Source organism: Anguilla rostrata, chromosome 13 (genome assembly GCF_018555375.3).
Source record: "Anguilla rostrata isolate EN2019 chromosome 13, ASM1855537v3, whole genome shotgun sequence".
Classification (NCBI taxonomy): Eukaryota; Metazoa; Chordata; class Actinopteri; order Anguilliformes; family Anguillidae; genus Anguilla; species Anguilla rostrata.
The window spans coordinates 28,228,849-28,284,689 of record NC_057945.1 but is presented as its reverse complement, the minus strand read 5'-3'; the positions used below and the strand labels follow the sequence as shown (position 1 = coordinate 28,284,689).

Below are 55,841 nucleotides of genomic sequence, written 5' to 3'. Positions count from 1 at the left end.
ATATTTTCATCAATCCTGGTGAAGCGATTGTTTAAAGGGAAAGTGAGTGTTATGAATGGAATTAAATTGCTTCTGCCACACTACAAGCCTGTGGTTTTGAATCACTGCACATCTTTGCATGAGAGAAATAAAGACAGTGATAAAGCAGAACAGTTTTTTGTGATAGCTGTTGGGGTTTACCATTTTGAAAGCTAACTCCTACAGCATGAGATAATTATGTGAGGTTTTCTGCTTACCATTGTGATCAGTATTGTACAGCAGCTTTTTTTCAGTAACCTTGCTGCTGTTTTTCTACAATTTAAAAAGCTAATTAAGTTTGTTATGTCTTTATTTGTGCAGTCTGAAAGCCTATTCACACAGGCTTAGTTTTCCTGGTTTCCTCAAGGTATTTTGTCCCATAGTGTATCTCAACCTTGGCATACTTACTCATTTGTTTGAAGGTTTTTTAGGAGTATAAGCCATTTTTGTTTTTTGTTTTTTTTTGCGAAGAAAGAGGAGTTTAATTTGCCTTTCAGCACGCAAGACTCCATCAATGGCCAACCTAGATGTTATGGCCCCTGGCCTAAATTCCACTGAATTGTATTCACAATTTTAAAGAAAGGGAATCAGTGGTCAGGTGTAAGGAAACATTTGGCCAGACTGGGATATCCATTTATCCAAGTTTGCTGCAATCATTCATCATTACTGGCTTCCAGGAATAAAAAATATCTTTGTCTCCTCTTCCAAATAAACTGTTTATAAACAGATCTCATGGATCTACAGAGTTCACAGGAAGCTGATGACAAATCTCAGGGGTTTCTTAAGGTGCACTGACAAAAAAGATAAAATTATTAGGAACAGGGGTTAATGTCAGGAACAGGTGAGTTCACAAGGATTTACACACACTCAGGTAAATAAAAAGTCGATAAATACTTTAAGGGCCCCAGGAGAGCCAGTCTTGTGTGAATCAGTGTTGTCTCTAAGACGTTGCTGCATCCCACATAGCAGCAAATCAGCATAAAAATCAGCATAGTGTGAGTGTAGAACTGCCTTTGGTGACACTTCTTTGCGTGAGGACTGGAATTGAGAAAATACAGAAGAATGCAAGGCTCTGGTTTCATTAGGCAGATGAATGGAGTTTATTCATAGCTGCTAATGTCTCCTGACTAAGAGGAGAAGAACAGAAGAGAGCCCCATAGACAATATCAGGGAAAGATAAGTTTGACCAGTTTAATATTAGATAGCACCATCCAATCAAGGATTGCTTCATCCTCTGAGGGTCTGTCAGAATGTATTGGATTTCGACAGACTATCATTCAACACTAACTCTGGATATTTTTTTTAATCAGAAGATGGAAACATTTTTAGCCCTGACAGTAAAAGATATATTGTAAAAAAAACGGACTGGATACAATATTAGCAAATAAAAAATATAATGTAATGAGCATGCTCCAATCTCTCTGAGAAACATAGGCAAAGACCCATTTACATATTTTCTGGTTTTGAATGGAAGCTTTGATTGTTAAGTAGAAACAATAAATCTAGATAATGCACACAAGCACTATTGAGCTTAAGTCATATTTTGCAACGGCACGACCCATTGTAGTCATTCCACACCGAAGCTTGTTTTGGCAGATGCGAAGCGGCAAAATAGCAGAGGACGGTTTCGATCCATCGACCTCTGGGTTGTGGGCCCAGCACGCTTCTGCTGCGCTTCTCTGCTCAATGAGGCCTGTGATTAGCAGCAAACGGTTATTAGAATATGGAGGATAGCTCGGTGAGTATGTAAAAGTGTGCGCATCACTGCTTAAAAAAAAAAACTGAAAAAACGACGTATGTCACATGCAGATGTCAACCCATATGACCCTGCACAAATTCCTGAGCTCGACTTCAAACCAGAGCTGATATGCACAAAATAACATGAGGTTGAACAATGCATCCATCTTAAAATGTATAAAAACAAACAACTGACTGAAAACTCTCCCAGATTGATATCAGCAAGGATTATTCATAAACAAGATACCGCAGCAGTGAGTGGACACAAAAATGCATGCTGTTTTTAGATTGGACGTAGTGTACAGATTTACAGAAAGCAAGACATTTACGAATACCTCACTAAAACTGTCAGAAGAAACTGAAGATTTTTTCGCTCTGTAGCTCTTCTATTGTAATACTGCTCCCTGTTGGTACTGCAGCAGATGATGCTCGACTAGGTCTAAATTGTTTAGCTTCTAACACTGACCCCTAGATCCAATTAACATTTGTAGTCTGTCACCGTTTAAGTCCACTGCTACATAAACAGATTTTGAGAAATGCAGAGATCTCCACAATTAATTTGTATTCTAATTTGTTTTTTCTAGTTTCAGTTACAAGTGAGCTGCTGAGGAAGTTTGAGAATAGAAAAAAAAATGTAATTCAGCAGACTGAATTCCCAAACAAGAGAAATGCGGAGCTATAAATATGTTTTGCATATGATTTATTTTAATCTGTTCTCAGAGTCACATCAGGCTGTGAGGACGCGGTTGATCACCCATTGTTGTGCTTATATCAATCGGAATATTCATCAAGGGCCATCAAAGGACTCATAGAACCATTTCTTAAATTTACACTAATTGTTATGTTATGTTTTTTTTGTTTTTTTTCTGTCCATTCTACAGTTTCATGATGTTCTATAACATTACACCTGCTTAGCTGTCATGGCTTTGCTGACTACCATAAAAAACTACCATAAAAAACTTTGCTGACTACCATAAAAAACTACCATAAAAAGAAAAAAACATTCTCTGTTTTGTGTAAGAGCAAGACTGTGAGAGAGAGAGTGACTGTGTAACCTAAGTGTATATTAGGTTATAAAAATGGCAGGGATAAAATACTCTGCATGATACACCACAAAACTGGAGGTAATTATGAGTATTTTTTACAAGATGGCTACCCCATCCATTTCAAATACCCTGGACATTTTGCGCATCTGTCCATGTGTGTGCTCAGAAAACCCCAAACTGAAGAGAAGGCACAGTATCCAAAATGCAGATCATTAATTTAAATGTCCTTGTTGGAACATTGTTGTAATCCTCTGGCTGTACAAAGATGAGGAGTACAGGGAGGACAGGTGAGTGATGTCCACACATGACTGACCACTGGAGCCAGGGGTCACTGACCCGACCTAGCCTCTGCCTTCCCTCTCCCTTCAACGGAACTTCAGCCTAATTAAGTCCGATACGGCTCAGTCTAATCGCTTCACAGACCACTCGCCTGTTAGATTGATAGCACAAAGTGAATTAAACAATACAAATTCAACAGTTACGCTTAATACCTTTACATTATAGGCATTTAGCAGACGCTCTTATCCAGAGCGACCTTTAAAGCGACAGTTCACTTTCTGGGTTAAAAATGTATATATATTTCAGTTTTATTGCATGTTTTCAATTGGCCCAGACAGTTTTTACATGTGATGAAGGATGTTTTAGACATGGTTGCAGTTACTGACTGAACCTTTCTGAAGTACTGAAGTTTCTGACGACATGTCAGCTTTACAATGTTTGGCATTGGGGTATCTTTGGGGGTTTGTGGTTTAAAGCAAGAAAATACCGATCATAATCATGCAGTAAAACTGAATTAATATAGAACCCCAGAAGGTCAAATACCCCTTGAAACATTGCTGAAATTTACAGTACCATTATTCTTAGGACAGTATACTTAATAGCTACTGGCCACACAGTCAAGTTTAAGTTCATAGTTGTCGTTTTTTTTTTGTTCATGCTTCATCCACATATATTTAGTTATCTACATATTATTATGAATGGTTTTTCATTGTGGGTTTTAATCTGCATTACTTTAAAGGAATCATTGTGATAATAACAAGCCAGGGAAGCGGGAGAGGCAGTGTCTCTGTCTGTTGGAATGTAATTGATTGCTTCTCCACAGGGCTGACTGAACCTAGACTCTATGATTTATGTCCTGGGAGAAAGCTGTGTACACAGTCTTTAATGGGAGATAACAATATGGCATATAAGGCAAACAAAAGCGCTTGCAATCAATTTCCGGGACATTCCCCCTGATGCGGAGAGATTAGTTCGATCACACTTTCTGCTTTGATGCAGTTTTTTTTTTTTATCTTCAAATGAATGAATGTATTTTACTCCTCCTTCTACTCTGTGCCTGTAGGAACACTCGCCTCATTCCTTCGAATTCCAAAGTGGGAGGAATGACATTCCAGGGTTACAGTCCAATAAATGATGACTGGACTTCAGGGTGCAGCCCTTTAGCTTTTAAAGAGCTTAGCCGCAAGGGAAATTTAGGTGCTGGTGCTGGAAAATGCACTTCACCAAAAAGGCTTTCAGCCTAGACTGAAAGTTCTAGTATCTGATGCTACTGTTGTGACAAATCAGCACTCCGCATTTCCACCATTCCATCATAAGACACTTATAAAATAAATGTAAGACCACTATGATGTATTTTGCTGAAGCAGAATACATGGATAGGAGGACAGGCATTAAAGATACACAGTGTATATGACATAACAATTACACTGATCAAATTCTTTGCAAATGTAACACTACTTTTCAAATGTGCATGTGGCATATAGTGTATGCCGAGGGAGATGGACAGAAAGGGCTATTAAAACATGAGAGACATAAGACAAGATTTTAACATTATTCTGAAACTTTTGGGAATTTATTATACACATATTTCAAATTAGAAAGAAGCCCCACTACATATTGTTTGGATCCATATTTCTATGTTGTGACATGAAAATAAATCTCATCATAAAAAATTATGTATTTCAAGTGCCATTAATTCTGAAGTTAAACCAGTCTATGGTGGTCAGTAGTCTGCCAGTTCTACCCACTTATTGGAAAATACAGCTGGATGGCCAGGGGTTATGCCTGCTCTAATCGTCTGGCCTTTCCTATGCTTTAACTAGAAGCAGAATATGCTACTGTGATCAATTAGTATTGACTAAGGGAACCAGACAGAGTCAATATTCATCACCCAATGGTGTGTGTGTGTGTGAGAGAGAGTGTGTGTGTATGTGTGTGTGTGTGTGAGAGAGAGAGAGAGAAAGAGAGAGAGAGAGAGAGAGATGGATCTCCTTTCAAACCATATAAGTAGATGATAATAAAATAGTGGTAAAGTATAAACAGTGTAATAGTCCCACTCCTAACTGAAGCTGAAACTGTCTGACAGTTGTATGACTAAATGCTGAGGTTTGATGTTTATGGGTCACATTTAGGGCTAAATCACAAGCAGCGGCAGCAGGCCTTCAGTGTAAGGGGAGAGATTCACATCTCTTACCTCCAGACAACAAGAATATCACTGTGGCTGCATCAAAAATGCCAAATCAAAAATACTGAGTTGAAAGGTTTAGCTAATCAAACATGAAATAAATGTAATCAATCATGTCATTACACTGAGCACAGCACAATGGTCATTTGACCATAGATCTTAATCTCTTTCTTTTAGATTTTATTTTATTTTCTATTTTTATTGAAAAATGCTCTTTGGTACAGCATTCATCTTAGTACAGCATTCATAAGACCAGAATAAATAATCAAAATGTGTTATTTTTACTGTAATTATCATAAACTCTTATCTCACACCCACTACATAGAGTCACACATCATCCATTCATAGGTATATTTCCTCACCAGTAGAAGTGCAGTGCCATAACTCTGGGTTTAAATCTCAGCCATTCCTTTATGCATTGCGCCCGTAAATACCTTTAGATATTGATTGCCATCAAGAATAAATGCAGAATAGTCTGAAAAGAAAAAGAAATTGGATTTCATTTAGCCCATAACAAGATCATTGACATTCTTCAAGCATAAATAGCCTTCTCGTTCTCTTTCACTCGCGGTCGCATTCATCGTCTGAATTTATTGAGCATAAATACTTTGACCTGTAGTTATTAATGGCTTATTATTGAACACTGCTGTTCAATACCTGGGATCTGATTTAATTACACGAGCTCTTCGGCAGGACTGTGAGATATGGTATTTCATAATGCCTTTCATTTAGTCAGCTTTTTGCAAACCATCAATAGTCTATTATTATATTTTATGCTGCAAAGATATACATTGCAACTGGTGCCTTGTTTACTTGTAAAATAGCCTTTTAAAGACACTGCTGCTTCTGGAAAATCAGGGGGGAATTGGAACCAAAGAAAACAAGATTAAATAGAATGCAATCCCTTTGGCAGATTTAAGCATGCAACTCCAACTTCAAAGGCTAATAATTTAGATTTATATTTTGCCAAGCTACAGATTTGTAGGATAATTTTATTTCCTGTGGGAAGAGACAGGATCAAGCAATTGTTTCCACTCTATCAAGCCCTGAAGACGCATTATATGGGAAAGGCAATGTCTTAGAAATTTGGACCTCAGAAATACAGGGTGAGCTCATTCACATGCTGCCAACAAAGCAATGAGATTTCTTTTCCATTTCAATTTATTTGTTAGTCCTAGTAAATGAGTCGCTCTACTCCTTGGAAAGTAACATTTCCATGAAATGAAACATTCCTGAAACCGCTGATCACCATTATGCCATGGGACATAATTTTGCTGCTTCATTACCTGTCCATTTTAGCTTCATCAGAATCAGGAGCTGCCTTAAATTGTACTACATGTGGCTTAGTTAGAATTTATGTAAATTTACTATTCCAGTTCCAAATTTTATGGAATATGCCTGATGGAAATATGCAAAGTTTCCATCTGCAACACATCAACAATTTTCCATCAAAACTAATGGAATGCATGTTTGAGGAATTCCTGGTATATACCTTGAATAATATATCTTGTTGTGTCTATCTAATTGACATATATTTTGAATATTCTCAAAATGCTTTCATCTCAAAGTTGTACTTGCATCTCTCTATACTAACAACCATTCAATGCTTTCTGTGTGTTCGTTCCCTAAAAATTCGTAAACTCTTATTGACTGGAATGAAACGGAACAGCTTTGGAATAAAACTGGAACAGCATTCAAGACATCAGTTAATAGGATTTACCACACAAACCTGAAATATCTAAAATTAGTTGCTACCAAATATTAACTTGTGAAATAAAAAGGGTTGCTGGTTATATTTACGCTGAATGACTCAATTTCATTCATGTTGGTTTGATTCTTTAAAGAAATTAGTCTTTAGAAAGTGCAGTATCAGAACATATCAAATCAAGAGTGGAAATAGTTTCTGTGCAGCCATAATGTTGGGGAACCATTAATTGCAAAGTTATCTGCTCTTGACTGAATGAACATTTGAACTGCAGAAATGCAGGCCTATACAATGCAACAGTTGCTCTCCACTATCTGCATCACTGAGTGTAGCATGAATGTGAGGGCTTCTGAATGTGTGGAGTTGCCATAGTAGCTGTACCACTAATAAAATGTGAATGCAAGGGCTTATGGCATAATGGAGCTGCTTGACCATGGCTGTACCTCCAGTGCAGTGTAAACATATGGATTTGAGTCTATGCATTGTGGTGCTGTACCCACAGCAGCTGTACTACCTCCTGTGCTGTGTAAATATAAGCACTCTCCGCGCATGCACACACACACACAAACACATATACAGAAACACACACAGCAATATTGCTAATAGACACAGCACAGATTCAATTTCTGCTACAAATGCAATGTTTCTTCCTGTCAATCCCTCTACAGTCATTAATATTACACAACAATCTTTTTTTAACAATACCCTACAGCACATTGAAACATATACTATATAATCACATATAAATAAATATGTCAGATGTAGGGATCATATTATTCAATGCACACTTAAAATAATCTTGCATTTATTATTAGATTTCATATATATATAATTTTAAACTTGAAATGTATTTATTGCGATTTATATGAACGTAAATTGTATTATCAATCTGTAAAACTGAAAATATTTTGTAGCTGAATGAATGAACAGTGACAGAATAAAATCAAAGCTATCATCTTTCATCTTGTCACCTAGCCATCACAGGCAAAGAGTGACAACCATATAGATTAAAGATTGATGACAGAATACCATTTCCTCAGGGAACCTTATAAATCTAGCGGTACCTTGATTAAAAATAATACAATTTCCAGAAGAAATAACAAAGACTTATGACAATGTTGGGTGGTTTTCCAATTCAGCTAAAGCCAGTGCACACCAACTATCCGTCAACAAATATTCATAAATTATCAGATGTGGGTTCTCAATATACTTAGAAAGCATTGTTTATGAGGATGTTCGCTATGTCAGTATTACATTTCAAAATATATATTATTCTCAAGTACAGCAATAACCTTGTGCTCTTTATCAATGAGATTAAATTGTAGTGAGATGCATTTCATGTTGCTGGTGGAGTTAAAATCTCTCTCTCTCTCCCTCTTTCTCTCTCTTTCACACACACATAGGCACACACAAACACACACACACACACAACCAATGTTTTCTCTACCTTTAAGAAATTAGAAGAACTTTAATTTCATATAATATGTATAGTGGCACATGGAATTCAAATCTAAAAGTGATTTAGGGAAAATCTCAGATTGAACAGGCAGTCTATCAGGACCATTTTGTCTGTTTGTTTGTTTTTTGGATAAATGTAACAGACTCGGTTGCAAGGAGCAGGTCTCGGGGCTGCTGGGTGGCTCATCCTATTCAGGCATTGTTCTAGTGTATGGATGGGCCACACAGTCCGGTATGAAATACAGACTGTGCCACTGTCATCTGTAGCCATCAGCCCTGCACAGCAACGTACAGTCGGCTCCAGCGTTGTCCATGGATGGAAGTAGGTTTTTTTTCAGTTGGCAGGGATGACAGCATCTCATCACGCACCAGTAACCACGGCTGGTTGAGCGCCTGCACGTGGCGTCTGTTGAGCCGCACACGAAATGTCTTCCTCCTGACTCATGTCTGTGCAAGCCTGGCTCGCGCACTGCGGCGTGATATGAGGTGGCAGCTGGCATCGCGTGCCTCTGAGGAGAGCACATTCCTGTCTGAGCTCTCCCAAATAGACAATGGAGGCTGCAATGAATGCTGCATCACTGCGGCGAGATCTGGGAATTCAAAAATGGGGAGGAAAAGTTTCAGAAAATTCCCGGTGTGGTATCACCTCCGGGGGATTGCTGACGTGGAGGTGGGGAAATGCAGAATGCTGAAACAGCAGCAATATGGGTGGTTGAGGGATCTTTTGTGAAGGTCATGCATGTAACCACTGACTGTAAATGGACTGAATTATCACAGAAGTTTGCTTCCACAGAAAAATGTTCACTGTTAATTTAGCTCTAACAGACTTTAAATGAGTCCAAGAGAACTCAATATATGTATATAGAGTGAAATGTATTTAATCAGAGCTGATTTAACTCTGACCATTTTACTGTGGAGTAGAACCACATAGTAAAATGTATTAAATAATTCCAGTCATTATACTATTATATATATTGATATACCCTTTTTGTAGTGGTTGTGTAACAACCAGTGTATATGTTCATATTTACACAAAAATTCTTTATGACAATGAAGTAGAGTGAATTTGAAAAAATAGCTATTACCTCAATGGAAGAGTAGCCTGTTCCTCAGATATGGATGACAGGGCTTACACAGTGATTGATGGATGCCTCACTATCAGTCACCATTCTCATTACTTGTGAGACAGAGGCTGGAGTCTGAAATCTCCCTGCCCTGCAAACAAGCTATAATTCTACAAGCTCACTCAACTGTGTGTCTGAGAATAGTCTAACCATATCACCTGGAAGATCAGGCAGCAAGAAACGTAAAACTGTAGCCATAAAAGCCCAATTAAATAACTAAGGAAAGCTGCAACACTATAATTTACATTTCTTAATAGTCCTTTATGAAATGAGGTCCTCATATTTCCATCAATGTATAAACTTGAATTTGGCTTTCCGGGGACCCTTGCCATGTCCAGATGGGTCCGGCAGTGTGGCCAGCATTACTGTCACCTTCAGTGCCTTCACGCTGGCCTGTGGTTGACTGGGTGAAATGGCACCACCACAATGAGGGCAGAGAGGGGTGAGGATCAGCCGGAAGGCCAGCTGGACCACCAGGCCTCCTCCTCTCTCCCCAGCTGGTGAAGGACGATGACTGGGACAGTCAGAAGAGAGAGCGATGGAGAGAGAGAGAGAAAGAGAGAGAGAGAGAGATTCATGTGGTATTGTTCATAATTCTCTGAGCCAAATTTGGTCAGAATCTTAGTGCCAGGCACATGAGCTATGGCACATGCATCCCAACAAGCATCATTACACACACACATACAAGCAAACACATACCTCTCTTTCTGAACTGGTACCCAAACACCACAAAAGATATTTTCTTAGACAGAAACTTACGCTCATTTTCTTGAAATAAGAATTTATTCGTAAAAGACAAGTTATCATGGTAGGAGAACATCTTATTCATCAATATACATCTTAAAATTAAGTTCCTTTTTAAGAAATATATCAAAAGGAGTTTATTGTGCAATACATGCTGTACATTCACCGCCTAACCAACTGTAGTATTGCTGTTAGAATTTGCACAAAGCAATAAGATCATACTTTGATTAACACTGGGTATGGTAGATAGTTAAATCTAAATCGAAAAGCAATAAATGTGACATAAATCCAGACACATTTGGGCTTGAAGATCACAATGCAGTTATTTGAATTTGAAAATCAATACTTTCATATCACAGATCCATAACTATACACATGCCATATAAATTGAGTTTGGATATAGTCTGTAAAAGAAATGAACAAATCGTTATGAATAGTAAATACCAAGAGAAATCAATTTACAATTTGAAATGTCAAAGTGCACTTCTTTTATGATATAACCAAAAGCAATTTATTTATTTTTGAAGTCAAGCCTTCCCAGTATTCAATTGTACTGTGATTCCATGCAGTAGATGTAGCGCATCTACTACATGGCCTGTTTATAATAGCTTGTAATCTCGGAATGGAACAGTGTAGTTGTGCATGTATGTATTCGAATGAGGTGCACACAAAGAGAACTGCTGGTTCTGCATTGTCATTATATCTGAGGTATACAGGGACACAAGGCCTGAAGAACAGAGAATGTAAGAATTCCAAGTAAATGTTTGTGTCAAAACAATAGCTCAATTTCAATGAAGAGCTCCATCTTAAACAATGTTTTCTCTCTGAATACAGACAGAAAAATGCCAGGAGTTATTCAACGGTTAGACAAAAGGATCTTTGTCCTCAAGAAAATATCATTCTAAATTACAGTCTTTGCAAAATAAAGTGATCATGAAAATATCCTATTATTATGGCAGGATTAGCCATTTCTGGAGTGTGCCATGTGTTTATAAAGAAACTGTCTCGTTGATGTGTTAAAACTCAGTTTGAGGAATCCAGAATGGCTAAGAATAGGATCTTTTTGCAATGAATGAACATACATCAAGGGTATTTTCTCATTTGGAAAACGTAGAAGTGTGAATAATGTGGTCTTTAGACGTAATCATATGGCATCTGCTTTAATTAGATTATAATAAGCCAATACACATGATAGTGAAGGGCTTGTTGCTACACAGCAACAGAGAATGTCAGCATCATTCAGAAAATCAGTGCTCCTTATACTCTCCGACAATGCATTGTCTTTCTGTGTAAAACGAAGAAAAGGAATGTGTCAGAATACATTTAGCGAAATTGAGACCCTGAGACATGACGTTACAGTACCGTTATTTGCGCGTGCAACAGCATACACAAATAACTAGCAAAATATGGTTTTGGCCAGCAGAATGCTAAAAGGACATAAATCTCTCTTATTACCTCTTTGACCTTTGACCTTTGCATGGACTTGTGAAGTTCAAAGGTTGCATGGTTTCCTTTGTTTATTGCTTTGCAGAACTATAAATCACTGTAGTCAGTCTGCACAGAACTTCTTTTCCCATTCCCACAGTACAGATTCAGATACTGATCCTGATGCTGGCTGGCACTCTCAAGACCTCCCACTCTGTAGAACTTTACTCTTCTGTTTATGTTGTAGACCAGTCTGGATTACCAATTCTGCTCTTGTGGATCACAAAATTAAAAAAGCACAGAAATAAACAAAGATGTGTCTGTGTGCTTATATGTGTGTTTCAGAAAGGTGAATGTAATTTGAATGTAATCTGCAAGAAAAAGGAATTCAGTCATTAGAAAAAAAATTATTTTGGGTGATCTTCAAGGTGGCAAAATAAATCTGTTCAATGTTGCTCACCTGGGGCTTACTTACAAGGATACAAAAATCATACAAAACCATATAACAAAAACAGAGCTCATTCTATGAAGATAAGGGAAAAATAAAATGGACATGGTCTTGGGTTAGCTAAATGTAAGATGTTGAAGAACTTGATGATTCTGCAAGTTCCTGTAAACTACAGAGAAAACCATCCTATTTAGCTGTTTCTTCAGACCTGACCATGAAACATAATCTATATACTATAATTCTCCCTGATTGCATGGTGTGGTACAGAAAATCAACCACCATTGTATTCCAGAGTAAGTATATACTGATAAAGAAGATGCTGTGAATTAGCATACAGAGGCTTAAATGAGCATAAGATCACGACAGTAACAGTGTATGGGTGGCTCCACATTTCAGTATTACTGTACACACAGATCTCCACCGGCCCCCTTCTCCTCACTGCTGATTAGACAGGACATTAGCTTCTTTAATAAGTGCGCAGAAATTTAAAGTGAAGTGAGACAGAAATACTGAGAGCTGCGATTCAGACTCACTGGGTGCGATTAAGACCTCAGCTGTTCGGGAAGCGCATATTATTATGCTACAATCATCTGTTCGCAATGCAAACAACTGTGTGTTTGAGATGTTTGGCTGCAGGGTGTCTTTTCTTCTGCAGCCAAACAGTGGCTTGTAGGCCAGTAAGCCCAGCAATGATGGGGTATTTTAGAAAAGAGAGTCAAGTTTTTCTTTTTGTTTTGTTTTGTTTTTGTTTTCTTACCTAAAAAAACAGCTGCTGGGGCCAGTCTCTTTTCACATTCTTGTTTCTGTTTATCTTAAAACCTCAAACAGAGCTTTCTGTTACCCTGAGAGTCTGCTACTGCCACTGTGTTTACATGAAAATATATTTCAGATAGAAATATAAGATTTGGGATAAGAGAGAGGGAGGGGGACAGGAGGGGGGAGACAGGGCGGAGGGAGGCGGGGGTTGTCTTGCAGCAGGGCTGCCACTGTACAATGCCTGATTTTACAATCCCTGTGAGGGTTTTGATAATGACCGTAAACAGTGACAGCGAGACTGTAAAAACACACCTGGTGTAATTGAACTTCTCAGCATGGGGTTGGCAATAAGCACACAGGGGCACATAATGGTGCCTAACAGGCCGTGTCTGTGGTCCCCAGCAGAAAGCGAGCTGGTGAGAGTGACAATAGGATCACAGTGACAGGTTCCAGACATGCCAGCATCCCCCCATGAGGATGTACAAAAACCTCAAACCAGAAAAATCTGAGGCTGCAGGACACAAATCTCCCCAGCTGAGTTCATAGTCCCATCTGAATCATTATCTCACAGACTGTAGAGTTATAGTCTAGTCAGTCTGTATAGAAATAAATTAAATGAATTGTGTATGTACATACACACACACACACACACGCAACACACACACAAACACACACACACACACACACACAAATATCCACTTCTAAAACGGATGTCTTTAGGTCTTTATGAGAGGGCTTTCTGTGTCCTCACAATACCCTGTTCGAACATGTGAAATTTATTACAACCATTTTTACTCAAACAGTGACATTCTGTAAGACACATCGTCTTCCTTTTCCTTTAAACACGTCTGCAAAGAGTGAATTCAAATGTTAATCTGAGAGTTCAACCAAAGGGTGCAATTTGTCCACAAGTGTATTTCACTCAAAAGTCATTGTGTTTGAGAGATTCAAGTACTTCGCCATGGCCACCATACAAAGAAGAAATTTTTCCAATTTGCCCAGAGTCAGGTTATAATCGGCCATGTAAACAGTTTTAAAATTCTCTCTCCCTTTAAAGTTATTCTGCCCTGGCATTTCAGTAAAATGCAGTGGATTCACAGAATTCAACTTCAAGGAAAACTAAATTTGCAGCATGACACAAGAGATGTTCTATAAAGGAAGGCTTTGGCTAAGGAGTATTGCTTTTAATACATCAGGCAATGGTCTGTAGGAACTGCAGTCAGAATGGGACTGTATGGTAAACAAAGTAGGACGTGCTGAAATTTATAGATGTGTTTACGAGCACATCACAGACCTGCTGATTAGCCCGTATGTTCGACCTTGTGCGTTACTGGTCTCTCCTGCTGCGAAGCTGTGTGAAGTCTGTGCTATATGTCTGGTCAGTGGTGTTTTATTGACCATTAGAACCCGAAATGTCTCTCTTGGGTGATGACGCAAGGCCAGACAGAGGAACATGGGTTGAGGCTGGTGGGTCAGGGGGTTGAGGGGTTAAGTAAAAGCAAAAATGAAAGAGATAACAGTAATGCCTCATAAATATAAATAAAAAAAAATCAAATTTAAATAATGTTAACAAGTATTATTTGTTCTCTAATGAGTTATTGAATTCACAATTTCTTGTGGTTCTCATGGCAGCAGTGGATTTTCTTTGTGGGTTTGCGTGTCCATTATCAGGCCATATTTGTAATAGGAGAGAAGGAAGTATACTTCTTGAACCTCTTCCTGCTTGCAGTGATCGCATATCCCATTTTGTGTAGTCAACCACTTCTTTTGTAAGTACCTGTTTCAATTGTGAGACTGCAGCCCTCAGTCTGTACTTCATTAAGCTGTTAAATGACGCCAAACAGATTGTTCAGATCAAGTTAGAAACGACTGTTTTGCACATAAGAGACTTCATTGTGTGCAGCTGTCTAAGGTATGATAGCTAAAATATTCTTTTTAGAATGTAAGAAAAATATTATGCCATAAGCAAATTTCAAAAAGTATTTTAAATGGTTGGTGTTGAATAAGCTGACCCAGTTGAATCACATTAAGCATTTGTCGTTTTGACATAGACCAGGCTAATGATTGTGATTTGCCGTTAACTTGCTGTACAATGCCTGCCAATGACTGTCTGCTCTTCAGTAAGTTGCCTCATTGGTAGTTTTCAACTTGTTTGCGACTTGTGGGTCACAGATATTTCCCAGAATGTTTTGTGCTTTCCACACCCATCATTGTTATGGCTCAGTTAAAATGATAACATTCAGCTTTATGTATGATAACATGGCACAAGACAGTGTTTTACTGTAATGGATTATTTCTCACAGCAAAAAAAAAAACACTTTTTATGGTGGCTATGTAGTGTAATAATTACAGAACTAGGCTTGTAACCCTAAGGCTGTTCCTTAGATTTTGAGTTGGGGCTCTGGTATTGTATCCTTTAGCAATGAATTTAACTGGAATATAATCTGTGTAAATCACTCTGGATAAGAGCATTTGCTAAATGTTGTAAATGTATATCACACAAGAAGCTCTTTTTCCCCTTATCCATAGATATATGGAACATTGCCTGGCTAATTTGCCAGGAGGTTAAAAATAGCAACAACAAAAAAGCCAAAATGAGAATAAGGAGCTTAAGTTCCCTTTCAAGTTACCCTCTAAGCAGTGCAGTCAGCCAAGGGACTATTCTAGTCTGTACAAGGATGATGGAAGAGCTACATTTATGCAGATTATGATTAGGAGGACCAGTCATGGAGAAAACTGACATGGAGTATTCTAGTATATCTTCACACACCTATAAAGTTGGCAGATTGGACAAATGTGTTTTAATTGAGAACCTTACTTCACTGGTATTCCAGAAGATGCTCCAGAGACTTTTTTATAAGCTATCAATGCAGATACAAGTACAAAGACCAGGCATTAAAGGGCAGCAATTCCCTAGAGGGAGAAAATTAAGTCAAGAGAGATAAAGACAATTTGTGAGAATTAGAAGACAAAATTTGAATTTTGGTTTGATAAAAATTAACCTTAGCAGATGTGACTTCCTCTCGGCTGCCTGCAGTTTGGTCCTCTTATCCCAGAGGGTGTCAAGCACTGAGGAGGATGGCTGAGATGTTCTGATAACAGGAGGGCAGAGGCAGTCAAGGGATGAAGAGAGAGAATAAATCAGAGAGTGTGTTGTGGCAGCAGTCGAGAGAGGAGAGAAAGTTTCAAGAGGTGGAAGGGAGGCAGTAACTTTGGAGAAGGAGAGGTTTTGGAGGTCACAGCAGACAGAAGAAATAGGAGTAGGTGCAGGGGGTGGGGGTGATCAAAGTTTGGACGAGAGAGGGAAGGAGAACGATAAAAAGAGGTGGTCAGATTGATGGAAAGAATTTACAGTGAGATCATTGGAGAAAGAGTTGTTTACAATGACCAGGTCCAGAAAGGTGCCAGCTTTGTGTGTAGGTGCTGAATGCAGCATGGTGAGGTTGAATGAGTGGAGGAAGGGAAGGAAGGCATTTCCAGATGGATTCTGAAGTCTCTCAGCAGGATCTGTGGGGTCCTCAGGGAAGGAGGTGAGCAGGGTGTCACACTCATCAAAGAAACTTCCCTAAGGCCCAGATGGATGATACAAAATGGCAGTGAACAATTTTGTGGAATAAGCAATAGGTACAGCACAACATTCAAGTGCAAAAATAGAGAAATGAGAGAGAGTCTGGATGGAAAATTTCCAGGAGGGGGAAAACAATAAACCAGTACCTCTACCTTACCCAGAGAGCTGGGGAGAGTGGGAGAAGTCGAGGTAGAAGAGAGGGCTGCAGGGGTTACAGAATTGTCAGCGGTGATCCATGTCTCAGTGAGGGCAAGGGAGAGGAGGGAGGTGCAGGTCCAGATGAAGTCCTTCTTCTGGGTGACAGATTGGCAATTCCATAGCCCCCCTTTAATTATGAGGCTGTCACAGGGAGACTGCAGAGAGTAGAAAAGGTTTGAGAGGTTCTGATGCTGTGGATATCAGACAGTAGTAGCTGTAGCGTAAGCCTGCAAGGTTGACTGACTGCAGTTATCCTTTATCATTGAGATTCCTGCAGTTAGAACCCCTTGCCTTCGTGCAAGAGAAAGGCTGCTGAGCCACAATGACAGTCCATTCCTCTTAATCAGAGTGGAAAGGTCTGGCCATTAGCCTCAATTCAGAACCTCTTATAAAGTTGCTCAGTACAAGATAGTATCTGAATGGCCATGTGGATATTTTTCCAATTTCATGGTATTCAAATTGGTCATCATTGACATGACTGAGATGTATGTATGTGTGTGTGTGTGTGTGTGCGTGAGTGCGTGAGTGTGTGTATGTGTGCTGGGTCTACTTGGAGCACTTTGAGGTGAACACACTTTTACTGACGGTTACTTTGCATGCAGAGCGAAGGCAATAAGTGCTGTCCTCATCCGAAAATGGACCCCTTTTACCATTACGGGGTCTAACCAGCATTGTGCTTACAGCAGCTAATGGACGGGCAGATCCAGGGACCGGTTCCACACTCACTGGTGTCAGGGACAAATTGTGCAAATTGCGTCTTCATTAGGCTGCCCATTCACAGGTTTTACAGTGCCATGCAAAGAGCAGCAGGCCTCCCACAAAATGACTCCTAAAAGCCCCGCCACCATAATAAAGCAGACTCTTCACTCCAATTAGCCGAAGTAGCAGGAGGGAAAAATAAAGTGCCTTTCACGACAGCAGCTTCCAGCAAAGTCAATTATAGCACTTTATCAGGCTGTAATATTCTAATGTAGGCCACAACCTACTAACCTTGGAAAGCACTTCAATCTGTACATGTTAGACTTCAAATTAGAGATGTAATCTCAATATATAATCCAGTTTCAGTTGTTCAGAAAAGGTCCAGTTCAATACTGTGCAAGCAAGGGGATCATCAAAGTTTGGTGCCATGTGTGTTATTTTCATCTATCTGAAGTGTCTATCGATAGTAATAATACCAGTGTGTAAGACTAAATGCTCTTAATATAAAGGAAATACAGTATATTGGGATGGTGCTGTTAACTTTGCAATAATGGGTTCTTGAGGCACCAGATGTAATTGCTTAAAATCATCATGAAAGTATTCACCTAGATGACTAAAAATCAATTTTGTTTTACCTTCGCAAATGATCACTGTAATAAAGAACTTTCAGCACAGCCAAAAACCTATGAAACTGTGAATATCAGAGGGCCAAATACACATGCTTCATGAAACTGCAAATGTTATCTTCAGCCACAGCATACGTGCAGTGTTTCTGCTGGGAAATGCCCATGTGTTGGAAGTGTGCTCCTTGCACGTAACTGGAACAGGAGAGAAAGTCGTAGCTTTAATTCTGGCCTTGTGCCCTTGTTCCATGAAGATCATCAGCAGTGCATCCTGGATTAAATTTCATGTTGTGCAACAGGTCAATGCGATTTATTTAGCAAGCACTACTATAGCTAAAATGTAACTAATTCTCTCTCTCTCTCGCTCGCTCTCCCCAGCACTGGGTTGGCCCTAAACCACATGCATTTCTCTAGATATGTCTCATCAACGGGAGTCTCTTCATTTCAGCATAATGGACCTAAGGCTATGAATATGATTACTTTTCCCAGCACCCTGAGGTCCCTAGCAACCACTGAACAGTGTTATCTCCTTATTCAGATGTCTCTCCTGGCCACCTACAACTGAATCACAGGCAGGACCTTCACCCCACTGTCAGTTAGTCAGGAGTAATTCTTTTCAGCTTCACAGGGGACAATCTAAATACATTTCTCTTATACACACACATGTCCCTAGTTTCCAGGTAACTGGAAAACAAACTGTGGGTTTTTTTAGCCCCTTGAATCCGTATGATTTCTGCCCCATGTGACAGGAATTTACACTAATTTGAAAACAGCTGCCATATGTATATTAAAACAGACTCTTCTTCTTCATGAATAATACTTCTCAGACCTCATTGATTTTAATCATTCTCTTTTCCAAGACAGACAACTGGAGAGTGAATTGCTTGTTCTGTTCATCTGATTGCTTGTTCTTCAAATGATATCATGGCATGTTCTAATGTGTAATTATGTCATAAATCTATGGTATAATACACATCAGCCATTCCCAGCCTTCTTCAGCCTCTTTCAAACAAGGCAAAACGTTTTGCAGCCCACCATGCACTAGACAACATTAAAAATACTGTTCATCACAATGAGATTCATGTTTTCATAATACTTCATTTATTAATTCTGGGGTCTCACTTGTTGACCCACTATCAATAAGTGTTTTTTTTTTTCTTTTTAGAGTTCCTAATGCCAGCCACCGATCCATTTTAAATTAGCCATCAAGCTACACAATGCCAGCAGCATGTTTGCTAGTGCCATTCGTCTGAGTGCAGGTGCACATCCATTGAGCTACTATCAGTATGTCATACATTTCTACATGCCTATGATTATATTTTATATCAACTGAACATATTTTTTATATACTGGGCACAAGATATCTATTCAATATCTATTTTATTTTAAAATATAATTTCTACTTTTATTTAATATCCACCTTTCTAGAACTGATTGGGTGGCCCACCTGCAATATCCTTGTGGCCCACTAGTGGGCTGCAGTCCTTAGGTTGGGAATCACTGATACACATCAATAATTACACAATTTCAGTAGCCAGGTGTGGCAGGGCTCGGTTTGTGGGAGAGGTTCGGGGGAGTCTGAAGACCACACCTACTGGTTAAGTCGGCACACGCACCTGGAGTGCATCAGTAATAAATCCGGGTATTTAAAGTGTGCTTTCTTCCAGTAGGAGTCTGTGACCGAGGAAGACGCAAACTGAGAGAGAGAGGAACATACCAGCACGAACAAAGCTGGAAAGTGCTTTGTAGTTTCATTATTTTCTCTTTGTTATTTTAGTTTGTTGTTTCGGTTCATTGTTTTTGCCTGGAACCCATGAGGGGGAAGGGTGAAGATGGCATTAATAGCGATGTATGCAGTGAAGAATAAATATTCTATCTTCACATCACAGGAACTTTAATCAGTAAGATCCACTAGAGCTTTAATTTTCTGTAATGAGCTGTATGCCAAATGATTCCTTCAGAAACAGATGACACTCCTGAATTGAGTGGTCATATAATCATTAAGGTTAAACTAGGAAATGGCATTGAGCCAAACTGGCATTATCTCAGAATAAATGAAAGTACAAGATTTTGCTGCCATTAAATTTTTTCAACAATCTTGTATTACCAAGATAATGGCAGTGTCATGGTTTTGGCTGATGCCACCATTTCTTTTCCTTCCTGCGCCTTTTCTTCAGTTATTACGGCCATTGGTTTTTTCATGCACCTTTTCTTCAGTTATTACGGCCATTGAGTTGATTGAATTATACACGTGCAAATTTCCTTTTACTATTTGCACCTGTTGGTGTTCTATTTAAACCCTGAGCAAGCCGATAAGCTTTGCTTCAGCGTCACTTATGTTGCACGAGAGCCGGTATTCTGTCAAGTGAGGTAGAGGTAGAGGTAGAGGTAGAGGTAGAGGTAGAGGTAGAGGTAAGGTAAGGTAAAGGTAAAGGTAAGGTAAAGGTAGGAAAGGTAAAGGTAAAGGTAAGGTAAAGGTAAGTAAAGGTAAGGTAAGGTAAAGGTAAAGGTAAAGGAAGTAAGGTAAAGGTAAGGTAGGTAGGTAAAGGTAAAGGTAAAGGTAAAGGGTGATATTGGATTGTTGTGGCTATAAAATTAGCACAACAGTCTTTAGCTTTTTTAGATTGTTGGCAACAAGTTAGTGCCACAATCTAAGCTCAGTATTCTTTCTTTAGGGTTTTACTTTCTCAGCCTTGGTTCGAGGTCTGTTTTCTTTGAGTTGCCCCGTTTTCTGCTCCGGCAGTTTTGTGTTATTTTCATACTCCTTAAGCCTTAGTTCTTTTTACCCAGTACGTGGGTTGTGTAGAGCTTTTCTTTGGGATACTCTCCCTAAGGAGTATTGTTTTCCTTTCCCTTGTCTCTTGAGACTTTGTGGCTATTTTACCTCTGGTTAATAGCTTAAAGAACCCCCTGTTCAGTCGCGGTTGGTCTCCCAAAACTCCAACTCCCTCACAGGCAGTGGCAAAAACCAGTATGCACAGAGGGTCCCCAGGAAAAGCACTGGTGCACAGTATACTTTACACATGGAGCTGACAAAAGCTGGAGCTCACAAATATTGGCCAGTTTCTGGTTTCTTACCATGTTGATGGTTGGAGACCAGAGAGAGAGAGGGAGCCTCTCTCCAACTATGGCTCTGTTTATGTTCATGGCTTGGTTCTACGGTGCCTTTTTATTTTTACCTTTTTATTTTAATTTGTATTTTGTTTAATTACATTTTATTTCTTACTTCCTGGTGCATTGCACTATGCTTTGTAACATGAGCTATTGGACACCTGAATTTCCCTCGGGATTAATAAAGTATCTCTGTCTGTCTGTCTACCTATCTATCTGATCATTCGAGTCATAGCCAGTCAAAAAGATCTTCCATCATTTTAAACATGTATCATATGTCAGAAGCCCAGCTTATATCCAATGTATATATTTTTGATCTGAAAAAAAACATGAACATTCAAACCAAAGAGGAATGCAGAATATGATGAAATGGAAGAAGACAGGATGGAGCAGAGGAAACAGCAGAAGAGGAGAGGAAGACGAGCTGTCCCTGCAGCGGAGGAGGCCCTGTTCAATATGCTCGCTCACCTGTTTGTGTGCTACAGCAGATGGAACAGAGCAGCTGTCATTAGCTGATTCGCTCTCCACTCAAGGCCTTTTGTTCCATGTTCCAAAAATAAACAACAGAATTCAATTTTAATAATGTAAAAATGAATCCTATGTTGTGCAAAAATTATTATTATTTGTTTTTACAGTTATTGAAAGTTCTCATCCAGCTCTGTGGAAAGTAAATATATCATAACTCCAAGTAATTAGATTTTTGTTGCTCCATTTTTGGAAGTTGTTTGCATGTCACAGATGTTATATAAATGAAGAGCAAATGTTTGTGCAGCTTATTAAAATGACACTGAAATATTGGCACTTCTGAGGGCCTCTCTGGATATGGCAGACTGACAGGTAAATGGCAGTGTAAACAACAGTCACCTGAGAATAATGTCTGGCAGTTCTCTAATTTTGTTAACACTATTATATCATATTTTCACACGTATGTTGTACGACAGGTTGATGTGATTCATTTAGCAAGCAGTACTATAACTGAAATGTACTGTAACAAATTACTACTATAACTCTCTCTCTCACTCACTCTCTCCCTCTCTCTCTCTCTTTCTGTATGTAATGTATTTCAAATGGGTTAATTGCCATGAGCTCTCACTCATATCAGCAGCTGCAGGCAGTCAGGTTGCATCTTCATTCTGCGTTCCGGTAATCCTGTTAAGTCTTGTTAGGAAACTAAACACTACCCTCTATTGGATGACACAGAGATTGCGGAGTGAAAAGCTTCACTCCAGCTGATCTCTACCACATTAGCATTCTGCTGCCCTGCCCTGTCAGTGAACTTAAAATCCATTTTTAGCATAGAATTAAAGGAAACAGGATTTTCCACATAACAAATACTGTATTATGTCCACTTTCATATTTGCCTAGCAAGCTGGTTATATATCTTCAATCATTTCCCCAGTTGGAAGGGAGGGCTGATAGACACACTGCTGTCCTTTTAAACATCAGCCAGTCTTTAAGCTGATGAAATGGTTCATTTGGCGAATGCTTGGTGCATTCACAAAAGTAAACAAAGATGAAGAAGCACACTGAGGAAAAAGGCTCTGACCTAAATCCTTGCGCTTGTCTCTCTTTCCCTCAAAAACATCAATCAAAACGCAGGAATGACATGACGTTAAGGTGAGCTTGAACACAGTGTTGATGTCAGTTTAATCACCGAAGCCTCCTAATGCATAAGCTTGTCATCCATTGTGAGCCAAATCTGCATCCTTACCTTAAATATGACTTGCTTTAATGCATAACAGTAATTGTTACATTCTGTGGGAAATTCTGCAATTTGAATTTTCTCATTTTCTGACTGAAGATGGTGATGAAAGCCATTTCAAATAAAAAATGAACCGCGTGAAATGATGAAATAAAAATAGACATCATTTCTGTTGTGACTGTTGTGAATAAACAGAAATGTCAGACCAGCGCCTACCTTACAAGTGGAAATCTGTAGGCAGCTGAGACATTTAAATGCAGAAAAACTGGAACTGAGCAATGCGTCATTTCACTAAGCAACGGCATCATTGCACTTTGCTGTCACAGTGCTGTCCAATCCATCAAAAGGGAAGGAGGAGGAACCAATCAGGCGCAGTGGTCTATCTGATGAACAGCAAATGAAATGGAAACAGAAATGTTACCACATCTGGTTGCAATTTCAAATATTTATTTTCATTATTTGAAATGGATCATACTCATATCTTAATAAATTTTATAGCATGCATAACACTAAACATAATGTACAGGCACATATCCCCAAAGACATGTCCCTAGATTTTTAAGCCATGAGAAATATCTTCTGATCCTGTGTATCCATTTATTACATGTCGTTGCAAAAGCAGAACATGTTTTCTTAACCATCGAATGGAAATACATGTTGGCTTTAAACTCTTGATTCAAGCAGAACTTCCTGAAGAACATGCACACACCTTTAGATTACAGTGCCACCATTAACTTGGGCCTCTATTCGCTCCTGTCCTATGAATGCAATTGCTTCTCATAGTCCCTAGGACATGGTTTCCCACTCATGTCAGTACTTTGCCTGCTTTACCATAATGTAATCAGTGGAAGTAATATGAAAATTAGGCATGGCTTCTGTTGAAGAGATTGCAATAATTAAATTGAAAGTGAATTAATTAGCCTGATTGGTTATGCACCATGGCTGGGAAAGTTTTTTCCATTTCAGTTTTACCTCAACTTCAGTTTCACGGGACAGTCAAAGCACGTGCGCATTTGCATATAGACACGTTTTGCGAAGCACAACGGAGGGGTAAGACTGTCCAGACAGATAAAAGAAGTTCAGCTCCACAGGAATGGCATTCTCATTCTGGGTCTTTTTCCATTCCTGACACCTCATAACATACCCTATAAATCACAGCTACACAGCCAGCAACAGTGTAAATCATACCATAGGAGCTTTGCCAAAGACTACACGTAAGATATGAATCCCAGTTTCAGAAAACAAGCAGTATCAAAGCCCTCAAGCAGCCAGCCAAAGTTTTGGAACAAACACTTTGATGTCCTTGAGATCAGCCAACTTTTAACTTTCAGCCTCTTTAGAGACAGATACTGTGTGTCGATATCATTGAGCCTGAACTCTCAAAACTATCTTTAAGAAACACGCAGAATCAAACCAACCCAGATGAAATTCAAAATAAATGGCTCATAACAGTAAGTCTTCGCTCAAGGTCAACGACTTCAGAGCTGGAGTCAGTGCATGACGGTTTAGTTTCTGTTTAAATGCCAGCTTTGGGCTTCACTGAAGTGTGCAACAGATTTATTATACTTGCAAGCATATATATTTAATTATTTTGCCTGTTGCACACTTTACAGATAAGAAATAACTAAGGTTTTTATTATATTTTTCGGATTCAAAATGGAGGCTTTGGTTCAAGCAAAGCTCTGTTCTTGATAGGCTAGAAAGGAATTGTTACAAGCTTTGTACACAGCAGGCTCCAACTTAATGTAAATGCCGCGTGAACCATAGAAGAAGCAGAGCTTAATGAAGCCGCCAGCACTTGCGGATTTGACAACTGGAAATTAACTTCTTCGACCGTATCCATGTGTAATGAATCTAAAGCTCCCCAAGGAACATTCACCACAAGCCTGGTATTGAAAACCTGCCATTTCACCATCTTTAAGCACATTTGAAAATTATCAAAGGGCTCTTTCAACCAAACACATTATTGTGGAGAAATTAGTTTGTACAACCTCTCATATTACAACAGAGTGGACCAGTTGTATTGTTTAAAGGTGTAATTCCAGAAACTTGCTGTTCAAATAATACCCTGTGGCTTGTTTGCATCTTCCAGCAGGAGGTGACATTCAAAGTTGCTGGAGGGGTACAGTCATTTGGAAATTTATTTACATTGAAACATTTAATAATCTAAAATAAATTATCAGATTTCTGGATGTCTAGCATTGTTGAACTGAGCAAGATTCCTTTCATTTACAGACAAGGGATCATGTACTGGATTCACATAGGAACGTACTACTCTGGTTTCTATGAGACATTCTGCTCGACGGCTATTGGCTCAAGCATTTTAATAAGGCTGGCATTTTTGGTGCCATGCCAAATTGCTGCTGGTTTGATTTAAATCTCTCTGGTATTCCCTCCTGGCCTGTCATTATTTCCCTAGAAACCACCGCTAAAAACTGAACTACACAGCCGTCTGGTGCTGCAAGGATTTCTCAAATCCACCTTTTATTTCCACCGTGAGCTCCAGCAGATTTCAACAGAAATTAAAGCAACCAATAGTACAGCTTATTGACTCCCTGAACAAGGAAATCACGTGGGTGTCTGCACTTGAGTGTGTTCCTTCAAATAATTTAAATAACTTTACAGTTCAATAGCTGTTGCCCATTTTTCTTCTGTTAGAATTGTGAAAGTAAATGTCTGACTAAATATGAAACACTTGACAAGAAAAAAAAGAAAGAAAAAGAAAAACCAGATGCACCCCAACAATAGTCTCAAACTTATTTCAAGGCATCACACAATTCATAAAAATCTACTTTTCCCAAGTTAATGTCCCACAGAATATATTCAGGCGAAACCTGCCACTTAACACGCAGCAATGAGTCAGACAGTGCGAGACTGATGTTCAGTACACAGACATGCACCTCAGCGCTCAGTGCAGACAACGCATTGGCGAGAAAATGTCTACGATTATCAGGGAATATTAATGAGGATTTCAGTATTACTGGAATATAGCTTTTGACAACAGCGTGTCAGGAAAATTACCATCTGCCCAGCATAAACAGACCCAGATCCTCACATACAGACTTGTCATTTCATGCTTTTTTACAGGCGGCAAGTTCACACACAAATAAGAGCGGAATACCCATAATTAGAACATTGACATTTATTGCTTTATATGAATACTGTATTGAAAGCCCAAGCATTCAGTTTACACAGAAATTATACAATTATATACCGTTTCACAAAGGCAGTGAACACTTATTACAATCTACAAAATCTACTTTACAGAAATTTAAAAATTCTAAATATCAAAAAAGTACAGTTGCAGAAACGGGTACAAATTTGGCAGCCAGTGTCTTTGTCTGGGTATTTGTACGTGAAAGAACTTGGTATTCAATGTGACAGTTGAGAAAGGTGAGTAAAGCAATCTTTGTGCTTTCAGCTGGCATTACATAGCTAAGAATAACTGGCTGCCAAAAAAGTATGTTCAAAAAAATAGGTCATTCGGTTGAAAAGTTCATATAAATTACGGTGGTTCAATGCACCCCAAAATGATATATCTTGTATCTGACTCTTGTACAAGGTAAAGTTACTATGTCAGATTGCCATCTGATGCAATCAAGCAGTGTAATTTTTTTGCGATGATGACCTGCGCATAAAAAAGGAGAGAAGGGGGAGCTAGTGTGAAGAGAGACGCAATTCTGGGACACCCAAAAAATCAAACATTCTCTAATGGATGCAAATATACAAACCTAAAAAAAAAAACAAAAACAAAAAAATAAAGCATTCACGCTACAACCGAAACTCGAGTAAAACAAAACGCCTCTGGGAAATAAAATCAGTCATGTTTTCGAGCACTTAGCGGGCGGAAGCTGCATCTCTGGTCAGCGCGGGGAGCGTCTCCGGGTGCTCAGACCAAGCAGCGCTCCTGGAATGTGTTCTAATCCTGGTCTGAGAGTGGTGAAAACACACAGGGGTTAACTGGTCAGGGGACAGTGGCCTCCCACCCCTCCCCCAAGAACCCCCACCCTCCCACCCAAACCCAACCCCGCCCGCACACCGGTACTCCTGACGCACACAAACCCACAGAACCGGAGAACCACGATGTGAAATGGAGGCATCCAGGCAGCTTATTTTTCCTCTCTCTTTTTTTTTTCGTACAAACGAAGAGGTACACACACCCAAAGTGACAAATGCTGAAAGGACGACCGAGTGGAAAAACCTGCCGGGAACAGAAAGAAGGCCTGCATGGAAACAAATGTCATGAGCTTCAAAAAAATTACTGTCAAAATAACGACTTTCCAGTTGGAAAACATTTTAAATTGCAAAAAAAAAAAAAAGAGAAAAAAAATCTATACACAAACCACCGACGAGTGGCCTTCTGGAGGCGGGGGCTGGGGTTCCAACCAACCCTCAGGGAGCCCGTAGAAGGGCAGCCCTCTCCATGGAAACTAAAGGTCCACTGTTTGTTTTTTTTTTGTTTTTTTACATGGATCTCGCGGCTGCTGTCTGATACAGTGTATAAAGTGGAGGGAGCGTCGCTAGTCTTGCTCCATGGGCTCCTCGCAGGTGTCCGCGACGTGCGTGCCGCTCTCGGCGGCGCCCTCTGCTGCCGACTCGGGCGTACTGCTGGAGGAGCCGGGCTCTCCGGACGCGCTGTCCTCGCTGCTGCTGCTGCTGCTGCTGCTGACCGGGTCTCCCGCCTCGCTCCCCTCCTGAGCCTCGGGGCTGGGAGAGCTGTCCGCCGGGGCCGGCTGCTGGGACTGGTCCATCTCCCCGCCCTCCTCCTGCGCCGCCGCCTCCGCCGAGGCCGAGGACACCTCCCTCTCCGCCGCCTCCTCCTCCTCCCGGCTGCCTCCTGAGGAGGGCTCCGTCTGCGTGCTGGAGGGCTCTGAGGGGAGAACGCAGGGGCGGTGAGACGCTACACCATCATCTCAGAAGCTGCTCTGTTTTCCCCATGCAGCATGCACCTGTCTGTCTGAACACACTCACACACACACACACACACACACACACACACACACACACACACTCACACTCACACTCACACTCACACTCACACTCACACTCACACTCACACCACACTCACACTCACACCCCTCACACACACACAAACCCTACACACACACACACCCCTCACACACACACACACACCCCACACACACACACACACACCCCACACACACACACACACACACACACGAGCGAAACCCTACCCTGGTCTTCAGACGTGACGCTGCTGGCCGCTTCGCTGTTCTTCTCGCCCTCCTCGCGCACGTCGGAGGAAGACTCCGCCTCCTCGGGCATTTCCGACGAGCTCTCTGCTTGGGCGGGACAGGCCGCCTCCTTCCCCCCTTCCTCTTCCTCGTCGTCGTCCTCGTCGTCCTCGTCTCTGTCGAACTTGAGCCTCTTGACCTCGTGCTGCTCGGCCTCCATGGCGTCCTCGTCCTCCTGGTGTTTGTTCTTCAGAGGGCCCCCCGGGGTGCCGTCTCCTTCTGACACGGACGAATCGCTGCGCAACACACACACACACACACACACACACACACACAATCAATTCTGTTCCTGCTTCTCATAAATCACCAGCTAACTTACACCTGACATATCAAGCCACATTAGCAAGTTAATTATATCTTCCTACAGCTCCAGTTAAACAAACAAAACCAAAACACTCCCCCATCCCTTGCCTTTAATATGCTTGTCATTGCCATTCGAGGGTTCAGAATTCATATTATTCATAATTTTGCTCAACTGTGAAAAACACTTTAAAGGGGGGCAAAAACACAAATCGGTGTCAAGCCTAAATCGGTCAGTGGCATGAGTAAAGCTCACTTCTGTTCCTGCATTTTGCAGGTACTGTAAGAGATGTGGACAGTAGTGCTGAGGCATAAGCTCTGTTTACAGGCATTTTGCAGCCTCTTCCCGCTGTAGCCATGGTGAGAATGGCGATGGTGACTGTGCTGTACCATGGTGAGAATGGCGAGGGTGACTGTGCTGTACCATGGTGAGAATGGCGATGGTGACTGTGCTGTACCATGGTGAGAATGGCGATGGTGACTGTGCTGTACCATGGTGAGAATGGCGATGGTGACTGTGCTGTACCATGGTGAGAATGGCGAGGGTGACTGTGCTGTAGCCATGGTGAGAATGGCGAGGGTGACTGTGCTGTAGCCATGGCGAGAATGGCGAGGGTGACTGTGCTGTACCATGGCGAGAATGGCGAGGGTGACTGTGCTGTACCATGGTGAGAATGGCGATGGTGACTGTGCTGTAGCCATGGCGAGAATGGCGAGGGTGACTGTGCTGTACCATGGTGAGAATGGCGATGGTGACTGTGCTGTAGCCATGGTGAGAATGGCGATGGTGACTGTGCTGTACCATGGTGAGAATGGCGATGGTGACTGTGCTGTACCATGGTGAGAATGGCGAGCGTGACTGTGCTGTACCTGAGAGGGCTGCCGTCTCCCATCTCTGTGGCCGGCGCCTTGTTTTCCGTACTGTCCGGAAGGCCGTTCGTGGCCAGCGAGCTGGAGAGGGAGAGCTTTGGTCGGTTGAGTGGTCTGGGTGTGCCTGGCCCGTTCACATTCCTTCAAAAAAAAAAAAAAAAAAGTAAAAACAAAAAGGAATAAAGTGTCCAGTCTCAGCACACAAGCTGCTTCCTCATAGTGACAGACCCAGCACACGAATCAAAGGCTTCTTCTGAAAGGTGTCTGGAGTCTCAGTGCTTTCCCTAAACCGGGCCTACTCTTCTCACCTGTCTGAATAAGTCGACGAGTTCCCGGGAAACATGACCCCGTTCATCCGGTTCACAGTGGTGGATCCATTTTTCCTTCAGAACAGGAAAACAAGTCTTAAAATCAACAAGTGCAGGTGATTTAACACGCCTGCTTCTTCACACCAATTGATGAAAGGCTCAGGGGAGCTTAGCACAGGCTCAGGAGCGTTACATAAGCTAAGCGGTATTGCTCACAACAGGCAGTAAAAAGGCTAAGATTTGTAATGCATATTCGCCCAGAAATAACACCTTTTTTTTTTTTCCTCCCTCCACAGGCTGAGCGACAATGGGGAAAACACAAATCACCCGACAGCACGGGCCCACACTTAAGAGCCAAGCGCCTGTAAAACCCGCAGCCTTAGGGGCAGGACGTGCGCGTTTACACAAGAGCGGCGCGATCATCAAACACGAGACAAACGCGGCGGGATCACAGGGGAATTAGCATTGATTGCGTGCGGTCTGCGAGGAGCGTTCGGTTGGCAGGATCTTCACAAGCGCGTGTGTGCTCGGTGTTCACTTACTCAGACGTGGGGTAAACACAGCTGACCACCATCACGTTCTGTAAAACAAGGATTCAACAGCTTATTACAGCTCAACAGACACCTCGCAGACTACCTGCCCACAGCACCTTAAAGTAGTCTATTCTCATGGATATAATCTTTAAATGCAAACTGACACTGCACCTGTCACTAAATTTCATGCATAAAAAATTGCTATACCTTTCACTCATAATTGCACTCAAATAATTAACAAGCTGAATGTGTTCAATGCAACAGATGACATTACCTAAAAGAAGACTGCATAGCCTTCTATTTGTTAATAACAGAGGCTATCATGAAAGGCTGCCACCTGCCAGAGATTATATTCTGACATTTACAGAGAACATTCCATGTTCTGATATCTACATTCCAGTCCATAGTTTCCATTAAAGTTCCCTTTATTTCAATGTTCTCCACACACTCAAAGTTTTCTAGTGCAAAGTTTGATTTAAAAAGAACAAGATTATCCTTCAGGTATTCAATAATCGCAGTATTCTCTGTTTGTCTATCAGCCCTATAAGCATTTGACAGCCTTCTAAAAAATCAATACACATTCAACTGCTGCAGTTCAAGGGCTGCTCCTTCCCTTTCTTCATGATTCATTTTAGAAGGATGTTTCAAATTTTTTCCCCACCACCTGTGATTATACGGGGTGGGACATCACCTGACCCGAGGAGACCGAGCTCACCTTCTCCACCCCCCGTAGAAACTTGTCCGTCCCCGTGTAGTTCCTCCTGGGCTCCGTCAGCAGCTCGCACAGGCGCTGGATGGTGAAAGGGATTCTGGGTCGAGAAGAAATCAGAAATTCAATAACATAAAACCTGTGGTGCAGAAAGAATCGTATTACTTTGCGGCTTTTATAGCGCGAGCGTAAGGCCGAGAAACTGCGTCGTAAATTGCGATTTTAAATTGCAGACGCTGAGGAACTGTGCTCCGTAAACCTTGTGCGATGACAGCAAGCTCAAAACCATCGTGCTTTTCAACCTCTGAGACACCGTCAGCAGATGGCGCCATTGCATCAAGATGAGCGCCGTCAGTCAGACAGATAACCTTCAGCTTCAGACACCGATCAACAGGGACAGTAATCGTTGCGGAGGGACAGTTAACCCACATTTGGGGACAATTCCTGCCATTTAACGTTTCTTTCATAGCGAGGCGACTCACCCATTGTAGCCATTCACTATTTTGAGTATCCTCTCCTTCATCTCTTCAAAAGGAATGCACTCGACGTTCGGATTGGCTGGCCCCCTCTGCTCTGGGGCCGAAGCTCGAAAATCATCCATCACCTTCTCCAGTTTGAAGAGGAAATAGCTTTTAAACTGTGACCACTGAATCCTGGGGAGGCAGGAAACCGCACATAAGCAAGTCGCTCTTTTCAAACTTAATCGAAGTGGTAATGGTCTAACCCAAAAAGTAGTTAAGCTGTAGCTAGTTTGTGCTCATTAATAATCCAAAATGGAAGAGCAGAAATAAAAAATAAAAAAGCACCCATGGAATTTTAGGGAGATACCAGACACAGTAAAACACCAGTCCAAGAGGCCTTAAACCATACACAGCACATACTGTACTCTCTCAGGTCGGTTCTATTAGTTTAGGGAACAGGAAGTAAACAAATAAACATGGCTGACTTCATAACAGCATGCATGTTTGAGGCGTTAAAGCAACCTTTCAAAGGGCAAATACAGAACTGCAGATATTTATGACAGTACATTTAATATGACATTTGCAAAGGCTATTCACAGGCCAAAGTGGTGTTACACAAGCAAGTCCACAGTTTATTTCAGAGGAAATGCTTTAGGTCATCTAGAGTGCCATCAACAAAATACACAGGCAGACTGCCCTGGCAACAAAGTGCAGATGGAACCCGTTCAAACAGACAATACAGGCCTAAAAAGGCAGGACTGGGGCATCCTGTTAATCAATGTTTGGGGAGGGGGGAGCACTAGAAAACAATAGAGCAAATGCCATCTGTTTGTAAGTGTCACTCCCATATGAAGTCCAGCTCGAACAAATTCTACATCTGAACACAGCGGCATCCGCCAAAATGGGACTTGTCATTTACAACAGTCAGATCACTCCTTTTGGACTTTGATAAGGCAGAAAAACGATTAAGTTCTACCATGGATAGTGTAAATACCTTTGGGCCAGCTGCTTATTTAGCGTGTGGGCGGCAGTGCAGTATAACGGGTAAGGAGCTGGTCTTGTAACCAAAAGGTCACAGGTTTGATTCCTAGGAAGGACTTTCATTGCCATTGCAATGTAATGTAACGTTGTTTCTATTCGGATATGCCTTTGAACATGAGATTCTCTGCTATATATTAAATATGCAACAACTTTAGAGTACTTACAATAAAACATATTATTTAGCATAAAATAACACAGATTTTACACCCCATGCTAATAAACTTAATGCTCCTTTTCACTGATGCAAGATTTCTGGGACATACTCATAGACTGAGGGAAAACTACCATACCACTCCATCAAGAGAGATGTTCCATCATCTTCCTAAGCACAACTCCAATAAGATCTGGGCCATTGCACTCTCCATACAAACAAACCTAACTTTAACTTCATTGTTCCAAGCTAAATTTAGTTTACAGCAAAGACGAAAATACAGCTTAAGAATTCATAAGAGAAAAATAAGAAAAAATAAGAGCGCTTAATTAGATAATCAGAGTGCACACACTTCAAGGGTTAGTCCTTAACAATTAAGTTGTGGGACCAGATTCATGATCGAACTGAAATTCAATCAAAATCCCTATGGGAAACAAGCATTTGAAATACACCAAGGGAACCCATGGCAGAAGAAACTTTCGGGTTTGCCCTACAAAAACACATCACCACTGAGGCATTCTATTGAACTGCAACACAAATGATAAACCAAAAAGATGAAAACACCAGTAATGTCCTATGTACAGGAGCCTAGTGGAGATGTAACAAATGGTGATGAAACATTAACTCAACATTCTTGGTTCATGGGAAGAAAATTTTAAAAAAATCAGGATACGAGATATTTACCCAGGGCATAATACATTAATCCTAACATGAACTGGAAATGGAACTGGGCTAAACTATCCAAATGCATTATGCAGCTTGTCCCCTATCCTAATAGGCACAATTTAAATTGAAAGGTAGTAAAATGTTGAGCTAAGGAATGTCGAAACTGAAAGTAACAAAGAAATGCCCATTTATTTTGAGAAAAAATACCAGTACTTAAACAATAAATGCTGAGTTAACTTTAATAATAATTAAAATACTGTGGTCTGGGGTGACATAAGCTAGCCTGTGTCTCGAGATTTCACTTCCTTCATCTGACTGAGGACAAGTGAATGGACAGAAACTGTGGGACAATTAAAGGGGGGGAAAAAGACTACACTGAATGTATTTGCCTCAACAGGTAAAAAGAGAGGTAAATAAGTGACAAAAGACATGAACATCAAACTATAAGGACCATAAGAGCAGAAACCAACTCACAACTTTCAGGAGCAAGCCTACTACAATCTGTACTAGACAGGAAATATTAAATCAAACTATAAAAGTGAGTACTGGGGTGAGAAGTGACCAATTGTGAATAAAGAAGAAAAAAAACAACAATTATTTGCCTCAAAACAGAGCATTAGACCGGTACGCACATGCAGATGCAGTGTTACATAAATACCTAGCTCATAGAGCCACTCTAGAATAGGCTTGCATAATCAACTCCACCCTAGTGTAAGTTTGGGCCACCCTTATCAGAGTAAGTTTAGTTCAGGCTCTTACATTTGAATGTGCGAATCCAGCAGGCTATGGAGAGGTTGTCAGGCATATCTCATTAGGCCAAGTGACACAACTTTTTAAAGACTTAAGACTTTTATAAATAGTTGCGGTAACTGATTTGCTTAAAGGGCAGGTAGGCCGTTAATTTCTGGAGAAAGCCTAAGCATGTGAAGAATTTTTAAATGAAGATGGTATTAAACAGGATGTCACACAAACAAGGCTATTTTATGAATGCTGTCAACATAATTGACATGGACCACACTAGGCTCAAAATAATTTATTATTATAAACATTCAAAGCGGAGTCTAAAAATCCGAAGATTTTAGTTCATGTCAAGGTTTACTATGACTGTCAAAATACCTAAATGGCCATGCAATATGCAAGGTTACTTTTAAAACCAAAGTCACAAACCGGTGGTTAAATCCCCGAGAGCCATAAGAGAACACCAGTATGATTTAGCCAACAAATCTTCACATCCCGAACAGCAAGTGTTGTCCAAAACTCGAACAAACAACACCTGAATTACTGCACCTGTCAATTTGGCACGTCTCAATCTTTGTATATATTTTTTTTAAAACTCTTGAATAAACATAGTAACACGACCAGAGATTCACAGTAGGTGTTGCTATTTAGGGTTACAATATTTGTACAAAAAAACCTTGAGGTGTTAAGATATCAGAAAAGTAATGACAAACAATTGCCATACTACGACATGAACTTGCTATTCGATGGTTTCATTCGCTGCTGGGATTGTGCATACAATGTCAATGTCCACAAGTCATGAAATTAAGTGAGCTAACTTTCTTTGTTTCCCGTTAGAACTAAATGCAAACTTGTTACATGCGTTTGTGTGCTTCTGTCGTGCGTCTCATTTAAGAAACTATGATTTTAGTAGTATGATTGCACAAATCATGCATTTTATAAACTGCAAGGGAGTCGCCGTGCAAAAGTGGTGGCGACTATTGGAACTAGCTAAATACGTGCATACTCACAAGCTCGCCGTACAACCAGGAGAGCGTGTTCCATTCCCTACTCTGGAGACGTAAACAGGCCTAACGTAGGAACGACCTGCGATAAACGAGCTATATCTAAATACTTACATCGTCTCTCCGGTCTTCGCAACATGGCACAAAAACTGGTCCAAAACGGGGCACACGTCTTTCTTCCCTTTCTTATCGAAATCTGCATTGGAGTAAATTGACATATTCAACGGTTAGGCACTAATTTAGAAAAGAAAACGGAAGCACCATAGCTACAGTTTAACGTTAGCTCAATCATGTATGCCTTGTCTGTAGTGGAAAAAAGTTAGCTCGCCAGCTAGCCAAGACGGAAACATTAGCTAGCTAAAGAGCCAACTAGCAAGCTAATTACAAACTATCAGTTTAGCCAGCACTAACAAAATGTATATTACCTACCCAACGTTCCACAATTTCCCGACTTCATCTCGATCAAAAGCGATTAACTGGCTATTGTTAGAGCTACATGGTTAAACACTCGACTAGTTTTGGGGAAAGCCTACAAATAGCTAAACAACTGTCTACCATTAGCACTGAAAACGTTAGCCAATTTTATCATGCCATATACCTAGCTAACAGTTAGCCAACCAGCTAACGTTAGCTATGAAGCTAACAAGCTAATTTAGCTAACCATACTGAGCTAACGTTCGTTAGCGAATAAGAAACGTTGAAAAATACATGCTAGTTAGCTAGCTTGCTAGCAAGGCAATGTTAGCGAACGTTACCGGCTTCAGGGATAAAGGGCAGATCGTAATACTCTCACTAATGTAAAACAACTGCCATCACTACGGGTAATCACCAATAGTGTTTCAGAACTCGGATGTTATATTTAATTACATGTAGCTTCGTTACTATTAGCTAAATAGCGATCTAGCTAACAGAAGCATTCAACACCTCAGCTAGCCAGCTAGCTAGCAACTACATTAGTCTGGGAACTGCGTTGAAATTCTAAACAATTTCACACAACGCAAACTCTCACTTTCCCCGAGTACTAGTTAACGACCAAGGCACGTCTATCAACCTTTCAGAGCCTCCAAAAGCGTGTCGATTTCCATGTTTGTGGTGTTTTCTCTGTCCATCTCCTCCTGAGTCCAACAGGAAACAGAAAGCTGGCAGCACCGTTCGAGACACAAAAAAATCAGCACTTCAATATGGCGCCCGTGATGTCACTACCCAAGTGCAGCCTGGTTACAACAAACTGTTTAGGTACGCAACAAGGCAATACGAGCTTTATTACAAAAAGAAATAGTCTCTCTTCCACATGTTGCGTGTTCTTGGAATCAGTTTGTGGAGAATGTTTGCTGGGAAAAAGCTTGGCTGTTGCCAAAATATTTGCTGGTTATTAATATAAAAGAAGTGTCTTAAAAGATAATTAATAAATTCTACCTAGTTAACCATTACCTATTTTTTTTATTTTTTTTACAGCAAACATAAATGTTAATTGCTCTTTCTGTGAATCATCTCCGGAAACAGTATTGCACCTATTTTTGGAATTGCCCTTATTCCAAAATACTATGAAAATATGTCTGTCGTTTCACTGTTGACCATATTTACTGTGATTTTGTTATTTTGTTTGAACGCATTGTTTTTGTGTCCATAAATGCAATAAGAATTTGAAAAAAAGTATTATATAAATATATTTAAATTAATAAATTAATACTAATGACAGAGTTTCATATCAATAAATGTAAAGAAACCCATATTCTAAATACTTTATATGGAGATTAAACGTTATATGGACACTATTATGAAGTCTTCAGAAGTGCTTAAAATGATTGATATATGTTGTGCTCTTTTTTCTTTTTTATTCTTTTTTTTGTATATACCCCAGCATTTTTTTCTCTTCTTTCTTTCTCCTTTTAAAAACTTTTAATGTCTGCACGAATCACTTGAAATTCTGTGTATTTCTGAAAGGGTAACTTGTCCCATTGCTGCGTATCCTCATTTTTGTTCATAAAAAATAAATAAAATAAAAAAAGACCGTTTAGGTAATTTAACAACTTCTTCTACTTCTCTGGCCATTTTAAAACACAAACAGAAAGGCACATACCGCCACCTACTGTATCGGAGTGTTCAATAATGGCATGCACCAGTATCTTCTAAGTAGACTACGAATGTTGTCGCTGGCACACCTTGCAACACTCACTTCATCAGCCGCTTGAACGTGAATCGGTTGCCATTAGCATTATGTTAAATTTACACGGCCTTTCCCCACATTAAAGGCCATCTTTGAGCATGCAGTGGCAGTGAGGGGGACCGGCCAGTAATCTCTATGTAGGTCGAGTGAACTAAACCAGGACGAATCCCCTATGCTGTCTTACCATCAATAAGGGGAAGCGGTTAAGAGTCTTTTTCAATTACTGCACTGTCTACACAGTACCAGAGAGAGCCATCTTTTTTTTTTCTTACCAGCACTTCCTGGGGAGGCCCACAGGCTTTCAGAGGGGCAAATGATGCTGCCTGCAGCCCACAGCCACAGCACCACAGCCACTGGTGGATAGAAGGAGTTGCCCGTGTCAGTGTCGTATGAGTGACATTTGTCTGTGTACACTCACTGTCTTTGGCCATGAACAAATAGTGGAATTCAGACAGGAGAGAGCACAGCTGGCTGCACTGCCCCTGACTTGTCAGCAGCCATACCACCATGTACCCTGCTCTGCTGAATGGCTAAAGCTAAGCAAGTGTGGGCTTGGTTAGTACTGGGATGGGAAACCCCCTGGGAAAGCTATGCTGCTGATGGAAGTGGTGTTGGTCTGCCAGTGTCAACCATAATAGCCCCGATCAACAAAATTCTACAGAGAATAAGATACTGTAACTTCAGAGTTTAAATACGGTAAATACATCACAGTCAATGCAACCACAAATCTCTTGAATGACTTTTCAGCGAAAAAATGTTAATATTATGGATCTCCTCATATTCATAAAATTTCAGTTAAAGCAGAAATAGAAAACTGATGTATGGACATTTAACATGCGTGCGCTGTCCGCAGTGAAAAAATAAATGACTTCGATCAGTGTTTCATGTTCATTTATTACAAAGACTTCATGCAACAATATAGCAATGCAAATTTTTTTTCTTTTTTTTTTTTGCCAAAAATGTGAACAAAAGCAATCCTGACAGAAAGATAACATTCATTTGCTTTGGAAGTTTTTAACCTTAAGTGCATTTTCTTAATTTGAACAGAAAAAGTAAACATTGTAATATGGGAATACAATCAATCTGGAGACCAATGTCTTCAGTATCAAAGTTGACGAGATGATCACAGCGATGCTATACTTCTCAACCACAACTTCTCAACAGAAAAAGGTGTTTAGGTTTGAATATTCAAACATCCTTCCGATCGCTTTGCTGTACTCTTCAGTTATAAATATTTGTATCACATTTACATGTCAGGTGCATGTTCCAGCCCTCACAATTCTACTACAGAACTAATGTGTGTGTGTGCTCGGACTTCCAAATGTGAACTGTGAACATATACACAATACTTTGAAGTTATTACACATACCATAGCTTTAACAGGACAGGTTCTTTATCTGAGAGTCACAGAACCCCGGGTTTGCTTTCCTAGTATTTGGCCATATATTTTCTAAATGAAAGAATACAGCTAATTCAGATGTACCAAAAATCAGAGCTGTGAATTCTGCTCCGACTGTGGTACTGTAAAATCCAAAAGCCAGGCATGATATAAAGTGCACAGATAAACTGTTTATTGGATAATGAATTTAAAAGTGTATATAATACTGTTACTCCATGATACTCAATTTTCACCGCACACCCCCTCCCACACCAGCACCAAAATCCACATTTACAGGGAGTATGCGATTTGTTCACTGAATTCTCATACTCATTAGGAGTCACTGCGATACTGTACCAGCCTGTGTCGCATGATAACACTTCTGATAGACTTAATGAAGCTTCATCACAATGGATGCCTCCGAAAGCTATACATGACTAATGCAGACATCAACTCTGTAGGACATAAAGACATCAATCACAGACTCCTTCAGGCAAAGAGGGGGCTCGTTTGAAACCTCTTAGTGAAAGTTCTGCTATGGATGCGTTGTGGCACACTGCTTAAATAACATCTGCAGGTTAAATCACTATGAGGCATCAATTCTGACATCATGGAGTTGGAGAAAAATATTTAAACAAGACCAGGTCAAAACCTAGTATATGGCTGGACCTAACATACGTGATCCAGCCGACCAATGGTGTAACTTCATAACTCGGCCGACCAATGGTGTAACTACATCTCTCAGTCAGTCAGTCACAGACATCCGCTGTTGCGGTCCAGCCAAAAATACTGTTAGAACGCTGTGAAAGTAACAGATCATTTAAAGAGATGATGACACAATTACTTGTATTTACTGTAGTATTATTAGCATTTCTTTACTTGACTATTTTTCTATGGTTTAGATCATCAGGGTCAATCAGAGATAGCATTACCTTTCTGAGCCCACTGCTGATCTAATTTTGGAAGTGAAAGTGATATCTGGGGTGTGTCACATGATGCCAAAATGTAAATGACAGGGCGAAATTCACATTCTGACAGCATAATGTGACAATCAACAATGTTTTTACATTGTTAGCAGTGCTCAGGTAAAGGAAACTATGCCTTTCCATATCTTTTGTTTACTTTAAAATGGCTCCTTTGTACTGAAAAATGTCCCCTTTGTTGAGTACATAATTGCCCATCCATTGGGAGTGTTATCTCTTTGGCTGCCTTCGCCTTTTACTCAAAAAAGATACCAGCAATGGCTCTAAGAAATATTCATTTAAGATTTCACATACTCCATTTCACATTATTTCTTTTGAGCAGAGTTGTGAGTAATAGAAACTTATGTAACAACAGAGATGACCAGCACTGTAAAATGTTGCTTTAATGCAATATTATGTTGACTGTGAACATCAGGAACAGGCAAGTTGAAAAGCCATGTTAACGGCAAGTTTCTAGAAATGGTCATCGGCTCTCAAAAGTGGATTCATGTTCTTCCCGTTTATTTCCCTTGCTGTAGCCACTCCTTGTGGAGTGGTCTGTTGGCCAAAATGCTCAGCTTCTGCGGTGCATGTTATACTCTGGGAACCCATAATCTGGGTGTCAGGCCTCCTCCAGTATACACCCTGCAGATCCTTTCTGATGCTGAGGGATGGAGATCCATTCCATCCCTTCCAAGCCCCCAAACATGTACACGTGGCCATGTTATCAGGATGCAGCCCGTCCATATCAGGAGCATTATTTCTTTACATTGCACATCCTCCTTGGAAAGATTCAGCTGTAATGTCACAGACCAAGAATTCATATTCCTTTCTGTTGGTACTCTGTATGCACCTCCCAGTTAAAATGCACAGAGAGAACATTTGAGATAAGTTTGTATTTTTTTCCCCCATCCATAAAAAATTATTTGTGGGGCCGTTTCACACGAACGATCACTTTCTGCTCGTACAACGTCTTCATAGTCTTTTCCACTTGTTTGAGGAACACTTGGGGTATCCTGCCACACAATGTGTTGACAGTGTCCAGGAACTTCGTCTGGAGTGGATAGAACAAAGACTGGAATATGTTGTCATCAAAGGGATACTGAAAATAAGGAAAATATATTATAAATTAGCGTGTGGACTTTTGTTTTCAGTGCACAGCTTCAGATATGGTTCAGAGGCATGCATATACAGGAAAAATGATTAACTAATAGACAAAGCCAGACTAAGATGAAAATGGTTGGGGTGTCCACGTGTGCTTTTACTGTATCTATGCAGTATTACATTTCTCACTTGACCAGCAGATGGAGCTCTGTTCTGATGAGTCATAAACGAGTGGCAGGGTAGCGTGATGATTAGGGAACTGGGTTTGTAACTAAAACTTGTTCAAATGTTGTGGGTTCAATTCCCAGCTGGTTTGCTGCTGTTGTACCATTGAGCAAGGTATTTAATCTGAATTGCATCACTAAATATCCAGCTGTATACATGGATTGGATGTAGAAGTGTAATCCAAGTAAATTGATCTGGATAAAAGTGCACAGTAAAATTTTCAGTGTTAAATCAACTGCTCTGGTCCAGAGTAGGACCATAAAGTATGTACTCTGTTAAGAGCTGAATTAACGCTGAACTTTTTACTGTGTCTGCCAAATTTAAAAAAAATGTAATACATAACACCAGCACATTTTAGCCGCATCTGTAAAATTTCAGATTACAAAATTTAACAAAGAAAATCACACCTGATAGAAAACCATCCAGTCAAATTTTTATTGAGTGGTTTTATGATCTATTATGTCCGAAACAGTGCATTTGGAAAAAAGGAAACGATGCAGTAACAAAATACATAAGGCATGAAATTATTAATGAAACAGACAATGTCCAACTAATAGAAGCATCCCATAAGTTGCAGTAGACAGGGTTTGATTATGAATAAGGTGTGATAGTTTTCAGTATGACTGTGCACTAACTCAAAATGAACACAGTTTCTTCTCCTCCTGTGAATTGACTGCACTGCTATGGAATTGACCTCAAACCTGTTACACGCTGACCAGCTTGGGGGTCAAAATGTACTGAATATAAAACATTAAAAGTATATGTTTGAACCAGTACTGCATATAAACATATCCCTATTCCATAGGGAGTCCTTCTCACTCTTCAGATAAAAAGCAGGTCCTTAGGAAGGCCAAGGCAGTTTTAGACCGTCCTGACCATCCCCTGCAGAACGAGTTTGAGCTATTGCCCTCAGGCCACCATTTTAGGGTGCCTGTCATGGGGACTAACAGGACTAAGAGATCCAAGGTCTCTATTGCAATCAACAAGCTCAATATGAAACAGCTCACGCTCATCATAACTACTCTCTCTGCCCTCTCTACAATAAAGATTGATTGACTGAAATACGGTTTACTCACATCATGTATCGCATCATACACTGCTTTGAAGGCAGGCTGCTTGTCATCGTGATATGCTCCTCGGTTGCCGTGAAGAATAGCCACGCCCTCTTCCTCCGCCCCCTTGCAGTTGCTGCCATACATGCAGTGGTCAGGCCTGTAGTTCCACTGGCACGGGAACGTATAGAGGCACTCTAGGATACAGGAAGACAAGCATAAATGAACTGCATCGTAACAGCACACATTATTACAGATACCAGTCACAGGCTGTCCTAACAGAGACAATACAGAAATGTAAAAAATGATGGCCACTTTCATGATGCAAATTTAACATAACAATTAAGGTTAATCAAATTTAGTTCATTTCGGTTTAACACCTGGCTAACAATGCTTTGTTGCTTTGAGAATTGCACTAATGAAATGAGTGCATATTCAGCTACAACTGCTTTTGAACGGTTCCCTATGTTCCCCTCTCTCTTAGTGGGTACTTGCGGGAATATGTTTTAAATGACTTTTTTCCTATTACTGATGTTAGAACAACAATGCCCTTGCCAAATCCTGCTCTGCCTCTGAATATTTAATACCCATTTCTGCAGGCAACACCTGTGCCTGTATCTGTCACTGTAGGTGCAGAGTGTGAAAATACTCGCTCCCCTGGAGAAGTATGAAATTTCACCAACGCATTGATTTACTATTTTGGGTGAGTCATGTTTAAATTCAAAAGACTTCTCTCAGGAAATGCACAGACCTGCATATTCTATTCATCATCCATCATTCAAATAAATTAAAGGCAGTAAGTGCATCATCTTATACAGTTTCACTGGCCACCTGACCATGTCCCTCTTCTCTTTTCTGGTTAAAAGAGCAATCATCTGTGTAGGAGCACAGCCATTCTCCTCCTTGATGTCAACATAAAGATACTATTGAAGTCCAGTCACTTGGCAGCTAGCATAATCCATAGTGTGTCAGGGTATATCTATACTTATACAACATATACATTTATTATCACACCGAAGTTTGAAAGTCAATCTTCCACAGACGTGTCAGAGGAAGACACTTCATGTGTGGCTTATGAGATGGACTTGCAGGCACTAATTAACCAGTGGGGGTTTTTGTTGCGCAAAGACACTGCGCCCTGCATCCTGACTGACCGGACTGACTAAAACCATCCAATTACTGGCCAACACCAGAGGCAATTGTGCATCGTCCCATGGGGCTGCCAGCCACAGTCAGTGCTGACACAGTCCGGGATTGATATCTGACCGTGGGGCCCATCCATGCACTGTAATAGTGTCTTAACAGTAGCCCAAAACACAAATTTTACCTTTTCTTCGTTTTCTTTTGCTAGTAACTATCAACAGCAAACTGGTTATTGTTATGCTGCGTGCATATGTTAATTACATCATGCCCACTCTTCAACACTGGAGCATTTCTGTTAATTGGCAGGAAACACAAGCGTGAATTATATGCATTTGTGAGTTACCAGGGGGTGAGTTGATATGAAATTCCACTTACCGCTTGTTTGATTACTTGGATATTAACATAAACTAATATATAAAAATGAGAGCCTGTTTAAAAAAAATAAGGCAAAAGTAATAACACTAAGCATTCTAATAAAGTATTCATATTAAGATCAATGCATTTTGAGTTCTGAACAACACTTATTCCCAATGTGTTTAAATTCCAGTGTACCTGCTGTGTTGAAATTTGCATACTGATCATTTCTTTTGCACACTTTGTCTAATGTTCACCAAAGCCCCTCTGTGTTTAAAAAACATCCTGGTGCTCCTTTTCAGTGCAACTCTTCACAGCATGTACCGTACCAGGGTTGAAGTGGAAGATGATGTTGAGAAGGTCCTGGTCACCCCAGGTGATGTGGTTTCTGTACTTTTGGTAGAGGGGGTGAAGGAGGTCCTCCCATGACAGGCCAGTAGAGATCATGTTGTTCTGCAAGATCAACAAGTGCTTTCAAATTCCACAAGTCACCCTTTAAATGGCATCATTCATTTTCTTTTAAATAGATGTTACTCTCCATTTCCAAATAGTAAAAATGTTATATTCAAAAGAATGTGATTATTAGGGACACCTCCTCAGAACCACACCTATTAGTCTGTAAGAAATAAGTCAGGGCATAATGACAGCTTTCAGTCATTTTAGAACAACACATAATTTCTAAAGCTCCTGACTGGTCATCAGTCAGAGGAAAACAGAGGAACAGACGGCAGAACAGACAAGGACATGGCTAATGTTGGTGTCCACCCACCTTGAAGAGAGTGCTGCGTATCCGAGTGAGGTTCATTAGCATCACCCCCGAGTTTACCCCCGTCACCCCGTAGAAGGGGTGCCGCGCGAAGCGACTGTACCACCCGATCTTGGGTATCTCGTGCTCGGGCGCCATGGCGGCCAGCTGGGTGCTGTTGAACTCCTTCAGGAAGCTCCAGATGTCATCCAAGGGCCTCAGGAAGAGAACATCCGTGTCCACGTACAGGAGGGAGTCCACGTCCTTCAAGATCACCTGTTATCACAACAGGAGAGCATTCTGTTCTCTGCGCTTCAACCACAAACTTGGCTTTTGCTATATTTTTTAATAACTATTCTCAACAGCAGTGGCATTTCATATTAGGAATGTGTCAATGGGTTGTTGTGAAACAAGCTGTGTTCAATGAAAGCAGTTTGTTATCTCAAAGTTAATTAATACACCTTAATTCAAACTGAAATTGAGAATCTAATTTGTGTGGCTCAAAATGTAGTAACAAATCATAAGAAAAATGTTCGTAAAAGCAAAAATAATCCAAAACATTAGAACAGAATGTAGAGGAACATAGCTCCTCTGGGATGACCTGCTGAAGACAACAAAAAAAAGTGCTGTGGTTCAAGCTGTGCCCTCCAGAATGCAGCTGTAATGTGGCCATCTGCTACTGCTGCTAGCTCAGGCAACACAAATTAAGTACAAAATGAGTAAACTCACAACGATAAAACTGGTACTGGCATGACCGAGAGGAGGGAAAGGGTGGGGTAATATCGTATTAATATGCCAATTTAATGCTTTGCAGAGTCTTGACATAGTTCCTCTTTCTTGGAGAAAAAAAAGACAAAAATAATTGGGAAAAAAACAGGAGATAAATTCAAAATGACATCTCTTAATGAATGGCTCGCTAAGACTGTCAGTCTTGAATAAAAGCAATTTCATTTCTGACTCTACTTTGTGTGTTCTCTATTCCTATTTTATGCTCTGTGTGGGACAAGGTGTGCCATGCAAAAAAAATGTATACGTGAATCTGGCTTGAGACTAAAAGACTGTCACATAACATCCAGAGCTAAGTTTTAAAACTAAAAACAATATGTGCAATATTTCCAAGAGGCATCTTCTTAAAAAGGGGCAAAAAGGCAACAATAACAAAATAGCCAGGGCTTAAATTCTCAGAGAAGCCATAATCCCCTCATGCGCCACGCTTGCTTTAGTGTCACAATGACTTAAGAACCCTGTTATGCCATGTTCAAGTAGAAAAGAAACACATTTTAACATTCTATTTCCAGCTACATCTCCAGGAAGCACTCTCCCACTGTTTCAAGGTCTCCCTCTGAAGAATGATGACATAAAAACGAAGAACATATAATTGCAGGTGCTTCATGCATTTAATCCTCTACAAAACAGAAATGAAAAATAGGAGATACAATCAAGCATCAAAGTGAGGATGGGGGGGGGGGTTGGGTCTTGGGCATGTAGAGACATTATTCATAATAAAGAAACAGATTGGCTTCCCTGACCAAAATTAAATTAAATCAGAATTTGTACCAAATTATTCTTACTTCTCTGTTGCTCAACCAGTTTGTATAAAAATGTCAAATAAGAAGCAGAAGAATTTTCTTTTGTCATTAAAAGATTACCCACAATCCCAGCAAATCGTTAAACATGCAGTTCCAAAATAGAGCAATAGGAAGAATAAATACATGTTATGTGGGAGTGTTGTGGCCACATGCAATATCCCTAAAGCATTAGTTTGGGGCAGTTTCAAATTTGTAATCAAAATTTATCCTGAGTGGAGTATTTTTACACCTTTCAGTATAAATCAAGATCCAGAAATGATGAAATAAATCACAAATTTTTAATAAATGCATGTAAATATGTAAATGCATAAATGCTTTGAGAGAGAGAGGGAGAGAGAGGGAGGGATAAAGAAAAAAAGAGAGAGTGAGAGAGAGAGAGAGAGAGCAAGCCCAGGAGACAGGCAGACTGACGTGGGCACTGCTTGACTGAGAGTCTTACTGGGAGAAAGAGCCTCTGGGCAGCACAAGGCTTGAAGAGCTTCTTCCACTCCTCAGCATTCCCCACTGAGAAGGTGATTGGATAAACACTATACTGAAACCTTGAGGAGACATGGCGGGGCCACTTGCTGAGCTGTAAGAACAAAAAAAAAGACTGTTATAGCTAAGGTTATTCCTTAGTTTCTTTTTTAACCTGTAGTTCCATCCTCCAGCCCTAGACATTAATACAAGTCTCTTGAAGCCAGCCTAGCAATCACTTTAACCATGCCAATTAATCATTCAATCAATCTTTTATAGTATCACAAATATGTAATTAGAATGTTCTCTGCTGATGTAACAATCACTACTGGTAACTGAAAGCAATGAAGTTCTAGAACACTGATTTAGAATTTTGAAGAAAAAAGAACAAAAAATCTACTCTTCAAAGGGTTAATAAAGGGGTGTGTAATCTTATCCATGAAGGGCCAGACAATGCCAGCTTTTGCTCTACAGCAGACCTACAACACCTGATTAAACTAATCAATAAATGATTAGTAAAGTCATGAATGCTAGAAATAGTAGGCATGGGCTATAATAATACTGAGAAGGGTCGGAATGTAAACATTTTGGGCGGACACAGTGGCACAGTGGTTAGCACTGTTGCCTCACAGTACGAAGGTTGTGGGTTTGAATCTCGGCTTGGGGCCTTTCTGTGTGGAGTTTGCATGTTCTCCCTGTGTTCGCGTGGGTTTACTCCGGGTACTCCAGTTTCCTCCCACACTCAAAGACATGCATGTTAGGTGCACTCCTGCAGTTGCCCTTGACCAAGGCACTGGCCTCAGAACTGGACCCCGGGCACTGCATTGTGGCTGCCCACTGCTCCTAAGTGACTAGGATGGGTCAAAATTCAGAGGACAGATTACCCCACGGGGTTCAATAAAGTATATCTTATCTCTTATCGTATGGATGTATAGGACTGGGCAGCCCTGTTCAGGGATTTTCACCCTTGCGCCAGGTTCATTAAGTGGTCCTTGATAGCATATTTAGTCATGTTCTTTTGACTACTAACCACTGATTATTCCAGCTAGAGTACCTAGGGTGATGCAGGTTAAATGTTTCTCGACCACATGTTCAAGAAAGAAGAGAACAATACATAGTAGTTATAAGTATAACTTATCTTCAACATGACTTCAAACAGAGCACGCTGTTACAATTCATCATCAACACTTTTCATCAACTGCAGAAATTCTTTCTTGATGTAGACTTTGCAGTGAAGCAGTAATAAAGCTAATAAGATACAGCAAATATGATCCAGGCATACAGCTCTGAGGAAATAATATAAAGACCACCCAGCCCCATTTAAAGCAGTTCTGTACCTCAACATAAGAAGCACTCAAAATAGTACACAAAAGACTAGTAAGACTGGACCTGAACTATTAAACTTATAGAGTACGAAGAAAGATTAAATCACTTCATTTCCTCAGTCACAGGAAAAAAAATGGGGATGTGATATTATTTCAAAGGAATTAAATAACAGCAGGACTAGACTGCAGAAATTCTTTCAGGATGACATAGCCTATCTTCTAACTGCAGAAAAAGAGTGCTTTGGTGGGCATTTGCACTGTTACAAAAGGCTTTTTTCACACACAAACAGTTATTGATAAATATAATTGTTTTCTAAGAGCAGGAGCAGAGACCATTAACAGGTTTGACACAGTTCTGATAGCATTCTATAGACTCCAATGAAAAGATTAGGTTGAATGGTCTGTTCTCTCTACATCAAACATTTGTGTACACTTTTATAACTATTCATCAGCACTGGTTGAGAGATATCACACCATCATCAATAGTACCTCAGGTTTAGCATACGCCAAACACTTCATTAACACAGTCTCAAAAATAAAATAAACTGTCACAAAGTTGTCAAGAGTAATTTATAAACATTACTTCTTGAGACATGTAATTTTAGGAGAATATAACAATACAAATGTGTACTAACAAACCAGTATACAAATCTTAATACAGGTATGTTTTGGTTATATAAGAATTGAGGGAAGGGAGATGGGTGGGGTTCTTAGGATGGAGACATGGATTAATTTTATTTGTGTGTGTGCGTGTGTGCATGCCTCAGAACGCTCAAAACTACTTGTCATCATCCTCGCTGAAAATGACAGTAAAAACTATGTGCTGCATATTGTGCTGCTGTTCCCCATCTGCTGCAGTCTAGCACAAAAAAGAGATGGAAAACCCCACGATGGTGTGTGCTGGGGGAGGAGGCCCATTTCACCAGACGCCCCCTTAAAGCCTTCTCGCTGTAAGTGAAGCCCACAATTTTCTGCTCTGTTAAATGCTGAGCCCTCCGTAATTGCCTGTATTATTAAACTATTGGTCTCAGAGAGAAACACCACAACACGTCGAGCTGGCAGAGTTGTTGCTGAGAATGAGAAAGATCAAAGCAGCTAGGCTACAGCTAACTTTCCTGCTATAGAACAGACTTATTCGTCTCCGAAGCGCACCATACAACACAAGCATCCTGGACATGTGCTCGCCGTCTGCTACGACTGAAAATAGACCATCATGCGCAACATCTGCTTCTGATTACAGGGCTTAGCTATCGCCTGTGCAGGTCTGCCGTTAGTTCAGCACAGAACCACAGCAGTCTTGCACGCAGTATTGTATGCTGCAGAAATAAAAATTGGTTTAAAGAAATGGATAAAAAAAATGGTAACAAAACAAAGCAAATCATAAATAATTTAACTCAAGTTAAAGTGCTGGTTATATTTTAAGATGTAAACATAAGGTACAGGACCTTCTGGGTCATACTTTTAATGACAAATGCTATGAACACATGATTCACAGCACTCCTGAACCTTCTGAAATTCTTGATTCAGAAAAATATATATGTCAAGGAGAAAATGCCTTCATAGCAATTAAACATGATGAAAACCCAAGTTCAAAGCACAAGTAACAAAAATATACTTGAAAAGAAAAATACACTGTCATGACAACTTCCCAGCGCTATGACATATAACTGTAAACAGTACCAATAGGCTGGTTGGTAGAATATTCATTTATAATCTGCACAGTGATTCAGGACCTTGTAGGACGCCTCACAGAACAAAAATAAAAAAAGCTCCAAGGTGATTTTGAAACTGCAGTTAGTAATTTAATGAAGCATGTCCTGGGGTAATTCATCAAGTGATAAAAAAATGTCAGAAACGCATGGGATGCCACAACCACAGGGACAAAGAAAAAAACATTTGTTTCAAACCACATCCTCAAGTGAATTTATTTATACATCTGAAACTACCTTTTAGTTTTTACATGATGGCTACAGAGCGAATGATAAAACGCATCGGCATACTCACTGGATCACAGAAATGAACATGACTTATAGATAAAGGTAAAAACTGCAGAAGTGTCAATGCACTGACAAATCAACCCTCACAGAAACCTGTCCCCTAAAGAGCGAGTGAACCCCATTGGGTTCCATTAATCACAGAACTCACCCCTTTCTGGAAAGGCGAGGCCAGGGCCTCCTCGGTGAAAATGTGGAACTTAATCTTCTTCACGCTGAACAGGAGAGCAGATTTGATCAAGGTGAGCGTCTCGTCCAGCCGACTCCCACAGGCCACCACGGCCAGGTGCATCCAATCCTCCGACAGGGCACTCCCGGACACGGGACGCCCCGCCTCGTTCTTCTGCCTGCCGGAAAACAGGTGAACACGCGCTCGCTTGAGGTGCACGTGACAGGTAGGTACAAAAACAGGACAGTGAAGGTTGGCCCTGACCTGAGAGGAAGTCACCAACATGCAGTATCATGACACTGTCAACACAACAGCCTCAACATGCCCATGAAAATAGCAATTCCGTGTGAAGTAGAACTGAAAATGGCATGACCATTTCACATTATCTCAAAGGTTGGTACATGCAGTTTTGGGGAAAAAAAGCCAACAGTTCAGATTCATATTGTACAGTCCCCAGGAATTATTTAAGAAATCGCTAGTTTTTTTTTTTTTTTATCCACACAAAATAGCTAATATGCTGTCAGGAACTTGGTGTCTTATTACAGCTCTTGTGAACTGGTAATTTTTTTGGCACTTTATGTTTTTGTGAGAATCTGCATATTGAAATTTTTCAGAAATGTCAAAAATATGTTAATGAATATTTATAAAGTCCCACCTTTTTTTGATTTCAGTTTTGATACAGCACTTCACAGGCTCAAAATGAAATTTGCTTACAGACATGGCAACTCGAAAATCCTAGCTGTTCCATTTCACATGAAATGACTCAGAACATGTCATCACAGAAAACAGCAACACACTGTACAGCATGAACTCCTCACTGCCACAGACCCTATCAGAAACATGAGCTGGCATGCCAGAGATACATTCCAGCCATCTCCCAGCACACTGGTGTCTGGCAGCAGATTAATGCACACACTCAGACACTTTAAAATGTTGCAGTCCATCATTTATTCTTCTTCCTTTCCACATCTCTTGTAGTCCTGAACCATACCCTGAGGATTTTGTTCTGTCATGCCGGAAGCCATGGGGTTTCTGTATCTGATGTGAGAATTGCTGCCACTGCAGCACAGAGTGTGAATGCCTTTGAATTTGAGGGGCTGGAAGACTACACAAAAATGACAATGCAGCTATCTGTAAAAATTGAATGTCAATGTTGCAATAATGATATACAGCAAGTCATTTTTTATTTTCCTGTGGTTTGGTTTCATGACTCATTTTCTTTGTTCATGCAAATGCAAACCCTCACAAGTTGTACCTGGAGAGATTGTGTACACTCTGTACAACAGCTCTTTCTAAGTTTGTAAAGGAAATTACCCTACTTTTTGGAGGGGAGCAGGCGCCCCTTCTTAGCAAAGGTATAAAAACACAGGGACACCCACAGAATTCCAAAGATATAAAGAATTGTTTTTTTTTTGGTTTTTTTTACATAAAAGTCATTTTTTTATAAGATGAAACACAGTATCAGAGATGGGGAAAGTGGGCCAATCTTCACAGTGAACCAGTTTGTTTTTGATGCAAGGCTGAGAGACTCTGATTAGGATTGATGGGAAGGTCCAGAGAAACCTGTCATGGTAGAAGGCTTTGAAGGTCAGGATTTATAAACTACCACAGACAGACATTGACAACCATAGAAAACTGAGCCTGGTTGATAATTTGTAAGGAATGGTTATAGTCATGTCCCAAGCGAGCAGAACTTAGATGACAGTTTCTGGCAAAAAAAAATAAAATCCCTTCAGTGGATTTGTTTCATTTCTTGGTGCAAATTCGAAAGTTTCTTCATACTGTACTGCAATTACCTTTTTCCACAGGCAACATTTCTCCTCAATAGGGTTCTAATGTAGACAACACTTGTCACCTGAACAACACAACACAAAACAAGTGAACACATACACAACTGTAAAACTCTAAGGAGCTTGTGGCATATATGCAAGGAGGAGTCTCTGTGAAATGCCTGGTCCCTCATTCAACAATTCTATAAAAGGTACGACAGGTTTAACCTGGCTATGATGAGTTACAAAAAGGGATTTAACTCATCACTAGCAGAAGAAAATGTGAATAAATGCATTATTTAATTACACCTACAAAAGGAGAGGAATTAATCACTGTACCTAAAAACATCTTTAGATATCAGGTACAACAAACTATCAAAATATTAAGTAGCCTAACTAATTTCAGAAAATAATTAAGCAAAAACAATGCTTCTACAATCACGACTTTCAGAGGTGAGCCACAGGGCTGTGAGGACGTTTAGTCAGCCTGGGAGATTCGATCAAAGGTTCATCGTAATCAGAAGAGGCTGCAGCATTCATTCCTCATATGAAAATGCTCTCCATGCCCCATGGGCCGAACAGAGCCCGCCTGTTTAAACGAGCCCCGCACTGCAGATCATCTCCCACGGCAGGCTGCTTAACAGATTTTTCCAACTTGAAACTGTGGTCCTGTGTGCCAAGGGCACCTTTTTTTTTTACGCACTCTTGGCTTCGTGGCAGATAAAGCTAGTTACTGTAAACGAATTCCTTTGACGAGGCGTACAGGAGTAAATTCCTGAACCACCCCCGGGTGTATGGGTGAGTGGGGGAGATTTCAGACCGCTGCAGAGAGCCAGGCCTTCACTCATCCTGGATGACGCTTTAACAGCTTTACATAATGTGCCTGCAACGTAACGCTTCATGTGGCTTCAGACACATTATTCACCTGCATTGCAAATGCTGGACGAAAGGTGCTCTGTTTGTTTAAAGGTACGTTTGACGTGATGTAATGCTTAGAAAGCAACGGCTGGAAGGCTGCTTTGAAGAGTGGAAAGAAATTGTGGCTGAACTGACATTCTTGTGCGTTCATTTGTTTGTGTGTGTGTGTGTGGACAGACTATTCTGGACAATTTCAGTTTGTTGCTTTACTCTCATTTTGGCACATAAACACTCACCAGCTGCGAGAAAGACTTGGCGCAGCTACCTATATTTACCATCAAACCAGATTGAGCTGGAAATGAAAACCCTGCTAAATGTGCATAATCAGGACTGCATTCAGCAAATGTGGAGGCTTCCTTGTTTTGTGATGTACATACAGTCTGCAATAGCAGACAAACAATATACTGAATCAACATCGGAATCACAGATCAACAGAAAAAAACGGCAATAATGCAACTCTTCATTACAGCAGTCAGAAATCTCCTACATCTAGCGTGAAATGACAGTACGGTTCATGCCTCTGTGACTGGTGGCACTCTGAAACCCAAAACAGTGAGGAAAATGACACTGAGTGCAATATGACTGTACCTGTCACATATGAAGCCTAACACCAAAACCTGCCAAATCCCCCTGCATCTCATTGCCATCTCATTCCACTTTTCAGGCATGTGTTTTTTTAGCACATTTTGTTTTTTTTTGATCCGCCTCTATGGATGGATCAAACAAACACTCTTACCCTGGCCACAGCTCAGCAGACTCATATCTTTCTTCTGTGAAATGTTTGCCTTGGTTTTCCTGTTAGATATGTTTCTTTTAGAATTTTGGATTGCTCAGTGGTCATTCTTCATTAGCTCCGGGCAGGGGCTCCCATGTGTTCTATTCGTGTAATCCAATACCAATGGCAATTCTGGTGAAATTATTCTTGCTTGCCAGAAGCAAAGTAACAGCTCATAAATGCTTGCAAGTGCAATTACCGATGCTGATAATCACCTGACACAAGTGGCAATCCAACGCATTATTTCAGCGCATACTCACTGGATTCAAGCAATATTTTCAGAAAACTCCATTCTGATTACTGGGGCAAAATAGAAGCAAAAACCAAGCGGAGTGCTCAAGGCTGTATCTGCAGGAAGCATTGTTATCAAGCCAGAGAAAGACAAGTGCTCGGTATGACAAACACGTATTTCTGTTTATAGATGCCTGTGAAAGGCAGTCTTACAAGAGGATGTTATGGTGTCCACAAGAGACGATGAAAGGGAAGATGAGCAAAAAGATTGTGAGAAAATATAACTACCAAAAAAATGCAACCCTGACTCTCCTTTATTTCGTCCTTCTCCACAGATCTCAACCCAAGACCTCAGATGGCTGTGGACTGTGTTTTCTTAATCAGACAGTGTGTCGGGCAGACCTGTTTTGGTCATTGTTTTCCTCTCCCGGTGATGGGCTGTTCCAATTCATACTTTTATCAGCAGCGAGCAACTGCAGGTGGGCGTGAACACTGACAGAAGACTTATATTTGGTTTGTGGAGATAACAGCGGAAAATGCAGTCCAATTTTAGAAGCGGAAAATGGTGAATGGCAAAAAAAATAATTATAATACTGACTGTGTAAAAGGCAGAAAGACAAATGAGCTGATCGCAGCAGACGACACTCTACCATGAGCTCGGGCAGCTGTTGGGGGAGATATCTTAACCTTAAGCAAAGAAGCTCATTTGTATATGCATAAACGTTGACACGGTTGCTATCATATTTTAAACAGCAACTGTGACTTACCCTCTTCTCAGCAATCAAAAAGTGCCATGAGGGAATATGTAAATTTAATTAGCAAAACGGAGCAGTGATTCTATTCCTTTCGGCAGATCATGTGGCTCCTTAGGAATTAGCCTTAACTCATCTCAAGGTGACCTTAGTTCATCCCAACATGATAAATTAACTTTTGCAGCATAGTAGAACAATCCTTATCTGGGTGAAACAGAGATTAAGTAATTGCTCACAAATGTCTTTTTATCCATCTGACCTGCATGCTGATGCCAATAGACAAAGAAGGGGTGATATCCTTTATCTCACCATTCAGATACTAACATTTAAATGTGATGATAGGAGAGGAGCTTTTGTAATCAAATCACCAAGCCAATTATACAAACATTCTTACAAGAAAAAAATAATATTTGATTTAGATAATGAGCCGTTCTAAATTATGATAACAAAATACTCGCATAACAAGGTTGAATCCAAAGCAATTTTTGGATTTAATCCATTCTATAGAAGGCTGAAGTGATGCCCTTGTTGATATTTGACTATCAATGCAATGCATCTATTTCAAATATGTATGTATGCATGTATGTACGTGTATAATATAATACACACACGCACATGCACACACTGTGGTTTGTTAAACAAGTCTCAATATAATTATATATGCAAATTGACCTGTAGTGGCTGCAGTTTACTTTCAATAGATCCTTGACAATTAGATGCACCTCTCTGAATGACCATAACTGAAGTAGTATCATGTCGACCTACATGGCTAGAAAGTGATTACAGGCAGACATATGCTGCAACTTCTTAAAAAGCAAATAACCATGTCTATGAATGCCTCCAAAATCATATCCAATTGAGTGGTAAATTAACAGCCATTTTCTAAAATAAATAAATAAATAAATAAAGAAAGAAACATTTTTAATTATAATAGAAAACATAAGGATTTAATGTAATCATGCCGTTTGATAATAACAATATTTTTTTATTATTATTAGTATTATTACTATTGCTATCAATACTATTATTATTATTATGTCTCAAGAATTAGAACATATGTGACGACAAAAACAGAGGTTTGTAGTGCACAGAAAGAACAGTTTGAAGAAAATGCATCACATCATCAGCATTAGCAAGCAAGAACTGATGCGAAGATTTCTTACCTAAGCTTCGCATTTACAAAGCCTCCTCTGTGCGTTACTTTGCCTTCCCTTCGGTTCGGACGTGGCTGATTTTGTGAAATGCGAGATAGTCGAGGTTTTTTTCCCAACTTCACGGAAACTATTTTTCCCAGTCCGGATGAAGGTGGAAAAGAGTTATCATTCGCAACTTCTTTCAAAGGCGGCTCGTCTGCAGCATTGCCCACTAAGAAGTACAAAAGTAGCAAAACTCCGAAGCATATAACGATCACCACAAACTTGCAATGAATTTTCATCGTGAAAAAGTGTCCTGGTTCCGTGAAAAGACGTCAGATTTTTCCTTCATGGCTGGGGATAGGAAATTAAAACCAGACTTGACATTTTATGATTTGTTCTCCCTAGTTGCATTGTGCAAAAGATGATACAGAGCGCAGCGCCACCGAACACATCCACACAAAATTACTCCAGGAGGAGGGCCTACTTGTTCTTACCGTAATATTTAGAAGAATGGTTACCTAAAAGGGATTTAAAAGACATGAGGACATCATAAAAAAAGTTACACTTGTGATGCAAATGGTTTAGCAAAAAAATGAGCACATACATAACATTTTTAATAAATTAATTAATTCAAGGAAATTGGATGAAGTGAGTGGGTTTGTATACAATCATTCACGCTAAGTTCTAGACCAAAAATTCGTGTCTAAAAAACCGAGTTGGCTTACAAGGCATCCC

At 40.2% G+C, this 55,841-nt stretch overlaps 2 protein-coding genes across 3 annotated transcripts; both read right to left on the bottom strand.

Moving 5' to 3' along the window:
• Positions 1-25,953: 25,953 nt before the first annotated feature.
• ppp4r2b (protein phosphatase 4, regulatory subunit 2b) lies at positions 25,954-36,074 on the bottom strand. Of its 2 annotated transcripts, none has more exons than XM_064304686.1 (9): positions 35,914-36,074; positions 34,977-35,058; positions 31,284-31,454; positions 30,808-30,901; positions 30,102-30,139; positions 29,560-29,634; positions 29,252-29,392; positions 28,022-28,317; positions 25,954-27,696 (listed from the first exon to the last, which is right to left on the bottom strand). In XM_064304686.1, exons 1-9 carry the CDS (start codon positions 35,969-35,971, stop codon positions 27,347-27,349), a joined length of 1,305 nt encoding a protein of 434 aa, XP_064160756.1. In that variant the 5' UTR covers positions 35,972-36,074; the 3' UTR covers positions 25,954-27,346. The 2 variants fall into 2 exon arrangements, with proteins under 2 accessions (XP_064160756.1, XP_064160757.1); XM_064304687.1 differs by lacking the exon at positions 35,914-36,074 and adding an exon at positions 35,292-35,890.
• Positions 36,075-37,903: 1,829 nt separating this feature from the next.
• On the bottom strand, positions 37,904-55,601 carry gxylt2 (glucoside xylosyltransferase 2). Its single transcript, XM_064305906.1, has 7 exons — positions 55,134-55,601; positions 49,508-49,703; positions 46,021-46,152; positions 44,017-44,268; positions 43,577-43,700; positions 41,775-41,947; positions 37,904-40,471 (listed from the first exon to the last, which is right to left on the bottom strand). The coding sequence occupies exons 1-7, from the start codon at positions 55,403-55,405 to the stop codon at positions 40,292-40,294; spliced, it is 1,329 nt and encodes a 442-aa protein (XP_064161976.1). The 5' UTR covers positions 55,406-55,601; the 3' UTR covers positions 37,904-40,291.
• Positions 55,602-55,841: the final 240 nt, after the last annotated feature.

Excerpts from the sequence above, each read along its gene's own strand:
- ppp4r2b (XM_064304686.1), bottom strand. The coding sequence starts at position 35,971 with ATGGACAGAGAAAACACCACAAACATGGAAATCGACACGCTTTTGGAG. Across the intron at positions 30,140-30,807 it reads TTCTACGGGGGGTGGAGAAG|AACGTGATGGTGGTCAGCTG; the intron begins GTGAGCTCGGTC and ends CTTGTTTTACAG. Across the intron at positions 27,697-28,021 it reads CGTCACGTCTGAAGACCAGG|AGCCCTCCAGCACGCAGACG; the intron begins GTAGGGTTTCGC and ends TTCTCCCCTCAG.
- gxylt2 (XM_064305906.1), bottom strand. The coding sequence starts at position 55,405 with ATGAAAATTCATTGCAAGTTTGTGGTGATCGTTATATGCTTCGGAGTT. Across the intron at positions 41,948-43,576 it reads CATCTTCCACTTCAACCCTG|AGTGCCTCTATACGTTCCCG; the intron begins GTACGGTACATG and ends CCTGTATCCTAG. Across the intron at positions 40,472-41,774 it reads TGTATGATGCGATACATGAT|TATCCCTTTGATGACAACAT; the intron begins GTGAGTAAACCG and ends CCTTATTTTCAG.